Here is a 72,089-nt window from a genome sequence, read left to right as displayed (position 1 = left end):
TCTTTCCTTTAAATTCACATGCTGAAATAAAAGACATGCAGGTGAATGTATATTTTTTTCAAAACACTGACAAAAAAGATCTTTTTTTTCCTTCTTCTCTCCATCCATTTTGGAGTTAAATGAACCAGATACACAGCTGCAGTCAAAAGAAGCAGTCCAACCATTTATTTTTCTTATTTTCTGATCTCCTCCCCACCCTTTTTAGTACGCTGATCCAAATAAAAAGTCCAATTTTGTACTTTGTTCAGATATGTTTTCAGTGAAAAGGCAGCTCCCACTCACCACTCAACTTCACTGTCACTAGATCCAACACAGGCTAATCAGTAAGAGTGCACATCAAAAGGGTAAAGAAAGGCAGGACCAGTTGGCAACAGCACTGCTTCAGCTTAATTTGAACCAGTCCTGAAGCATCTTCTGAGAAAGAAAGATATGAATAGGGTATTTTCCACTAGTTCTTTTAAGTTCAGTTTAACTTTTGACTGCCGACCAAAGTGACAGCCTGTAGACTTGTCAGATTTATTGAGTTTACCGGTGGTCTGTGGACATACTGAGTGTAGAAGTTGTGTGATTTCACTGATCATAAACTTTCATTGCTGTGCAAGCACTTTGCAGGCCTTTAGGCCCTTCCTGAGAAAATGGAGTATGAGTTGAAACAAACTTCTCCAGTCCTTCTCACTGCATATTTACTGAATAATTTACTGAAACTGTAACCGTTCTTTATCATGTTATCATCAAACACCTGCTGAATACAAAAATGAAATCAAGTAGTAGCATTGAGACCTTGTTTTTCAAATAAACAAAACTTCTCAGATCTCTCCTTATTATAGATAGGCTGTTTCTTACGTGAGTCTCGATGATTGATTCAAACAATTAACTCTCCATAATTCAACAACAGTCAAGACTCTCCAATTATCTCTACAGCTATTTTACTTTTAAAAAAGAAGCACAAAAAATAACTGACACAATTGTTTCTCATTAATACAATTATAACAATAGTTCTCTATTCTAGGGGGAAGCAGATTCCTGCAACATATGAATTTGTTGGCCACATTACTCAGCTTGTAGATTGAAAATTATTAATTATGAAAAGACACATTGCTATAAAACTTGCAGTAGTTTGAAAATGGGGTCGAAGTTGAGTATGTCAGCCATGGAAACAGTGCATCTTTTTACTACTGGAGTTAAAATCCAATAAACATTTCTGCATCAATCTGATATGGGAAACAATGAGATGATGAGGATGTGTTTGCAGGGAGTACTCTTATACAACACAAGTAATGACGCTGTCTCATGCCAACACCTACTTTTACAAAAATTTTTGCCAGATGAAGCTTTGATCTGCTACTAATGGAAAGGATTGGATACTATTGTTAACTCCTAAAGTATCCTATTTACTACATAGTATAGATATGTATGTAAATGAAGGTAAGTTTAGGAGATAGACGTGTACTTGAAGATTTTTTTTTTTTAAAGCAGTTACCAAAAATATGATCTCTCATCTATAATTTAGAATCATAGAATCATTCAAGTTGGGAAAGATCTTTAAGATCACTGAGTTCAACCATCAATGTGACTAACAAGTCCACCACAAAAGCATATCCTCAACTGCCACACCTATCTGTTTTTTAAATACCTCCAGATATGGTGACTCAACCATTTTCCTGGGCACCTATACTAGTGCTTGATAAATGTTTCAATGAAGAAATCTTTCCTAATATCCAATCTAAACATCCCGTAACACCCAGTCATTTACAAACTCCTTTAAGAGAGCAGAAAGACCACCCTTGAGCCTTCTTCCTCCCAGCTCCCTCTGCTGCCCTCTCAGGATTTGTGCCCCAGACCCTTCAACAGCTCCATTGCCCTTCTCTGAACACACTCCAGCACCTCAGTGTTTTTCCTGGACTGAGGGGCCCAGAACTGAACACACAATTCAAGGTGTGGCCTCACCAGTGCCAAGATCAGGGAGACAATTCCTGCCCTAGTCCCGCTGGCCAAAGGCCAGGATGCCATTGGCCTTCTTGGCCACCTGGGCACAGCTGGCTCATGTTCAGCCACTGTTGACCAGCACCTCCAGGTCCTTTTCCACTGAGCTGCTTTCCAGCCACCCTGATCCCAGCCAGTAGCACTGTCTGGAGTTGTTGTGACCAAGGGCAGGACCCATCACTCCACCTCTGCTATAACTGTAACTTCTAGAATGCATGAACTACTTACTAAGTCACCTGAGCTTATTATACAGGTATTAGTATATTAGTTATGTACATGTCAATTACATAGCTATGACACAAATATTATATACTAATAAATATATCAGTTCATGCTAGATAATATATCTATTTCCATTGTGCTGAGAAGGTGAGCAATGCTTTATACTGTATAGTCATAGTTTGTCTTTTCTAGGCTAACTGAAAGTAAGAGGATCAGAAGACACTGGAAGAGTATCTGAGAAATAAGCTAAGATTTTATGAAAGCAGGAGTCAGAAGATAGCTTAAAAGCAAAAATGGAAAAAAAAAGTTTGCCTCACACAGATGATTAATTCACTACTAATAATGCCCATATACATATCAAAGGTTAGGTACATGTATGTAAATAATATGCAGATAAAAGGTATTGGGATGATGTTTTCTCTGTCACTAAACTCTGTTCTTCAGCAGTATTCATCTGCAAGTGCCTGAACTTTTCTCTAAAATTTATTATTGCAATTTAAGTACTCCCAGTGAAAACAGTGAAATTACTTCCCCAATAGGCTGACTCACTGTCACAGAATTATAGAATAATTCAGACTGAAAGAGATTCCAAGGCAAATTCCCAACCTTAACAGCACAATATTCAGTACGGAATTTACATATTTATTTCACATTGTATGCTAGTTAGAGACTATCTATTGCTGTTATATGTAACTTTCAGATGTTTTCCTGGCTGTCAATGCACTTTATTAACATACTCAGAAGTCTCACCCCCCCCAAAAAAAAAGTTTCTGGCAAAATCTTGTTTATGTAGATTAGGTTTCTTAAAATGCTATAGGTCTAATCCTATGTCCAAGAATCTGTAAGAAATTCTTAATTTTTTAAAGTTATCTTAAGATATCATAAAGGGAGAAATGTTAATTTTTAATTCTATTTCTGATGCATAGGATATTCATAATGTGACTCTCTAACTGGGAAATGAACAATCAACATATCTCAGAGTGTCTCACAATTAGATTAATAGCAGTGAACCCACCTTTGCCAACATATAATATGAATTTTAATTGAACAGGGACAAGATTTTTGAATTTTTTCACCTGAAATCATTTGAAGAATGATTTAAACCAGCCCATTTCCCACACTTTCTTAAAACAAATCTTAAATTAATATTTGCCAAAAAACGTCAGCTTCTTACAGAATGGACAAATCCACTTACTGCAAGTCACAATGTATTTCCCTTTTATTTTCCTAAGAGTAATCTGGTAATAGCAGGAAAAGAAAACAACACACAAATAAACAAAGCTACAACACCTCCCCCTTCCCCCCCCAAACCTGGAAGTTAAATCAAAAATAAGGATCCAATAGAGTGCATCCATTTACAAATTGCCTGACTCACTCGGTTAAAGAAGAGTCAAAGGAAAATTATTTTTGCCCCAGATTTTCAAAATGGGCAGCATCAGCACTACAGAAACATTCAGAAAAATATAGAAAATTTCAGCACCTTACAAAAATTTAAACCTTTCTGCACTGATGGCAACAGCTACATAAGGAAAATCTGAAATTATTTGGGCCTGCACGATAACTGTATGACTTTGTGTATTTACTAAAACCTGTTCATCACAGGATTATGATGATTTTAAAGTCAAGGATTTGGGTGAAATGTAATTACTCATATTCTATAAGTGTTAATAATAGGTTATGGAAGAAATTCAAAAATTACAAACTCTAACTTAGATATTGTATCTTCAATAAGCTTGTGCAGAAACCTGAAAACATATGTTACCAGTAACAATATAATTACTTAACACATGCAAATTAACTGCATCAGCTTTGTGTCTTTAAAAATGTCTTTATAATTAATTGCATTACTTCTTAATTTTTCTCCATATTTCATGCTCCTTGATCAGATGAGGAGAACCCAAGCCCTTGGTTTCATGCAGCTCAGAGCAGAAGGATGAAACTGGTTCCCACACTTACAATTTTTAAAGAGTTGGCACAAAAGGGAGGACATCTTTTCTCTTCAGCTAATGTGATTGCCTATAATTTAATGCCTCCTGCTTGCTTCTAGAGTCTGCTGGTGTGAATACTTTCCTAGAAGCATGCAGCAGAAAGGAACAGCTGTCTACAGAGAAAAAGTTACACCTAATTTGAATTTATGGGAGACACCAGTTTAATGATCTGAAATATTTCTGAACAATATTTGTTTTCCTGTCTTTTTACACTGTTTTATTTTTTTTTAATATTGGAACTGTTTTGACTTGATTAGAAAATTGTAGGGTGGCACTTCCCTGATATTTCTTATTTATTGGAAAACGTTGCATCTGTGTCAAGCACTTATATAAGCAGTTTTCAGAAGTTGTTTAAGAAAGCTCCAAATTGCCTCCACAGAGAAGGATTCTCAGCCCTGAAGCAGAACGGAGACTTCAAATAACTAGAATTTTCTTAACAGGATTGTACAAAAATTCTTAACATGTTCATAGAGAAAATTACGTGGGAGGGGACCTCTGAAGTACTCAAAGCAGAGCTAACTTCAGCCTTAGACAGAGCTGCTCAGTGACTTGTCGAGTTTTGAAAATCTCTGAAGACGGAAATTCCACACTTTCTGGGCAGCTCACTTCAGGGTCTGATCCCTTTATCAGAAACAAGCTGTTGTTTATAATGAATCAGAATTTTCACTGCTCTAATTTATGACTGCTGTCTGTTGTCCTTTCGCTCTGAGAAACATTCAGATAGTTAAAACTTGTTCTTCACCTTGAAGAAACTGCTTACAAGCACAAGTTCAGGACACGTAATTAAAACAAAGCACATGCATGTACATATGGCAAAAAAAGGCTGCACTTGTGAAGGAAACAACAGGTTTCCTGTATATCAGGCTGAATTTACCTCACCTGCCAAAAGTGACTCTTCAATATATAAATGTTCCTCCATTTTTCTATTTCCACTATGAACAGCCAAAGCAAGTTTCAATAAGGTGGTTACACTGCAATAGGCACACACTGGCACAAATAATCTGACAACTCAAAGGCCTTATCTAATGCCTTGGGTTAGATGTAACCAAAAGTATGTACTCTATCTGTTAAAACTAGGTGGGGCAGTGCTCTTTTTCTTTTCCACAACCCATCCTTTCCCTAGGGAGATACCTTGTGTTAATGGGCCATTCAGTCCCATTGCATGACTGATAAAATTACATCATCCCATTGGGAGATCCTCCACCCAGGAGCACTCCATCTAGGGAGGAGCCAAGCACTTCCTACCTAGATAAAATCTCAGATTTCGAACATCAGGACAGGCTTTTTAACTGGATTCCAAAAGAAAATCAGACACTTCTACATCATCACTGGACCTTCAGAGGAAAACTGCACACTTCTACAGGAGCACTGCTTCAACTGAACCACACCTGCCACTGCTGGAGGACTGTAGCCACAATTTAATGGGACTGCTACCAACACCCTGACTGACAGGGTGTCAGGTTGTATTCTGATTCGGTCAGTGTTTTGGTGTGGTTTTTTTGTTTGGTTGGGTTTTTTTTTGGTTTATATTTTTTTGCTTTGTAATACTGTATTTGTATTCTAATTTTCCTTGTAAAGAACTGTTATTCCTATTCCCATATCTTTGCCTGAGAGCCCCTTAATTTCAAAATTATAATAATTTGGAGGGAGGGGGTTTACATTTTCCGTTTCAAGGATGGCTCCTGCCTTCCTTAGCAGACACCTCTCTTTCAAACCAAGACATCTAAGTAAATAGGCATCTTGAAGATAAATTATGGGATCTGTCTCTGATGAAATGAGAGGCTTTAACCTCAACATCCCTTTTGTGCTCATTCAGTGCCCCCATTTTACACAACTCTTGGCTAGACAAGTTTAATTAATTATTGTGCTAGAACATGCGTTTGTGTTTCAACTACACTTCCACTGCAATTCAGACTTAATGGAGTATCCTTGAGGAAGCTGTGTTCCTGTCAAGTGAAGTAACAGACATTCTCATAAGAGGCCTCTGTTTCTTTCTTTGCAGTCTCATTTCCCCTTATATTCTTTCCACAAAAAAAAAAAGAAACTGTTCTGCAATTATATAATGATCACTAAATACTATCAGTTGGAGATTTTGGCGACCATTAATTATCTGTTTTCTGGAATTTACATCTGTATTCTGGAATTTAGATATTACATCTTGATGGTTTCCTTTTGAGTTAAGAAGGAAGGAAAATATTTTAAATGAAATTAAGTTGCTGGGTATCTCTGTATGTTAATGAGCTCCCTTAAATATTCACAAGATTTAAAAAGTGATCTTTATTCTCCGTATTAACTGTGTACTAGAAATACATGTTGGCTCCAAAAAATGGAAGAGTGCTCAGATTAACTGCTCCAACAATATTATTAAATATAAACAGATTGAAAACAATTATTTTTAGACTTTAGACTACAGAATTTCATTATATGAAAAGTCAGTATACGCCATAGTTTGGCTAAGTCTGGCACAAAAAGCACAGGAAAGCCTTAAGAATCTTTATCTGGGCACTTGTGCCCACATGAATGTTCATTCATAGTACCACTAACAGGTGCTTATACACAAATTTCTTTTACTGCCTCTACCAGTGCAAGAGGAAGCTGTGGGAGAAATCAAACCAGATTAAGATCTTTTGAGCAACCAAACAAAAATTGCACGTATCATGCTAAGAACATTTACACTACATTTAACTGAACTGTACACATCAACATAAAAAAACTAGAGAAAAAACACTGCTTTGCACCAAGAGTTTAGGAAACAATAGCAAGTGATAGAGCTAGTAGGGAGTATTTGAAGTAAAATTTTAGATTACGTATATAGAGAGAAACATATTAGGAACAATTTCTTCACTGAAAGGGACTAAAGGCTCTGTGTGTTAGGCTCTGGAACAGGCTGCCTGGGAAGTGGTATAGTCACTATCACCAGATGTATTTAGAAGACATGCAGGTGTGACACCAACAGACACAGTTAATGGTGGACTTGGCTGCGCTAGGTTAGTGGCTAGACTTGATCTTCAAGGTCTTTTCCAACCAAAATAATTCTACAATACTATGTCAAAATCCAATATTTTTATTAAATTCAGTTAGGAATTTTTAGTCCCCCTTATATGAATGTTTGCTCCCAAGTGTGGTTCAGAAGGCATTTTCTTCAATCTCCCCAGAAGAAAAATATTAAGGCACAAAGGACAGTTCCTCTGTGAACATATTGCTACTCCTAAATGGATGTCTCCATCCAACAGGTTCAAAGATGATGAGCAGAGTTTGTTCATCTCAACACCACATGGTTTCCATGAAGACACATGACAGATGCAACGGAGTTGATCACATTCTACCCAGTACATATATAGAATTACTATATTTTGGTATTTCTATGCTGGGAGGTACCTATTGAAATAGCTGTGAAGTTCTGCAGGTAAGTCTTCTATACATTCTTCTGGTGCAATCTGGTTCCATTCACTGGCATGGTCTCCTGGAAGCCTGACCACAATGATCTCGCCTGGCTGTGAGGAAATGAAGTCCCTGTTTTAAATTTATTTAATGAATTCTTACTGAATTTCCAAAGCAGAGTGGTATAAAATAACTGTATGAGTTATCACTTCATATTGTACTAATTCTATATAGGTATTCCTTAAATTTTTCTCATCATGCTGAGCCTGACAAGCTACTTTTTCCTTGTATAACTCTTACTTTGCTAATCTCTTTTCAGATTCTGTTGCAAGTTCAGCTGAATATAAAGTAATTGATGCTTTTATCCAAGCATACGTTTTAGATGGTTGCAGGTTTTATGAAGGTGGATGTGTTATGTCTGAGTTTAAGTGCACCTAGTGGTCCACAAGTTGCTATTTCTTCTCATGTTCATCATCCTATTCAAAACTTACTGGTTAAGTATCACTACAAAAACAGACTAATTTGTATCCCTAGAACATCACAGCTGAGACCACTAAAATGTTCATCCTACCAAGTTTTACACAGATTCCATCTTCAGTATCAATATAGAACAGAGTAAAGCCTACTTTCCTTTTCATACAACCCATGCACAAGAATTAGCAAATACACCTGAACTGGAAGTGACATGACTGAAATTAAAGCGAAAAAAAATAAAGTAATGAAGATAGAACACATAAAAAGTGATTGAACAAATGAAAATAATAAATACAAAGTACAAGTTACATAAACACAATAAAAAATTGAAATAAAATGAGGCATTATGCTCATAATGCAACTGGAAACTACCTTTTAAGTCCTAATTCATCCAAAGCTACTGAGAGGAAAAATCACACGAGATTATCTACATCGTATTTTCTATCTTGCATAGAAATACATTTGCCTTTCTTAAAAATAGATCAGTATTTCAACATTTTTCTTCCTCTTTCAGTACTAAACTTTTGAAAGAACAGTCTTCCTATCTTCTTGGAAAGCTATTAGTAAGTCGGGATTCCTGGAAAGTTTTAAAGAACATTACACAGAGACCACATGTATCTCAAGTGCTTGTGTACTGCTTTTAAAACAAAAATTATCAGAATGGAAATGACTGTCATATATTTCCAAAGTGAGTTGTTCATCCAATTTCTCATGTTTCAAAGCCTATATAATGGAAATAATGAAGAAAAGGTGTACTTTGTAGGAAATATCTTCCTTTTCTGACATAGGGATTTATTTCTTCTACCTATATGCAAATTATAAAGAGGAAAAAACGCTATACTTTGTCCTGCAAAAAGCTGACAACTACTTATTTTGTATATATGGGTGTAAAAGTGAGGAAGGAAGATAAAGAGTGGAAGAGAAGGGTTTAAATTTCTACAATAACAGTATGATCCATTTAGCATTCTCTTGCTGTGACCAAAGTAAGTCTGTGAAGCAGGGTCTCATGTGACAGAAATATTTAATTGCTTTAAAAGGATGTTGGGTTAATATCTGTGATTCTTCTCTCCAAGCACATTTATTAGACTCTTTCCTCTTCAGTAGTTTATCATTCCTTGATATTTAGTAACAGATCATTCAGTTATAAAAGCGTCATAACTACACCAGTAAAAATGAAGACTTTTGTTAATAGTAATGTGAGAAACTACACAGAGTCACAGTCTGGTTGAAGTAGGAGGTCAGATCCAAAGCTGAAGTGGTTACACAGTTCAATTTGCCCTGCCCTGCCTTCAGGTCAAGCAGGAGCTCTTAGCAATTCAGATGGAAGAACAAACGGCCTTAATGGGCAGCTTCAAGAGCTTCTCAATCAAGTGATCTCCCATGCCTCAGGGATCATTACACCTCAGACGGTGGAGCAAGGAACGGGTTGATAGCACTAAGGATCCTTTTCTGTGAGGCTTCACCAAAAGTAATGGCTCTCCCATTGTTCTCAAGAGAAGAAAACAACAACCCTGACACAGCTCAGGATTAACAGTAGTTACGGTTTTCCTTTTAAATTGCTCCTCCCCCCTTCAACAGCATAACAAAACAGTAGTTTGTGCAGGACTGAAAGCAGCTCTTGCTCCTGGGACCACAGAAATTGCTGATTTCACATGTGATCTGATGACTTCAGGAACAAGACCTGGCTGTACTCAAACACTATTTCATTCAAAATGCATCAACATCCCATTTATGTTCTGTGGCCCATAAACTGAGACACAAGCCCTGCGGTACAATATGCAGGTTTCTGGGTGGGCATGGTAACTGGAGATAATTGGCAATGTACATTTCGGTCTGGCTTTCTGGTACTTAGAAACATCTGAACTGACATAGGAAGACTGGAATTGGTTCTTATATATTGTGGTCTGAATGGAAGCTTCAGACGAAGTATAGAGAGACCTTCCCATTGTGACAGAGGGTTCAGAAAACACCCCCTTGCTTTCTGAACTCCTTCTTAGAGAGAAGTCTAGGTGCAACTGGATCCAATCCTAGTTACACACTTAATCAACAATTATGTCTAAAGGACTGCATAGGTGTGACTGAACCTTTATATGACTTTGCGCTGCAAGATTGAGGATGGCAACTCAAATACACTTATATGAAGAAAAAAAAATCAGTTATTCTAATTAATTATAGTGATTAGACTAAAAGACTTCAGTCGGAATTGTAACTACTAGTAGAGTGCACTATTTGTTAAATCAGTAATTTGGAAGATAGCTTAATAATTATTAAATGGAGATTGATGTTACTTATCCGTACCAACGACCATGGGCAAAGTAACCCTGAAAAGCACCACCACTCAAGGAAGGAATCTCCACATGCACGCTTAGGAGTGTGTTGCAAGTCCCTGCTGTAAGAAGAGGGACTGGGCTTTCATAGCATAAAGTCATTGACTGTCAAATGCGTATTTCTAGGCCAGCTGTGTCAGCCCAGCAGCCTTTAGCTCAGCACCCTTAAATCAATTACAGTATAATCATTTGCTGGTTTCTTTATCAGGATCTTTGTATGCAGCCTCCTCAGTAATGTCAGTCGCTGTCAGAACAGTTTTTCACATCCTCCAAATATTTAGTTTCGGGATGAAAGACTCAGGCTGCTTGCAGTGCTCTTCAAAACCAAAAGCAACATGAACCCTGCCTCTAACACTGATAACTTCTACAAATAGGGAAAGTTTTGAGCTGCTTTACCCCGACTTAGGCAGAGCATCCTGCTACAGTCAAAGACAGCTCAAAAGAAGAAATGTATCCTAGTATTATTAAATCCTTTCAGGAAAATAACACTGCAGCCCCTACTGCAAAGCTGTTACTTAATGTCCTTCCATGATGGAGTATGCTCCACACCACACATTCACATCTCGAATCATGCATTATTTGATGGGTGGGCTGCTCAGTAGATGAGGAATTGATAGGATGCTCACATCCAGAGAACAGTGTCCAGATGGAGATTGTTGATGAGTGGTGTTCCTCAAGGATCTGTAGGGGAATGAGTACTGTTTAATATCCTCATCAGTGTCACAGACAGTGGGATCAGCATATCTGCAGATGACACCAAGCTGACACAACTAAGAGATAAGATACCATCCTTAAGGACCTGGACAAGCTCAACAAGCAGGCCCATGAGAATCTCATGAGGTTTAACAAGCCCAAGTTCCTGCACTGGGCAATCCCCAGTATTAACCCAGGCTGTGGGATGATGAGAGCAGCCCTGTGAGAAAGACCTGGAGGTGCTGTGGGTGAGAGGCTGGACATGACCCAGCCATGGGCACTCCCAGCACAGAAACCAAACGTGTCCTGGGCTGCATCCAGAGCAGCGTGGGCAGCAGGGGAGGGAGGGGATTCTGCCCCTCTGCTCTGCTCTGTGAGACCCCAGCTGGAACCCTGCATACAGCTTGGGGGTCCCAGAACAGGGAGCACATGGAACTGCTGGAAGGAGTCCAGAGGAGAGACAGAAATTATCAATAAGATGAAGCACCTCTGCTATGAAGGAAGGCTGAAAGATTTGGGATGGTTCAGCGGGATGAAGAAAAGGCACTAGGGAGGCCATACTGTGGCCTTTCAGTACTTAAGCAAAGGTTGTAAAAAAGGCAGGGACAGACCTTTTAGCAGTACCTGTAACAGCTGAACAAGGGGCAGTGATTATTCACCAAATGAGTGGAGATGGTAGGAAGCAATTTTTTACAATGAAGGTAGTGAAACACTGGCACAGATTGCCCAGAGAGGTGATAGATCCCTGATTCCTGGAAACACTCAAAGTCAGACTGGATGGGGCTCTGAGCAACCTGATCTAGTTGAAGATGTCCCTGCTCATTGCAGAGGCATTGGACTACATGACTTGTGAGGATCTCTTCCAAGCCACACAGCTCTATGACCCTGTGTCTACTTTAATTTCAGGAAAATTTAACCAATGATTGCTTATCTCAACAATTGTCTTGTAACATCTCAGTAATATCTCTTGTAATATCATATCTCAACAAAGCTGGTTATGGATTTTACAATTCCACTTGGATGGTCCAGCATTTTTAACCTGTACCCTCATCTTTACCAGTCTTTGTTCCCTACTTAATTCTTTCTCACTCTTTCTCTCTCTTAGAAATTTCTTTCTTTAAATTGCAAATAATTAATCTATCAGAATCTCAGGACCCTTTTATCATAGGAATTACTGGGGATACAATTCCTTTGAAGAAATTTAGAGACATGAAAACAACAAATGAGAAACTAAAAATATTATGCTTCTCTTGTTCTGCCTAAGTTTTGTATATCTGTACTTTCACATACCTGTATTTTATTTTCTGTCACAGGCATGGAATTAATGAATGACATGATCTGTGTGACTTAGGAATTTGGATATTACCCTGTGCATTTGCTACTGTTGAACTAAGAAATCGCAAATGTCCATTCTTTGAACCAAATCTTTCCTTCCCCAAACTAACTTAATTTCTTGCCAAGCCTCGCTTCAGAAAAAGGTACCAGTTTGATTTGTTATGGCAGATCAGCTATTCACCTGCTTTCATTATGAAACAAATTTGTCAGAAGGTAACAATCTTACTGATGTTTCCCATTTTGCTGTCAGCATGACAGTACGAATTGCTCTTAGAGGTCTATGCTTTAATAATTTACCGAAGTGATGGAGTAGGATTTGATGACACTATATCATATTTTCATCAATACATTTCCAGGTGATTTTACTCTTTTTCCCCCTCTAATTAATGCCTTAGACACAGTTTAATCTGGAAATTTCTGGCATAGCTTATCAAATTTCTTCCTTGTGTCCCATTCCATCTAGATCATGCACGCCTCATGAATTAGAAAATACTCCCCATTAGGATTAAGAAACATACTACTTTTCTCCTAGACATCCCGGCATCTAATCCTAACAGTCGAAAAGGTGGCACCTATGGTCTGTCAATTGCTGAACAAGTCGTGATTACTTGCAGGTTTTCAATTACTGCTCCCTCAAACACTGTCTCAGCCTGCCAGGGGCACGCAGGACAGCCCGTCAAGAAAGGCCCAGAATCGTAGCTACTGCTTTTGTTCCACAGGGATTTTTGAAGGCTTCCCCACCTTTTCATGTCCTTATTGCATAGATCAGCATGTTTTCAGGGAATCCTTTAAGTTTTGAAGGAAATACTCCTTTCTTCCAGTAATGTTGCCCCTCTTGAAAAGAGAAGGCAATTTCATACAAAATGCAGTTGTTTGTTGGTATTATTTACAAACACTTTCCCTGCTGGTGAAGTGCTAGTCAGCCTTCTGGCACCTGCACTACACTCTTGACTTTCTTCAGCACCAAACCTGACAGAGCTCAAGAAGCGTTTAGACTACGTTCTTAGGCGTGACAGGGGATGTCCCGTGCAGGGCCGGGAGTTGGACTCGACGGTCCTTGCGGGTCCCTCCCAGCTCAGGACACTGGCGGCGGGCTCGGCGGCTCTCCGCAGGCGCACGGCCGGAGGCGCACCCGGGTCACGGCCGGGGCACAGGCGGCCCGGCGCCCCCCAGGCCCATGGCGGCCGGGTGGGGCTGCCCGCCGCAGTCGGGGCGGCGCAGTGCGCCTGCGCGCCGGCAGGGGGGGCAGCGCGGGGGAGGAGGGCGGGCCCCGGCCCTGTGTTTTGAACGGCGCGATGCGGCCGGCTCACTATTTGGCAGGAAGGTGAGGAGGCCTCTATCCTGGCGGCGGAGCTCGTGTAGGGAGAGGGGGATCCAAATGTGGCAGAGGCGAGCTGGAGGCAGCGGCGGCGGAGGGGGACAAGCGAGACGAGGGGAGCGGCCGTGCCCGCCGCCGCTGCTGCCGCCGCCGCAGAGGAGCTGAGCGGCCCGGCCGGGAGGGGCTGAGCGGCAGCCCTGGCACCCCCGGGCGCCCGCCCCGCCGGCAGGTGAGCGACCGGGGCGAGGGAGGGGACGGGGGGAGCGCAGCCCGTCGCGCCGCCCTTGGCCTGGCCCGGCCCAGTACCGGGCAGAGCCGGAGGGAGTCGCTGTGGGGGGACCGGCGCTCCCAGCCCGGCCGCGCCTCGCCTCCCTCGGGGCACTCACATCGCGGATCCCCCGCCCTCCCCTCCCGGAAGCCGCGGGCGGCATCGGGGCCTCGAGGGCTCCGGTCTGGAGGTGTCGTCTCTGCTCTCCCTTCCCCCGCAAGCTCCCCGGCTGCTTGGCAACCCCCCCGCCCTTCCGGGCTCCGGGGCTCTGCCGCCCTCCCCCGGCACGGCCTGCGCCGCATCTTCCCGTAGGGGAGCGGTGCCCTCCCCCTTTCCCCGCTGCGGAGCTATTGTGTGCGGGCTGGGGCCCGCCGAGGGGCTGCCGGCGGATAGGCCTTTCCCGGGGGAGGTGGAGGCGGGAAAGCGGGACGAGGGGGGCGTGAGGGCGGCGGGGGAGCCGGGGCTGCGGGAAACGGCGCCGGCGCGGTGTGTGCGCGCCCCGCTCGCTCTGCGCTGCTGCGATCCTTTGTCTGCCGTGCCGCTTTCCCCTCCTCCCTCGCTCCTGTCCTCCCTCCTCCCTTCCCTCTCCCTCCCTGCGTTCCCCTCTCTCTCCCAGGCTCCAAGCGCTGCTGCAGCTGCAGGTTTGTAAATACTGGACCAACGCACACACACGCACACACACAACATGGCTGACGCTCGCCCTGCTCCTCCACCAGGGTCTCCGCCTTCTCCCTCAGTCTCCGCTGCTTAGCCGCTCCTCCGTGTAGGCTTTTGTTTCTTCCCCCCTCCCCCTTCATCGCCCATCCAAAAAAAAAAAAAACAAAAAAAAAAAAAAAAAAAGAAAAAAAAGAAAAACAATTCACCCTCCTTATTTGCGCGCATGGCGGGATTTCAAGGGTAAGGATCCTCGCTTTGGAAGCTTTCTCCTTTCGTTTTGCTGTTTACAACAAAATGAAACCTAAAATCAGAGGTGATTTGGGAACCTGGCAGGGCCTGGGGCGAGGGAGGAAGGGAGGGAAGGAGGGGGTAATTGGGTGAGCCCCGCTGAGAGAGGCTCGATTGGAATGTGCGTATCTTTTTCTCGTGTTGTGTGGGGGGAGGCTGATGCACCAATGTGCTGGCAGAGATGAAATACTGTGTTACACTCGGCAGAATGAGCTAGGGCCTTTTCTTTCATTTGAGGACATAATTCGGTGCAAGGGGTCAACTCTTGACAATCACATTAAAAAGATCTGAACTAGTTAAGACAGAATAGGCGTTGTGTAGGCAAAACCCAGGCGTTTCGGTTTTTTTGAGTTTCCTGTTTCTCCTTGTTAGTATCTTATACAGCTTGCAAAACATGGAATACAAAATCGGAATTGTTTGGTCTTCGTATTGCTAGATTTCTGTCATAGATTTATTTGCCCTTGTGATGACAATAGTACAAGCTGAAGCTTTTCCTTTTTCCTAGAAAAAGTTCTTTCAGTTTTTTTATTTTGCGATTTTTTTTGTTGTTTTTGTCATTGCTTGTTTAGTTGTTTGGTTTTTTGTAAAAAAGATTGTAACGTGAAGGGAGCTCCCAAATGAAAACAAGACAGCATGCTTTTGACCTCTTTACTAGTGCAAGGCAAATGCTTAGTTCAGTACCCTCCACCTCACTTATTCAGAGCACCCCCTTCTGGCTTTGATAAAGACGTCTTATTTTTTTGCTGCTTGTGACGTAAAACCAAAACACTTGAAGGTAGTTCAAGCTTATCTGAAGTGATCTGCCATGAAACAGTTTTATTTCTAGCTTGTAAATTGAGGGTGAATGTTGAAGGTGTGAAGACACAATACTTGATGTTTGCTTTCTAGACATGTGACTATAATTCAGAATAAGTGTTTAATTTTTCAAGGATCATACTTAAACACATGGTCTTTATTTATACACATGGATAGCCATAGTTTCTGAGCACTACTCTTAAGTAACAAATGTCCTAGCTATGTCGTCTTTTGTCTGCTTTGCTTTAGAAGCTTCTAGTGGAGAAGCATTGGAATGGCATAGTCTTGCAGCTTTTACTGATAGAAATATGTGAATTAGATATTGTATATGAATTCTTCTTTCTGCTGCTTTTTCCATCCCTATTAATAAGCACTGATTAGCAAACATTGATTATGGTGAAAGTAATATATAGCAAGAGTTTTCAATGACATAAAACTTAAAAGAAGTCATCCAAGTTACAGTATCATTTTGGAATGTGTGTCTACGTCATGGCTTCTGAGGCAACTGTGTTAGTTCTAAATGGGAAAGTCAGAGCAAACGTCTATAGCCTGATGTATCAGTAGGCTCCTGCAACATGCAGTTACTTTTTTTTTAAACGTTTTTCAGTCTGATGCCTAAACTAGAATAGCTTTTCCACGTGTAGTTAATTTGTTGTTTATTGTAATAATAAAATATTGTGATACTGCATTTTGAAATTATGATCGCCTACTAAAAATGCGAAATTCATTGAAGTATATAGCTCCTCACTCAGAATAGGCCTTCAGGTACTTAAGCCCATTCTTAGGCTGAAGAACAAAATAAGCAAAACAAAAATAAGCAATCCCCAACATGTCTGTTTAAATAATGGATCACTTAAAAGTAGTCACATTTAAGTCTGTTACATTGCAGTTTTGTCGCAAGAGCTAAATTTTATTCCATAAAATTTGTCTCTATTTCATCAACTTTGTGAATTTTCTTGTCTGTAGCATCTTTACTTTAGTTTGTCATTATATTCCTTTCTGTGGCACTCAGAAGATCTTTCTTTCTGTCTTGGTTGTGTTGATTTTGTCAAAAATCAGTATTGTGGGCCTTTATATCTTAATAGGAGCAGATGTAGTTGAAGAACTTGCCAAATCTCCACATCTTCACTTAGTGAAGACACTCCAGTGTTTTTGCCATTGTGAGTTATGCTCAGCTGTATTCAACTAAATTAAAACCCTGAGACTGGTAAAACCTTGTTTTCAAAAACTATTTGGCAAATGAGACTGAGGAAAAAGAAGACTGCAAGAAATGCAGTCTCAGTGATCTGGAGAAGTTAGAAAAAGAAGCTGGAGAAGCTCAAAGAACTTGCTGGAAGAAGTTAGAAGTTAATTTTTTTTTTTAAACCAGGCATGCTTTTCAATAGATCTTTAATCAAGTAAGTCACAACTCAGTATAGTTCTAAGTATTTATGGAATTACCAAGTAACATACAGTCCTAAAAATAATAAACATTTAGTACATTCTTATTGAGTACTTTGTATTTTCTCATTCTAGGTAATCTTTCATCCTCTTCTTACCCAGTATCTTTCCTTGCTACCTGTTGCCAGGCTGCACTCTTTGACATTCGGATCTGTAAACCTCTAGCTGATGCAGTGCTGTGTGTTAATGTAATGCATGATTTGCTTAATGTTTAACAAATGAAATATTTTTAGGAGGATTCTATTTACTGAAGCAAAACACCATTCTTTATCCTTTTTGTTTTTTCACTTTGTGAAGAATGAAGCATTTTGCTGCTAACTTCACATCATTTCATTGTTTTTCTTGCCTGCTTTCCTTTTTTTCACTGGGTAATCAAAGGATCAAACTTGATTTCTTGACGGTATGGCATAGGTGACTAAAACCAGTTCAGCAAACTAGTTTAGAAAACAGTCTTCGAAAGCTGTTTATTGAAGCTGAACCAAAAGGGAGAGCTATCTTGCAGAAAGTTGTTTCCTGTTGTGTGGTTAGATAGCTTGCTTCTCGTGACATGTGTGAGAGAATTCTTTGGTTTGTTGTTTTTCTTGTGTCCCTTCTCTTACTGCTTTTCAGAGGTCAGTGATTTTATGATGGAAGGGTGAATGCTGATCTTTCTTGTCACTGGTTCTCCTTATGAGTACCTCCTGTGTATCAAGATGTGTCCCACATGCTGTCCAGATGCTGTCTAGATGTCATCATGCCTTAAAAAAATGGGGAATCTGGCTTTGATTTATGGATGCGTAGACTTGCTTCCATCTACACCTCTGATGTGAATATATATTGAGATCTTTTAAACAGTGCTCTTAACTGGTTTGTAGTTAGCTATGAACAGTTGATTATAGAGACAAGGGGCCTCGTTGCTGATCCATTTAAAACAATGGTGAAGTAATTCAATTTGAACTGCTTTCACCATGTGGTGGCTGAAGTTAACTTTCTGTTGTAGAATAAAATGTGAATTTGCTAAAGACATACGGAATTCAGAAGGTGAATGGATTTGGCTTTCAGGTTGTGGAGGATGGTTCTACAAATCCAGGTTATATTTTTTTTTTTAATTTATTCCCTGTAATGTATGTTGTGAAACTACTGTAAATTTATATGACACCTTGAATGACTGACTTGGAAACTTCACTGTTGTAATGGTCCCACAAAATGAAATGTATAGAAATGTTAGTGATTATCTGTGGTGTCTACTACCTGTAACTGTTACCTAATCATATTTTAATTTTTGCAGTTATTGCACCTTGGTTGAGATGGTCTTGATATATTTTAATGAATATACTCTTTTTGAGAAGACTTAAAAATCCCTAAAACTTGATTGATTGTGTTTGGTTTGGGCTTTTTTTTTTTTTTTTTTTTTTTTTTTTTTTTTTTTTTTTTTGGGTTGGTTGGGGGTTTATTTGGTGGGATTTTTTTAACATTATTGTGGAATATTCCAATACACTATTCAAGTTCTGCACCTTCAACTGCTGAGAGTAGGTACTTATTTCAAGAGCAGTTCTGTGGATTTCAGTGATTTAGTAAATACTTGACTTTGACAGAAGGGGTGCTGAACTTAAGACCTTCTATTCCATATGGTATTTTGAACAAAATGGAACTGTATAAATTAGTTACTACTTTGTGGTATAGTAAGCTGTTCTTGATGGTCTGTGCCATCATGCTGTGGTATGTAAAGTGTCACCAACACAGACTTCAAAAAAACCGTAAATAACAACAAAACAAGCAAAACTCAACTGTCCAGCTTTTCCCATGAACTTCTAGGCTAATTCAGATGTAAAAGAGAACTTTGCTAGATGATGAATTCTTGGATAAGGACAGAAAGAGTCATTAGATGCCAGATTTTTGGTGTATTTGATTTATTAAAATCAAGTCATTATTTGTTTCAGAACTGTTTCAGTTTTTCCTAATTTATTGTTTATGTTTCCTGCATGGAAGTCATTGTTAGTTATGTGGAATTGAGGCAGCTCAAGTCCAGTATATTGTCTTGTGATTTCCGTTGAAATTTTTAAATAGGGGAATTTTCGCCTTTCTAGATTCAGTGTTTTGTGAGCTGAGTAACACAAGAAAAACCATGTTCTAGATTAGTTCTCCAGTGAAAATTCTGTGAAGTTTTGTTGATAAACTTTTGTAGATAGATAAACACACTGTTTGCTGAAGTCCAGAGTTGTGCTTGGGGTTCCTTTAGAAAGCAAAGGTTAAGTACCTGCCATGGACTGGGAAGTATTATGTGTATTCTGCTACATATCTCTAACTTACTTCTGGTTTTACTTAAGCACTTAAAAGTATCTGCAGATTAGGCCATCTTCAGTTTTCTAAGAGTGATAAAAATCAGTAAAAATAATGTTTCAAATATGGAGTTTGTGTAACTCATAAAATTATACCTGGAAAAGAGTTGACTGATTCTGGACAATTGCATACCTGCCATGTTAAATAACCACATATGTTTTACACCATGAGCTAAATATCACAGTGAAGCTAGAATGGGGGCAAACAGGTTAGAGATCAATTTACTCCTTTCTCAAAACCTTTCAGTTGCAGAGAGCTTTGTTGAATGGATGTTTTTACTTTTTTCTTCAGAAATCCCCTTCAGAAGTTCTCTGTCTTGTTGGTGAAAGATGGCCTACAAACCCATTAATTGTTTGTTTAGGTGTCAGTGGAACTATAAATGAGATTTTGTGAGATATGATGGACCAAAATCTGTACTCTGACAAGTATACCTTCAGAAGCAGCTTAACAGAAGACTCTGACTTTCATGTGACTTCACAGAAATCTGTTTGTGAATGCTTTCAGGGTTAAGAGATATGCAGGTGTTCAATATACTTGGAAAACACAGATTGTTTTAAGTTGATAGGCAGAGCAGCTGGCCTCTGGGTCATCATCTCTCCCTACTGCTAAAGGAAGGAGTGAATAAGCACAGAAATCTTCAGTTCCTAGACTGCAGAAGTACATCTCAGGTGAATTACATCTCTGTCTTCTGCACCTCCATTTTGTCAGTGAAGGATACGTACTGTTAGGTGCCAGTCAAAAGACAAGAGCAAGCAGACTTTCCTGTTTGAGTTCAGGGGGGTTTTCCTCCTGCCTTCAGTTATACCGATGTGTCCTGGTTTGAAAGACAGATGTCTGCTAATAAAGGCAGGAGCCTCACTTGAATGCAAAATATTATACCCTTCCCTCTGAATTGTTAAAATGTTGAAATTAAGGCGATTTCAGGCAAAGTTTGAGAAATGAAATAAGTTACTAGTGTGTATAACAAGGCAAACAAACAATGCCAGTGACAGCCCCAACAATCCAGAGCACATTCCAATTCAGTCTCTTCCTGCTCTCCTATCCCCAGCAATCCAGAGCAAATTTCCATTCAGTCTCTTCCTGCTCTCCTATCCCCAACAATCCAGAGCACATTCCCAGTGCAGTCTCTTCCCTCTATCCAGAGCACATTCCCATTCAGTCTCTTCCCGCTCTCCAGCCCCAACAATCCAGAGCACATTCCCATTCAGTCTCTTCCCGCTCTCCAGGCCCCAAAAACAAGAGCACATTTCCATTAGTCTCTTCCCACTCTCCTATGCCCAACAATCCAGAGCACATTCCCCGTGCAGTCTCTTCCCTCTATCCAGAGCACATTCCCATTCCGTCTCTTCCCGCTCTCCTGCCCCTCCCCTGGTGCGGTCCCGCCCGCAGCCGGCAGGGGGCGCTGTGGCGCGGGGCTGCCCGCGCTCCCTCACGCGGTGATGGCGGACGGGCTGTGCGGGAGGGACGGAGAAGGGACTTTGTTTGCAAACCCCCCGGGGCAGCCAGTCTTAGTGCCCCCTGTGGACAGCAAAAGGAGCTGTAGCAAGGACCTCGGAGCAGCCATCTGGGAAGGCAGGGAGATGAGTAAAGTCCTGAAGTGGTGGATGAAATGTTTCAGAATCTTTCCAGGTGTAGCTGGTACCGGGAGGAGTTCTGGCCGGCAGGAGGTGCAGAGCTACCATGTAGCAAAAACTGGGAGCAGTGGCAAAAAAAGAAGCCCAAAACGGCGGTTGCGGGCGAGTTGTAGCCCAGTTCTGAGCAGGGCAGGGAACTGGGAAAAGGCTTCTGAGGAGGGGAAAGCGCTGGGGATCCCAGGATTTTCTCCTGAGGCACCCCAGCAAATGGTGAAAAGTTCCTCTTTTAGTGAGGTGGGTGTTAATAAGGTCCCAGTTCAGTGGCTGCTCTCACGAGCACAAGTTCACCCCATAACAGAGGCAGCAGCCCTGGGCTGGGCTCTGGTGGCAGGGAATTCCCTCTCCCAAGCAGTAGCTCTGGTCACCCTCCTCCAAAGCCAAGTGCAGGAGAGCTAGGAGCTGCCCCAGCCCCTTCCTTTTTCCTCCCAATTCTCACAGTAGCTCTGCCCTTTCGCAGAGAAACCTGAGAGACAGTAGCCAGCTGGACCCCTCCCTTGAGCTGCAGCCACTTCTCCTCTCTTGTAAGTACCCGGACGTTACTGTCTCCTAGCAACACATATGGGAGAAGATTCCATGAGAGAAAGAAACAAAAGGAAGAATTCTAAACCCCAGCACTATGTTTACAGTGCTTACACCTGTGGCTTGTATGGAAAGAGATCAGACCAGGTTAATGTTACATCATGTCTCAAGGGATATGTGGCTGTATTAACAGTGGATGAAAAGTACATTTTCAAATGCTGTAACCTTCGTGGCTAACCAGCAGTGAAATAAGCACTACATTATAGATAGTTTTAGACTAGAGGCTTGAAGAACCAAATTTACATGGATTTGTTTGAGGCACGGTTTTTTTTCTTTTTTTTTTTGCTCTTAGGTATAATTGAATTGAAGAAGGAATAGTGATTTTATGAATAAACATCCTAGGTTTTGGTTGTACTTGAGCTTTTAATTACATTTCTAGAAGAGTTTCTGTTTGGATGTGGGTGGCAAAATATGGCACTGGCATGAGCAAAAAAGGCACAGGTGTGGTTGCTGTAGTGTGTGGTTTGATTATCTCCAGGACAGACTTTTAGAAAGACTCACCTGATTTTATGGGGAAGGATATACTGCTTGCTGAGATCTTGTTTGCTGGATACCTCGCTTTTTCTCTTCTTCAGTTTCCCTTTTTTCCCTTTCTCTGCTGCCCAGCTCAACTTTGTTGAGTAGACTCAACTTTCTTTCAAGGACCTCAAGGCAATTTAGTTCTTCCTGCAAATAAGCATATCCATTTTCAAAAGGATGTGTGCTTTTTGTGAGGATTGTTGTTATTATCAATACCTAGGTTGATGCAGAATCTCAGGAAATACACTTAAATGTTTGTTGGTGCATCTAATTCGTATCAGATGTAAAACTTTACAGAGAGAAAAGGAGATTATAAAGCAAAAAAAAAGAAACAACTACATTTACCTATTGCTGCTGCTGGAAGTTCTACCTCCAAGTTCTATCATAATTTGTTTTCTCATTTCATTTCCACTTGTGCTACATGCACAGTGGAGTAGTTTCAGAGCAGCGTTTTGAATACAATTTACCACCAAAGTTGAAGAAAGGAAAGCAGATTTACTCTGGGTCGGACACAGTATGGTAGAGAACAAGTAATTCCAAGGTGATGTCATTCTGGAAGCCTTCTTTCCATTACTTGCCATCATTTTGTTACCTTACTCAGCAGAGAATGAGAACAACATAGTATTTTAAGTCAGGTGTATTTAAACGCATGCAGCTCTTGTCTTCAAGTTCATTTTTACACAGTCCAGTTAATAACTTTCCGGAGTAACTTGAAATAGTTTGTCATCTGCTTAAATACTTCAGATTTACTAATTAGTTTCATGAGTATGCAGATACCATACAAAAATCATAACTAATATTTTGTACATTTTTCTAGTGTGCTTCTTAAGAAACACTAGTAGTATGAGGGTTGGTGTGTTCTGATGTCTCCACAGCTTTTAGGGAGAGTCACTGGTTTCACAGTTGAACTCTTCTCTCTAGTGTCTTGCTCCTTATCAACACTCGCACGCGCTCTTACACAGCATGTGTTGTGTTTTTTCACCAAAAATGTGAAAGAACTGTACTCAAGCAAGGAACCCCGTTATGTCACAATGCTGGTGCTTCTTGTCTTAGAGAAGAATGACCGATGGTTTAATAAGGTACCATTGTCTTTGATGAATCCAGTGCTGACTGCAGTATTTAAATTAGTATTGCAAGTATGTGATATAAATTTTCTACAGCTAATTTATCTTCTTTTAAAGTAACAGTTTTTGTTCTTTCACTGACCTTCCAGACTTACAGAAACCAGTGTAGTTAGTTGCAGTTAGAGCTCAAATAATACAATGCTTAACTTTGTTTTCAGTGACTTGCTCTTAGGCAGATTGCAACTTTTACATCTATTGCAACAATTTGCCATTTAAATGTGATAATCTCTTTAGGCCAAGATTTTTAGACAGTGAGTGAATATTCTGCAGTTGATCTGGAAGAACTAACATGTCATTTTTTGTTAGTAGCCATGGGAAGAGACTGCCATTCTTAACAGCGTTTTCCTTTAAGTGGCTTATGATTCCACTGTAGGCAATTATGTGAATGCATTTGAGAACTGATTTAATATAAGCTAAAATGGTTGAATGTGAAAAGAATAGATAAGACAAATTCAGTTTAGGACTGGCTGCTCTGCTTTTTCAAACTGTAAATTAAAGCCAAGAGATTATTTTCTCTGAATCCTTTTTTCAGTTTTGGGCTTTTTCCTGTGGTCATTGCAAAGATCAGATGAAGAATGCTATTGAATTGTCTAACTGTGTCTATAAGCTTTTTTTAAAACCAGGTGTGTAGTGAAAAATTTTCTTATGCTTGGAATACGAGTTTAGTATCTATCAATATGGTCATGCTTCAGTTTGCGAAAATGGTATTGTGTGCTCCTTTGTGCATTTTCTTCTGACTGGAAGAGGCTAAAGTTTGTCAGTATTTTTACTCTAATTCCTCTTCCTGCTGTCAGCTGATTTAAGAGAGAGACCTACATTTTTGCTAGAATAGGGGCAATCAGTGTTTGTGTCCAGTGGAAACCCAAGTTAATATCTGATTTATTAAAAACTGTCTGTTATGGTTGTAGCTACTGTGATGTTGGTTATGGGAGAAGTTTGGATACTTGTGTCTCAAATCTATGAATAAATGACCTTGTGGCAGATCTTGTCATAGTTTTAATTGTATAGAAAGCTAATGTAGGTAACTGTTTTCTGACCTTAACCTCAGTATTTTGTGGTCCTGCTTTTTTTCCCCTTTTATGAGTGCTGAATTACTACTTAAATGTCAAAATGCTCACTAGTTACTTAGGTTGGGGTTCACAGCAATTAAATTTGGACTTTCTAATCGATACTGGGAATCACAGCTTGTCCTTATAAGAATTTTGAATGTTTACATGCTTTGTTTGCATTAAAAGTTGGTAGGTCGTTGCTGTGTTGCAGCAGGTATTTTATTTGCACGAGTATTTGTGTCACAAATTCTTACATTAGCTTTAGAATTGTTTTATTTTTTTATTTTTTTTTTTTAATTACACCTAGGTTAAATTTAGTTTTTGCAGTGACGTCTTCTCAGGATAGTCAAAAACACATCAAAGAATAATTTGGTACTTCTGATGCACAGATTATGAAGCTTGCAAGTGGTCCATCTAATGTACCCCTGCAATAATAATCCCCCTGCCCCTAAAAGCTGTATGCTGCAAAAGTTCCCTCCATGTTTGAAAGTGTGTGTGTAGCTAGCCTGGATTGTTCAGAAGCTGTTATGCACTTAAAATGACACTTAGATCAACCAGCCTTCTTCAGAGTTACAAATGCAAGAGTTTGATTTGCCGTGATTACTCAGCCTAAAAGACTTACAAGTGTAGTAACTTAACCCTCCATTACTTTCTAACAGCATGGTAGGTATGTTTGCCCCAGGCTTGCTCTTCCAGAGTGCTGGATCCTTTTGTCTTTGGAGCAATCCTTTTCTGACTAGCACAATAGAAATTAAACCTAGTCTTCTGACAAAGGCTGACTGAAGTATACTTGTTGGGGAGACATGAACAGAGAACAGAAAAGTGCCTTAACTTTTTTAAATAGACATTTTCCTTTGTGGTTTCCAGAGACCTGTTGTAAATGTTTCCAAACCAAATTGAGTAAACTTGCTCAGAGTTGTAATAAATTACTTGGGTCACTTCTGTCTGTAAGAGCATGACTAAGAACAAAATAATTGCACTTTAAAACTTAAAGTTCACTTGCATTTACCATAGAGTGATAGCAAGTACTGTGATTGTGCAGTGCTGTTGATATATCCTGGGCAGCTGTTATTTTTGTGCATGGGGGTTTTTTTGTTGGTTTTTTGTTGTTGTTGTTTTTGTTGTTGTTGGGGTTTTGTTTGTTTGTTTGTTTGTTTTATTTGAGGAAGGGGAAGACAATTACCTACCAGGAGGGGAAGTTCTAGAAGCACAGAGTGATTTGGTTTGGCATGGACCTTAAAGATCACTTAGTTCTGACTCCCATGCCATAGGCAGAGACACCTTATGCTAGACCAGGATGCTTAAAGGCTCATTCAGCCAGACTTTGAACACTTCCAGAGAGAAGGCATCTACAGGTTCTCTGGGCAGCCTGCTCCAGTGCCACACCATCTGCAGAGTTATGAATTTCTTCCTACTATCTAAACTAAAACTGTTCTCTCTTACTTTGAAGCCACTCCCTCATGTCCTGTTGCTATTTGCCTTAGTAAAAATCTTTCTTCAGCCTTCTTGTAGGTCCTTTTCAGGTACTGAAAGTCTGCTGTAAAGTTGCCCCAAAGCCTTCTCTCTTCCGGGCGGAACAACCCAAATTCTCTCCACCTGACCTTGCAGAGATGTGTTCCAGCCCTGTGATCATCAACTGAGAAGTTAACCTGGCAAAAGTGTGCAGCTTTGGGTGACGCAAGCCTGTGACAACTTCTTATTGTGATGTCTGTGCAGGTTCTTGCCCTGTGGTTAAATGCAAAGTTATTTACAGTAGACCGAGCAATTAGAGTGGGTTAAAATTTACCTTTGGATAAAGTGATGCAAGGGAGGTTATCACGACTTTTTATAAGTACTAGTTAGATCTCTACTTTACATTTTGTAAAAAAGCCTTTTTTTGTAAGATTACTTCAGACATGGAGGACCATGTAAGTATCTAATGATTAGGCTGTAGGTTAGAACATGTACGAAGTTAAATCAGCAGTTGTTTTTGCGTTGCTTGTAAGAGGGTGCTTAAAAACGAAATTATTCTACTTCAGAGTCTTGGTATATTGTGCAAAGTCATAGGAAGAATTGTAGCAATATAGTGAAAAGAAATAATTTCTTCATGTTACTTAGTGTATTGTAAATATTGTCACTGTTTTTAAAGCTGTTTGGCTAAACTTTGGTAGCTGATCATGATTCCATAGTAGAACAATTCCATAGTAGAACGACAGAATAATACTGAAATTGAACCCTGTCTTCTGTTAGCATAGGCAAATCATTTAGTAATAAAAGAGGTTGTGCTTGTCCATGCTGCCTGAGAGAAGAGTAGACAGGAGCTGTAAGAAAAGTCTTTTAAATGCTCTGTGTGTGTTTTTATTGTTCTTGTACTAAGGTGTGCATAAGGTTGCAGTAGTGGGACAATCTTTTTGTTTTCAAAATAAGTTTTGCTCTGCCACCTGTATGTATAGGAAAAGAGATACATTTGTTCTTAGCCAGAACGAAAATAGGCTAGAAACTTCTTTGTTTAGGAACCACTACATGATGTAGTGTGGAACCTGAAAGTTTATGTTGACAGGCATATTTTGTTTGTTGAGTTTTTTGTTTAGTTTTTTTAAAGAAGGGTCTTGTGAACTTATTTGGCATGAGTCCGTTCTTTTACCTCTTCATTAGCTTCATTCCTATTCACTAGAACAGCAAAAATGTATATTTTTAATACCACATTTAAGAAATTATTTTTTGCATTTTTCTGTTCAATTTTTGTAATTTTCTTTTTTGAACCACAAGAGAAGAAAGGAATTCTTCAAAGGGCAAACATATGTCAAAATGTCAGTGAGTCCTTAGCCAAATATTTAATCTGGTTGTAATATTGCCTATGTGGGAAACAGATCAAATAAGGAACTATTACATTTTAATCAGTTTAATTTTAGTAAAATTCTCTATTTTTGCACAGCTTCACTGTTGATAACTTGTAAAACGCCAGACTAAGTCTGCAAGGTTTTCTGAAATTAATTTCTGGAGAACTTCTTTCCTTTGTTTTCTGGGTTGTTTGTTTATGAATGCTTAAAGTGGCAGTCCTGCAGTTTTCCTTTACCCTGAAAGTTCTTTGAATTTCAGAAACATAATTGTGTTTACTGTGAGAGTAAACTTAAAAACTGGAGTTAACTGAGCTTTTTTTATTTTGTTTCCATATTCTGGATATGGCATGTATATGAAATTTTCTACTTTCTTTTACTTCATAAATCTCATTTTTCTTTAGTTTATCACTGTTTTTGTCAGTGGGTTGTTTTTTTTTTTTTCACCTGTCCATATTGATAACTAGCAGTTGCTTTTCAGGCAAAATCCTCTGCCTGGTTTTAATGTCAACAACTGATATGTGGCTTAGTGACTGTATAGTGTTATCACTGCTTCTTTCTTCTAATCAACCCATATGACTTAGTGCTTTTTTGGACATAAACTTCATAACCACTGTTGTATGATGTCTTTAGTAATGGCATTGTATAGACGTCCTCTGTCCCTTTTTCTTTCTCTGAAGAATTTCAGTACCATATAGAGCAACACTTAAATAAAATTAAGAAAATTTTGATCAGAGGTTCCGAATCTCTTTCCAATTGATTCAAAGGTCCAGACAATGGAAGAAGCTTTGATCTGTGAACTGTTGAGCTGGGCCAGCCAAAATAGTAATGTGTTGGAGGTGCAAATGTCTGTTCTTTAGGGAAAGATTGAGAACTTTTAAAACCCAGAGTTGGGCTAATTCCCACACAACAATATTGGGCTGGATGTTCCATTAGTTTCCCTATTGCCTTTCTTATGGAAAAAATAGAATGAAAAATAGATAAAACATTAAAGTACCTTTCTTCTGTTGAAAGGGAAGGCATTTCCTTTGTTAGTCCTTCTTTGGACATTTTTTAAATTCCACAATTAGAAAGACCAGCTGGTCTTTGGTTCTTTTATTTGTTAGGAGAGTGGGAACGACAACATGGTTATGTACATCTGCACTTCCAGTGTTGTTGCAAAAATCACTTGGTTTCTAGTATGCATACAGATGTTAGAGGTGCTAGGCAAGTTCCTGGATTCAGAGAACTGTTACAAATTTGCTGTACAAAAAGCATAAAAGGCCCTGTACTTCTTCTTTTGTTCTGAAAGTTGTGACTAGTTAAATAAGATCAAGTGTGTAATCTGTTGAGTTTTATTTTTAATTTTTTTGTTTTACTTTCTATTATAATGGAAAATACCATTTTCTTATAAAGTACAGAAGTGGCAGAACAGCTTAAGTAATACTTCAAATAATATTTTTAAAATATTTTCTCTCTTAGACTTTAGGAAATTGCAGTGTACAGGTCTGTGTGTGCAACAGTGGGTTGCTGTTGACTGGCTAAAACTTTTGAATACATAACTGAAAATGGTGTATATCATGGCTTGTCAGATACCAATTTTCTGACAAACATGTTTGATTTGGTACTTCACTATGATGAGTGTTTGTGACCTAGGAGCTACAAATATTTTTGAAAGTATAGTCACAGGCTACCCAGGGGAGTGTGAAAGAAATGACTGGAGGTAGCACTTAGTGCTGTGGTCTAGTTGACAAACAAGATGGTGTTCTGTCAAAAGACAGTTAACTTTGGTGGTCATTTCTGACCTTAATGATTATGTCGAACTTTTTTTGTTACTAGCTGATGAACTGAATATTTGCTATAGCCCTTTTATTAATTTGAATGGCCTAATTAATCATAATTCAGACAACCTTGGGTGGAAGGCAGAAAGGAATCAGTGGTTCTAAGACTCTGTAATGAAACATCAGTCTACTAACAAAAGGGTGAAAAGAACAGTGTGTAGCTGGTCAGAACACGGTGTAAATTGTGGAATTAAAATGGCTTTCTTTTATTTTTTTGAGCTAGTAAGGGGAGTGCCTCTAAGAGGGCATTTAAGAATTTCGTGGTACTGCTTATTTGCAGTTCCTTTTGATAGTTTGTGGTTGTCATTAGTTCTTACTCTGGATGTATGCTTCAAAATCTTTGAAGAAAATTTATAATGAAACTTCAATCAAAATTTCTTAAATTTCTTCACTATGATATAGTTAGGAAAAACAGTGATTTATTTTTTCTTTAGAAAGAAATTGTATTGTTCTTGATTAAGTATGTCAAACCTTTTATCAAAGGTGTGAAATTGATGAGAATAAAGAGTATATCTTTGTTAAGGACATAGGGCTTTTTAAAGTGGAAAACAATTACTGAACTACTACTGGATTACTTCAACTCCAACGAAATAAGCATTGAACAATTCTTGTTTATGCAAAGACCCACTGCAACAGAGCTTCCTAATTCCCCATGGTTTCTATCTAGCATAGTGTGGGCTGGATAGGATTGCAACTGTAATTTGTAGTGTTACTTGTTGCACTGTTGAAGACACGTAATGAGACTGTTTTGGTTTGTTTTCTACTATCTGCTCTATGTGTTTTTTAATGGTTCTGGTGTTGACTGAAATATAGAATTTTTCAGAGGTGATGGCTATAAGTTTTATTTGTGACAAGTAGCCCTCAGTGAGAAACCAGAAACCACAGAAAAGTGTGCACTGTTAGTTTTGGTTGGTTGGTTGGTTTTGCAGCCAAAGACAGAAAAAATTGCTGCAGTGATCCCAAGATTGTTGTTATGAGGAGCATAAAAAGTTGAGCAACTGATTGAAGTGGTCACGATCAAATGACTGAAGGACTTTTTCTGTGAAGCAATAGTGCAATGACTTAAATGCAAGAAAGACCAAAGATTGAAGTCAGGGAGAGGGATGGAGCAGAAGGTGTAAGGCAGTGCTTCAGAAGTAAGGTATTTTAAAAGAAGTGAGAGACTTCTTGGCTTACTTTAGTTCAGTATTTCAGTGGCAGGTCGCTTTAGAAACTAGAGAGTGACAAGTGGTTTTGAGAGGTAAAGAGACCCTGCCAGTCTGGATGTGTAACCAGTGTATGGTAAATGTGGGCAACCAAGCAAGCCTAGGTGCTGCTGGTGGCACAAACTTGTTAATCTGATATGCTTGATAGAAGTATTAGAGTGTGCATATGTGGTATCACTAGCCATTGCTGTTGTGTGCCTGTTAAGACTCACCTCATCTCTTAAATGGTCATTGTGCATGTACTTAAAATGTTATTAAATATGAGAAGAGCAGAGCTCTAATGAACATGGAAATAATGAGTTGTGCTTTTATAAAGAAAAGCAATGCAATTAGAATGAAGCAAGTGTAAGGGTTGCTCAACTTTGCCTTTATTACTTGTTGAACTCTTATTAAATAGAAGTGCGTAATTGCAAGTTTAAAGTATCCTACTAGGAAACATGCTAATACTGATTTACATGGTTTGGAGAAACAGAAAAATTTCATTGAATTCTATAGAACAAGTCTTTAAAAATGTAAAAGTAATTTAGAAGCCTTCTTTAACTTATCAAGCAGGATCTATGGGCAAAAGCTTGAGCTTTGCTGTTCATAGGAATCTAGGATCTCTGAACTGTATTTTCCTTCAATGCAATGTTTAGATCAGGTTCAGGTATTCTAAATTGTTTTCAAGATGCACTGTATTGTATGCTGCTGCTTTGTTTTGTGTTTAGGTTTTGTATTCTTTGAGCAATTTTTAAAAATTGCTCTGAAATAAGAAATCCAAAATCAAAACATTGCTATCTTGGAGTTTCAACAGCTTGGGCAACAGCAGTTCCTGTTTCAGATTGGATGTTCGTGGGCTGTGTTTTATTTACAGTCTTCTTAGCACAGAGTGTGCTGAAATAAGATCAGGGAAAAACTGTCTCATAGTTTTAACATACGTGTTGTGAAGCAAGGTTTTTTATGTGTTACTGATCAAAACGCACTATTGTGTTTCTACTTCCATTTGATAGCCTTTACTTTCTTAGAAGACTCGTAAGTCACAATTTAAGGTAATTTTTAATGTACAAAGTGATTCTGATACAACCCAAATGTAAGGACTTAAAGAGCACAGTTGCCTGTGCAGGCCTCAGAAGGAACTTGCCATAAGATAAGCTGGCACAGCAGCCACTTCAGATAGCAGAAAAGGGAGGACGTTGCTACCGGAAGGTGCTAATTCTAGGCCTGGAGGAGGCAAAATCTGGTTAGTACATCCTAGTTAATGCATCCAGACAAAGATTCTTGCTGTAGCAAAGTTTTGTGAGAGGAACCAACTGCTCATACAGTTACATTGGTCAAACACAGATCTCTTCAAGTTAAGGGGATATGCTGCCATGCATACATGTAACTTGGGCTGTATTGGTGGTACCCCGGGAAGAATGACTTGGGGATACCCACTACCAAGAAGCCCAGGATGAAGAAGGACCCATGGGACACCCACTGGATCCCTCTCCAGAGCTGCATTCTGTCGCCTGGAGAAATAGGGTATAGGCCAAATGGACTGATATGTTTGCATGAGAACCTTTTGTATGAGAGCTTTTTTATATTTTGCATGGGAACTTTTTATGTTGAAGGAACATACCTGTAGTAACTGGATCAGGTATGTGTTTAGAGACCTTAACTTGCAAGTTCAAAAAAGTGTCAAAAAGGGCCTTAAATATGTTGTTATTAAAGGAATAGGGAGAATGTGGAATGTTGTATCTTAATAAAACTGAAAACTGAAACATTGTTTCACTGTTCACAATGCAGCGCCATTGAGTGAAGAAGCCCAAGGCAGAATTAAAGAAATTGCTGCCAGTCACTCCAAGCCCAAGACAGTCTTCTAGGAGTTAGTCTCAATTCCTGGATGATGTTAGTACTTTGATGCCTGGGACTCAGAAGGTAGGGGAAGTGGCTAATGAGACTTGGGTTGATGATTGCCATTTGATTTCCATTTTTAATGATTGGGATAGCTGTTGTACACTGTATGATTGCTCATGTTATTGCTTCTGTCTTTTCTCCTATTATTGCTTCATATACATCACCCTGGTGGCCAACCTATGAGCTAGGAACAAAGTCCCTGGAGGACAGTATTTGAGCCACAGGGTGGTGTAAAGGCTTAAAGAGCACAGTTTCCTGTCTCAAACTGTCAAGGCCACAGAAGGTGCTTGGCTGGAAGATAAGGCATCACAGTGGAAACTTGAGGTCAGGGACAGAAGGGAAGAATTTGCTACAGGAAGGTGCTAATTCTAGACCCGGCAGAGGCAAAATCTGGTTAATACATCCTGGTTAATGCATCAGGACAAAAATTCCCATGGTAGCAAAGTGGGCACATGCAAACTTCTGATCTTTAATTCTTCATCCTTATTCTATGATCTTAGTTTCACACTTATCCTAATTTTGACTAGGACAGGGTTAATTTCATCACAGTGGCCAGGAGAGAGATGGAGCCTGGAGCTGTGTGGGCAGGGCCAGGTTATTTTGTACCACCCACATCATCGCTAGAGGACGTGGCTTTAAATTGGGAAAAGTGATGCAGAACAGTCATTATTTTGTTCCATTTTTCCTGGAGGGCAAAGCAGCCAAGAGAGTAGAGTGTGGGCAGTCCAACTGGAGGATTTGTACATTGTTGTTTTTGTCTCAGGCCTGGGGAAGGAGCATAGGTGCAGACTGAGCCACAGAAGGAACTGGGTTGGAAAAGATCTTTTGAGATCAAGTCCATCCTATGACTTAACCCTTCCTTATCAATTAAACCATGGCACTGAGTGCCACATTCAGTCTGTTTTTTATGTCCAGGGATGGTGACTCCACCACCTCTCTGGGCAGATAATTTCAGTGCCCAATCACTCTTTCAGTAAAGAATTTTTTTCTAATGTGTAACATAAACTTCCCTTCAGCAGCTTGAGAGTCTGTCCTCTTATCAGTTATTGCCTGGGAGAAGAGACCAACCCCCAGCTCACTATGACTACCTTTCAGAAAGTTATAGAGAGTCACAAGGTCACTGCTGAGTCTTTTTCTCCAGGCTAAACCCAGCTTCCTCAGCTGTTCTTCATAGGACTTGTGTTCCAAGCCCTTTATCAGCCTTGTTGCCCTCCTCTGGATTCCAGTGTCTTAGCGTCCTTCCTAAACTGCGGGGCCCAAGGCCATTTGTCTGCCGTTGTTTTTCGTTGTCTCAGGGAAGATGATGGTGGCTGTGATAATGTCTGCAATATTCTCCTTTGTCCCAGGAAGCTGTGTGTCAGTGGATACAGTAATACTGGGTCAGTAGACTCTTATAAGCATTTTTTTACATGTGATCACCCTCTTTTATACACTGTTGTTATTAGTACTGTTCCAACTACTGTTTGTGTTCCTTTGCTCATTGATGCTTTTCTAGTGAATTGTTGTCTCAATCCATAATCTCCACCTTTTTGTCCCTTTGTCACTGGAGCACTTGAGGGGAAGAAAGGAGTAGTTTGGAACTTAATTTCTGGCTGGGTTTGAGGTACAAGAGCCTTGAAAAAGAAATCTTTTTATGAGAAGAGTTTCTGTGCACTGAGCTCACAGTTCTGTGAACATCTAGAGCACAGTTTCCTTACAATAACTGCTAAAGTTTCCTACACAGTGATTTCTTCAAGTATGTGGACAGATAATAGCAAGTTGATAATGGAGTTTTTTGCAGGTTATGTTGAGATTCTTACCTGTGTGGAAGAAACTCATAATTCCAAGTCTCTAATGGATTAGGCTTCAACCTCTGGTTTTGTTTGCTAGTATTCTTTGGGCAATTTGTAGTAAGGGTTTGGTTTCTTTTCCTGTTTTAAAACAAACAGAAAAAAGACCCCAAAAACAACACGCTTTAGGCTAGTACAGCCTGGGCCTTTTCCCTGAAACTAAAAAGTAGTTTTTTTGTGATCATACAGACTGTTTGAGTTTTGTTCAAGGATGTTGAAAGTGTCACCTTCCAACACTAAAGGATTCACAAAGAAGACAAGCCGGATGTTCTTTTTAAGATATACCTAAAAAGCAGTAGTATTCTTGAGGCCAGAATTCCACATTCATGTTGGATTGAGAATATCTGCTATATCCTGTGGGGTGGCATAAAATATCAAGCCATCAGATGAGAATCAAGATGACATAATCTTAATTTGTAGTTGCCCAGAAAGTCTGAAATAATCCTTTGTATGCAGTAGGATTTAGACACACTTTAGAAAGTGACTCATTGGTATATTTTAGAAGAGTAAGCATTGGATTCTAGATACCTAAACTTTCAGGAGAGTAATTCTTGCTGTCTGGAAAGACCTTGACTCCTAAAGCTGAACTTCAATAATCAGTTTCAGTGATATAGCATTAGTTAGGTCTATTGACTCTTATCTTGAGCTGGAAAACATTTGGGAAGTCTCACATTTCAAAGACACTTTTTCACCTATGTATTTTATTCATTTTAAACTACAATACATATATATGTATTGTAGTTTAAATTACTTCAAGGATTTCTTTAAGATAAACACCCTATCCTTCTTTACATAATGCTTAGAATTCTGAGATTGATTTTTCTCCCAGGTATCCAGGGCTTTTCAAGGAACATCCACTCCTGCCATCAAATGTGATTTAATGTATTCTTCCTGTAATTTCAAGCAGTTGTCCTGCATGATAGGGTCTAATATGACTACTCTGTGTGGTTTGAATGTTTGTTTGGTGTTTCTCAGTAGACAGTGGAAGGTCCTATTTTCTTGGATTTTTTATGCTATTGACGGATGGGTGTGCTAATGCAGACAAGAAGACACTTATTTTTAGTACCTTGAATCTCCCACAATTATGAGGGATATTGCAAATACATATGCATACCAACATACATAAGCGTAAGGGTAATGTAGATGCTAAAAATAATTTATAAGCTTGGAGAAAGCAACATCTTTTTGTCATTTAGCCTATAACACTTTTTTTCTTAAATCAGAACTAGCTGAACTAGCTGGAGACTGAGAATTCTGTGCCCTCTTGACCTCTTCACGGGTGCTTTTATTGCAGTTTAGAAGTGTAGTGAGGGAAAGTCAGTCTTGCAAGGTGATACTCTGATCCTATAAAGGTATTAAGTCTCTGAAATTAGAAAGGATAAGTATTTGTTTAAAGTACTGTTTTATAGTACCAGCTCTAATGAAGTTTTTACTGCTGCCTTTACAAAGCATCTCAAATATACACTGTCAGAGTTTATTTCAAATTATACCCATTGTAAATCTTAAATGCTGAATTGGATTAAGTGAGACAGGCTGCTTTAATGATACAACATGAAGGAAATGTAATGGAAGTATAGCACAAACTACTTGGGTTCTCTAACAGCTACATTTTGTTGATTCAGAAAGTAAAAAACAGGCCTGGATAGGAGACAATGGAAATTACACTTGCAGGATTTCTCTCTATCTGATCTTTCCATTAATCTTTATTTTTCATGTGTATAGGAACTTTTGAATGCAGTATTCACAGGTTGCCATCTACATGTGATCTTGTAAGACTATACTAATATTTCAAGTTAGTGAAATTAAACTGAAATCAATCTGATCACGGTTTCTAACTTTAAGAGAGCTGTGGTAAGGACATATGCTAAAAGATGATAGGTTTAATGAAACTTACTCAAACTGTTTCCTGAGATACCAGCCTTCTGAAAGAATAGTGTCCCTTTTAAAGCAACCATCTAATTCTGAACCTTTGGGATAATTCTTCAGCATAATTACTGTCAATAGTTATTGCTCTACTATAGTGTTACAAATATTTTTTGGAATTCCTCAGTTACATCACCTTTCCTGGTTTCACTCTTGTCTTCATAACTGTGGTAGTTTGACACCAGCTAGAAATCATGTCCCAAATAAACCACGTCTGTTCTCCCTGCCCTTCTAGTAAGAGAGGAGGGACAAAGGCAGGTGCTATGGGTTGAGATAACAAATACTGAAAGCAAACAGGGATAGCATAAGAAACACAGAGAATTAATCCTTTACACACAAAAACAGGTGTTTGCCACCATGACTTAGCTTTGCCTGGCCACCTGGGTAAAGACAAGATGGTGGTTGTTCCCACACTCATACCATGTGGTTTCCCCTGACAAAGACAAGGTGGTAGGTGCTCCTCGAAGTTGGTTCTCTCTGTCCCCAAGCCCAAGACAACAGGAAACAATGACGGACAAACCCCTGAAAGCAAGACCATCCATGTCACACTGCAGCACTGCGTCATTCCTGATGGCTACTTCTTGAACCAGTGACACTACATTTGACATCTCTACTCAGCTCCTCTAGACTCTGCTGTACTTGGCACCCAGAGCCACAGTCTCCCGAGAGAATGTTTTTGCCATTCGTTTCCAGTTGTGCTCACTTCAGCTTTCACTAGAGTAAGCTGTTAGGATTCCCCATCACTCCAGAAATAGAAATGGATTCTATCCTACGTATCTTGATGTCGTCAGGATACACGGTATGTTGGTGCCAACTAAAGTCTTATATTCTTATGGGTCTAATGTGCCAGGCCATCAGATCCACATTCCAGTAGACCTGATTATTCCTTTCCCCCTCCTGACGCAGGGCATCCCTCGGTATGGTCATGGTATTTGTTACTTCTTATGAATATGACCTGGGGGTCCTTTCAGGAGGATCAAAAATATAAAATCAGCTTTTTTTAATCTCTCTGAGGAGACTTGCCCAAGGAAAACTGGACAAGATTTTTTGATTTATTATCAAAAAGTTTCATGTGGTGGTTATCCTTCCACTCAGCACCAGTGCTGCTAGAGCAGAGGTGGATTTTCTGTCCTACTTCTTCACATATTCTTGGTGGCCATGCAAGTAGAACAACAGATTACCTTGTGATGTGTACCCTTGCTTTCGAGCTCGGGAGCTCCTGCTGCCTAATAGCAGAAACTCTGATCTGTGCTGGCAGGGCATGGGACATTTCCTCCTCAAACTTCTGGTAGTCTTTTTTAAATTGTCATTGGTAATTTTTAATTTTCCTGTTAAATTGTTGCAAGTCCTTGGACAGTAATTGCGCTGATGAGATGCAGTCCTATATTGGGATGTAGTTTCTTCTTCTTCTTCGCTTCTTTGGAGTTGGGTAGCCAAACTGTCACTTTTTTTCCTCCTTCCTTCTATGACTTCTCTGACAGTAAGTTGGCACTGGGATGTTCTATAGAAACTTCACCACGTGTTTTGTGTACATTTGATGTAATTTGTACTTATGGGGGACTGCTCATTATTTGAATCCTTACAGATTATCTCCAGCACAGCTAATTTTCTCAGATACTGGATGTCTTGCCTCTATGGTGTTCCACTTGTGTTGGTCATTTGTGCAAAGATACCTCTCCATCAGACTTGACAGGAGACTTGCAGACTTCCAGAGACTGAGAGTTTCTGGTCTTTTCAAAATCCCTTGGTCAATGCCTGCATTCCTAGACAGGGATCCTGATTGCCTGGTTTCATTGTCATCTAGTGTTGCATCATTTGCTGTGATATCCCAGCATCAAGCTTTCAGGGCAATAGGGCTCACCAGGCTGGTAGCTGTCATCTGTCTGTATCTCAGAGCTCATCCATGGATAGGGATCAGGTGATTATGTCTGGCCCTGTCACTTCCTCCGGTTTTGTGGGTTTCTTCTTCATCCCTTACCATGTGAATTGATTTGTTCTTGAATTTTTTCTTCTGAACAGGGATAGCTGCTAGTGGCATTGGTTGTTCCTCTGGTTCAGCTGCAGTTTGAGTAGCCTTGTTGCCTGTTGCTCTGCTTTCCTCTCCTCTCCCTGAGAGTGCTGTATAGTAACAAGCATGTCTGCTGAGTGGTAGCCATGGCCCAGCATGTTGCATAACTTGGAGCCTCTCTGGAGCTGTCCAAAAACACAGCATTTTTATTTCAAATATTTTGTCGCTTTATCCAGGTCCTATATTTTTCAGGGGTGAACTTCCAAACCACTGGAGCAGCATACTCCTTTAAAAGCTGGCTCATTTTCTCTGCCATCTCATGCTACTCATGTCCAGCTACATGGCAGTTTTCTGAACAACTTCCCTAGGTGTCTCTATCCTGACTTGAAACATTGTGTAGACTTCACTTATTCTAAATTTCTCTTATTCTGGACTGTACAAATTTGTCAGGCATTACAATTAGAATATGTTTTCTTTAACACCCTAATGGAATTCAAAATTCTCAAAAACTGTTGTAGCAGGCCCAAAAGAAAAAAGGGTGAAGGCCTGAGAAAAATCATCATCCTTTATCCCACCATCCCTATAGGCTGGCACAATTATTAATGAATCCTCAGAGGCAGCAGTCAAGGCTAGGACAGGTGAACATACATCCCAAGTGACCTACATTGCTGTTGGTGTTATCACATCGTAAACTTATACCACACAGTACAGCAACAAAGCAATCCTGATCCTTCTCCCTACTCTGAAGAAATAGCATCATAGGGAGCATGTATGGGAATACATACAGGGTTAAATACCACACCTCCATAAATTGATATGGCAGCTGTAACTAGTGAGTTCTGTACCTAATACACAGATTCTTCAATCAGAGTTATCTCTACCCTTTTTTGGCTCTACAGTGAGCACCAATGAATGTAATGGTTTCACAAATTAAACTCCAAATAAGCCTCTCCCTTTCTTCCTGACAAAGGCAGAGACTATGAGTTGAGGTGACAATTTAGTGAAAGCGAACAGCAGTGAAATAAGAAATGCAAAGTAACAGCAGCAATATTAATAGCAAAGTATACAAAAAGAGAAGGTGCCTTATGCACAAAAACAGGTGTTCACCATCTCCATCTAGCTCTCTGTGGCACCTGGGACAAACACAAGACGGCAGGCACTCCCCACAGTTGGCTCTCCCTGTTCTTCAGGCCTGAGACAGTGGAAAGCAATGACAGACCCCTGAAAGCAAGATCATTCACTTTGTGCCATGCCACTGCTTTGTTCCACATGGCTGTTTCCCACCCCACCACCGCTGCTTTTGCCCTTTTCACTCTGCTGGGCTTGATTCCCAGCAGCACCATGGCTTTTAACTGCTCTGCCAGGCTCAGCTGTATTCACCAGCCAGAGCCACACTCTCCTGAGAGACAGGAATGGATGAGAGCAGCAAGAGGGCAGGGTCCACTCAGCTGATTCCAGCAACCTCTCTGAGGAAGAGGTAAACAGAGTGGTGTCATTTCTGTGAGATACTTGGCCTTTTCTTTCCCCCAGGGCTGTGCCCTGCAGTGCTAATGTAGGTGTTATAGAATAGCAATATAAGCCATGCCCATGCAGTTCTGAGATCCAGCCCCTCCCTACAACAGCAAGAACTTACAGCAAACGTTTTCATATTGTTTTTCATTATGGTAAATAACTTGCCTGTTTGTTTATGCTAAAATGTTTTAGTAATTGCTATCTCTTGAATTTTAAAGGCACCTTGTCAACAAAAGACAGTGTGCATGAATTTCAGATTCCTCTAGTCTTCTGCTGAATAATCTGAAGTTTCATCACTATGGCATTGCAATGTGGAGTTAACTTTGAATTTTGTGAGTTTATATCTGTCATGACAGTGTTGGAAGGGGCCTTTAAAGAACATCTAGTCTAACTGCCCCACTGCTGGCAGGGACTTCTTTCCCTAGACCAGGTCAAAGCCTCATACAGCCAGTACCTGTGCAGTGGTACGTGTGTGTTTGTATATATGCACACACAGTTGCACACCTTGCTTGTTTCTGTACAATTGAAGACGGCACCTCTCTGGCTAGAGATAAAACTGAAAAAGCCATCATAGTGGAGAGGTAGTTGTACTTGATTTGGAGTCTTTCAGTTCATAAACATGTTTCTGGAAAGCATTATTTCTGTTGTTGTCAGCTGCAAATCACTTTTATCTTCAGGCTTCATGTACTATAACTGTACTTTCTACTCAGACGTCTGATCTTATTACCTACACAAAATCCTAGTGTAGAATAAAATAATACTTCATCTGTAACATGTACCAGTAGCTCTGAGCTGATTTATGGAAATCACAACTACTTACCAAGGAATTTAGTTGATGCATTTCAGTTTAGAATGACTTCATAACTCCTTCCTCATAACATTTTCGTGTAGTGCTGATCCTCCCCTGAGCAGCTAGCAGTGGAAATTTTCAGCAAGTTGTATACAGTAGTGCTTTAGATAGTGAAGTAAAAATGTTGAAATCCACCAGGTGGTGCCAGAAGGCCTGATGACTGGTGGCTCTGACAGCTAGAACAGACCTAGGTACGAGCCTGCCACTTTTGTAAGAAATTGTATCATCTGAATACAAGTATGTATACTATTACCCTTCTCCTTCAAAACTTCTCTACCCCTAAAGCATTTCTGCAGCAAAGAGTTCCTTCTGTATTCATGATGGTAAAATTTTAATATGCTAGTTAGGACTGAGGCAGTTAAAATTGTGGGCTCGGTGTCAGCATTAGTTATTGCTGGTTTTGTGCTGCTAACATCCCTCTTCACTGGATAGTAGAGCCATGAAGCTTTCACAAAAATGCTGTAAACAGCTTTATGCCATGTGTTGCAGTGAAATGCATGCAACTGTATGGAAATACAGAATGAATGTTAGCTAAAATTTAAGCTAGATAATTATTTTAGGTGGTTACATCTAAACACAGTAAGTCTTAATTATTTGATTAATACAGCAAACCCTGTAAATTTTTAAGACTAGGTACTAACACTACACTAACCAAGCGAGTTCTACCAAAGTGAAGGTAGTCTTGACCTCCCAGGGTATTACAGGGTATTACAGAAGGGAAGATAATCTGTCAGACCCACCTGAAGGAACCTCTACTATGTATGCCCAGGAAGGAAATAATAACCAAGGCTAGACAGTCCCTGCCTCTAGCCAGGGAGAGGCATGGGATGACAGAGTATTGGACGGTGTGGATCCAATGGCCTGGCACATGAGAGCCACAGAAACATAGAGTGCTAGTTGATACTGGTTCACAATGCACCCTGATACCATCAGAACATGTGGGGGAAGAAACTGTCTCCATTGTTGGGGTGACGGGGGGATGACAGGAATTCACTTTGCTGGAAGCTGAGATTAGCCAGACAAGGAAGGGGTGGCAGAAACATCCTATTGTAACTGGCCCAGGAGCACTGTGCATTCTAGGCATAGACTTCCTCAGGAATGGCTACTGCAAAGACCCAAAGGGGTTCAGGTGGGCTTTTGGAATAGCTGCTGTAGCAACAGAGAGCATTAAGCAGCTGAACACTTTGCCTGGACTATCGGAGAACCCATCTGCAGTGGGGCTCCTGAAAGTGACAGAGCAACAGGTGCCAATTGCCACCATGACAGTGCACCGCCAGCAGTACCGGACAAATCGAGATGCTGTGATCCCCATCCACAAGATGATCCGTGAGCTGGAGAGCCAAGGGGTGGTCAGCAAAGCCCACTCACCCTTCAACAGCCCCATCTGGCCTGTGCACAAGTCTGATGGAGAATGGAGACTGACTGTGGACTATCGTGCCTTGAATGAAGTGACTCCACCGCTGAGCGCTGCCGTGCCGGACATGCTGGAGCTGCAGTACGAGCTGGAGTCCAAGGCAGCAAGGTGGTATGCCACCATTGACATTGCCAATGCATTTTCCTCCATTCCTTTGGCAGCAGAGTGCAGGCCTCAGTTTGCTTTCACCTGGAGGGGCGTGCAGTACACCTGGAACCAACTGCTCCAGGGGTGGAAACACAGCCCCACCATCTGCCACGGACTGATCCAGGCTGCACTGGAAAAGGGTGAGGCTCCAGAACATTTGCAGTACATCGATGACATCATTGTGTGGGGGAACACGGCAGTGGAGGTATTTGAGAAGGGAGAGAAGATCATCCAGATTTTGCTGGGAGCCGGTTTTGCCATTAAAAGGAGCAAAGTCAAAGGACCTGCCCGAGAGATCCAGTTCCTGGGAGTGAAGTGGCAAGATGGACGGCGCCAGGTCCCCACTGAGGTCAGCAATAAGATCACTGCAATGTCTCCACCAACAAGCAAGAAGGAAACACAAGCTTTCCTAGGTGCCATAGGCTTTTGGAGAATGTACATCCCTGAGTACAGCCAGATTGTGAGCCCTCTCTACCTGGTCACCCGCAGGAGGAACAATTTCCACTGGGGCCCTGAGCAGCAGCAAGCCTTCGCCCAGATCAAGCAGGAGATCGCTCATGCAGTGGCCCTTGGCCCAGTCAGGACGGGGCCAGAGGTAAAGAATGTGCTCTACTCTGCAGCTGGGAACCATGGTCTGTCCTGGAGCCTGTGGCAGAAGGTGCCTGGTGAGACCCGAGGCCGACCCCTGGGATTCTGGAGCAGAAGTTACAAAGGATCTGAAGCCAATTACACTCCCACAGAGAAGGAAATCCTGGCTGCCTATGAAGGAGTTCAAGCTGCCCCAGAGGTGATTGGCACGGAAGCACAGCTTCTCCTGGCACCCGACTGCCAGTGCTGGGGTAAATGGGAAAGGTTCCCTCTACCCACCACGCCACCGACGCCACATGGAGCAAGTGGATTGCCCTCATCACGCAGCGCGCCCGTATTGGCAACCCGAATCGCCCTGGGATTTTGGAGATAATTACAAACTGGCCAGAAGGTGAAGATTTTAGTCTCACTGATGAAGAAGAGCAGGAACAAGTGACCTGGGCTGAAGAAGCCCCACCATACAACCAACTGCCAGCAGATGAAAAATGCTACGCCCTTTTCACCGACGGTTCCTGTCATACTGTGGGGATGAACCGGAAGTGGAAAGCAGCCGTATGGAGCCCCACACGACAGGTTGCACAAGCTACTGAAGGAGAAGGTGGATCAAGTCAACTTGCTGAGCTCAAAGCTGTTCAGCTGGCCTTGGACATTGCTGAGAGAGAGAAATGGCCAAAGCTCTACCTTTACACTGATTCCTGGACAGTAGCCAATGCTCTGTGGGGGTGGCTGGAGAGGTGGAAAAAGGCTGACTGGCAACGTAGAAGAAAACCAATCTGGGCTGCTGATGAGTGGAAAGACATTGCCACTCGGGTAGAGAAGCTACCCCGAAAGTCTGTCATGTGGATGCCCATGTTCCCAAGAGTTGGGCTAATGAAGAACACCGGCATAACGAGCAGGTAGATCAGGCTGCACAGATAGAGGTCTCAAAGATAGACTTAGATTGAGAACACAAAGGAGAGTTGTTCCTAGCTCGATGGTCCAAGTACAAATACGGAGAGGCCTGGCAGATGGACTACATCACACTGCCTCAGACCCGCCAAGGCAAGCGCTACGTGCTGACCATGGTGGAAGCCACCACCGGGTGGGGGAACCTTTAAGAACTGGGAAACAAACTTGACAAAGGCCGCCTGGATGATCAACACCTGAGGATCCATCAATTGAGCTGGTACTGCCCAATCTGAACCCTTGCACACAGTGGATGGAGATAAAGTCCCTGTAGTACACATGAAAGGCATTTTAGGCAAGACTGTTTGGATTAGTCCCACCTCGGGCAAGGACAAATCCATCTGTGGAATTGTCTTTGCTCAAGGACCTGCTTACACTTGGTGGGTAATGCAGAAAGATGGGAAAACCCATTGTGTACCGCAGGGATTAACCTAAATTTAAGTGAGAACTGTGTGTATGGTTTTCATTATGCAAATGGTAATAGAATAAGGGGTGGATAATGTGTTGGGTTGATGGCCAGAAATGTGTATTCTATCACCATCTGTTAAAACCGGGTGGTGTAGTGATTCCTTATCTCGATGGCACATACCATCTGCTAATGGTCCAACTTTAAGACAAGATGGGGCAATCATGTTTATCTTTTCCACAACCCATCCTTCTTCCAGGAAATATCATCTGCTGCTGGGCCATTAAGTCCCACTGTATGACTGATAAAATTATATCATCCCATTGGGAGGTGCTCCAGCCAGGGAGACCAAGCCTTTCCTACCTAGATAAAAACAGAGCTTTTGAACAGCAAGTTATCTGTCTTTCCACTGGATTCCAGAGGAATACCAGACCTTTCCACATCATCTCTGGACCTTCAAAGGAAGACTGCACCCTTCTACAGAACCACTGCTTCAGCTGAACCACACCTGCCACTGCAGGAGGACTGTAGCCACCATTTATATGTATTGGTACCAGCACCTGGACTGAGAGGGTGTCAAGTTGTATTCTGACTCTGTCAGGGTTGGGATTCTTCTTTATAATACTGTATTTCTATTTTAATTTTCCTTGTAAAAAATTATTATTCCTAATTCCCATATCTTTGCCTGAGAGCCCCTTAATTTCAAAATTATAGTAATAATTTGGAGGGGGGGTTTACATTCTCAATTTCAAAGAGAAGCTTCTGCCTTTATTGGCAGGCACCTGTCCTTCAAACCAGGACAAAGTGTATCAATTTTCAGGAAATCTGAAATATGCTTCCTTGTTAGTATCTTCAGAACTGTCACTATGCAACTGAAATGTAAATTGAATTCGAAATGCTTGTGTTAGGAAAGCACAAGTTTCATCTTCAGTAAACCTTTGAACTGGTAACACATTTCTAGAAAATCAATTTGAATAGCTGGATCTGATTTTAACTTCAGTAGCCTTGTGTCCATCTAAAGAGTATAGTGGAGAGCCTTATTAAGTGCTAGCAAATGAAATGTGACTTTAAAGGATTAGGAATAAGTTTTCTGTCTCTGAAGCATGATTTCAAATTTGGGATATAGTAATTACTGGGGATATTCTGTTTTCAAAAATGGTAGAAAACCATATTTTTTGTGGTGTTTTAGTTATTTTGCTACACATAACTGTATAAGCAGTGCAATCAAAATATCTAGTACTTTATATTTTTATGAATTGGAAGTCCTGTGAGGAGGAAGTGTATAAAACAGGTATTACAAAATAACTGCCTTGAATGACAGTTCAACAGCTTATTGTGAAAGGGTGTCTTACTTTCTAAATCTAAATAATTTTCACATTTTGTGAATTTTTTGAGGTGATGATGGTGACTTGGTTTATGTTTCGGAGGGATTTTTTTTTTAATTTTGTGGGGTTTTTTTAGATCAGAAGATATAATACAAGATTACAGTTATTTCTCAGCTAATAGCTTTTCTGGTGGAAAATAGTTGATCTCTTGTATGTTTATGAGACTGATATGGTAGCATGTCACAGCAGTGCTACGAATTTAGAGTTGGTTTTTCATAATCTGTGAAGCTTCTATATTAATGTATTTTAATACATCTGAGTTCAGTAGAAAAAATAATCCTTATGCTGCGTTTCCAGTAAAGTAGTTAAGCAAGCTAATTGCTTCCTGTTAGAATTTTGTTAAATATTCTTGCCATGGTATCATTTAGCATTGTTTGGTAAACACTGGTAGATTTCAGGATGAGATGAAATACGAAAAAACTAATAAGTTTATGTAAATAATTTTTTAATTTCACAAGTTCTTATGCATTCCTGACTGTGAATGTCTTAAGTTACTTCTTTCTAAAAAAAACCTGCAGATTACTCCCTACTGATTTTTCCTAGGTCTTTTGCTCTTTGTTGTTGTATTGTTCCAAGAAGGTAATGGGTACAACCCATGAAAGAATTGTCAAGGGTTAGATGTAAATGCATTTTTCTGTGTAACAGTTTTACCATACCCCAAGGTGTGTCACCCTTATGTTCCCTGATTTAGTAAGGCACAAGCTTAAGCTACACTTTTTCCCTCATCTGGATCACTAATTAGGGGCATTCTTGTTTTAACTCCTATGTGAAAACTGACAATAGTTTCCAAAACTGAGGTGAAAGAGGGAGGATAGTACTGGCTCGCAGATTAGAGAGGCCCTGTCTCTCACAGATTAGCAGTGACTTTTCTTAAGGAATTTATCTGATCTCACTTACCTTGTTTGTGGGCAGCACTGAAGTAGTGAATTCTACGCATAAATGCTTCTGGCCCAAAATGTTGCTCTGAAATAAGTTAACCTGTAATGCCTTGGGTTTTTTCATATGATCAAAAATTTCTGTAATTAAATCCTGAAAAGGGTATTAAAAAGCTGTCCTCACTTACCTCCCTTATCTAGAGGAATGTGATGACTAAATACTTTAGGAATTTGATGATCTTAGGTGGAAAGAATTGCTGGAAACTTAAACAGATCTATGAATCATCAGATCTATGAACTCTCAACCTACTCAACAAATTGCTGGTATGAGCAGTTGCTGCAGTGAAATCAGTGTTTTTAAAACCTTTTGTGTTGCATTTTTTTAAATAGACTTTTTTTAACTTCTGTGATGTAATGTTATTCTGCTATGTGAGTAGAAGCATGTTATGTCTAACCAATGGAAAAAGTTGATTGATGCTTTAACCTGGCAAGGGTAGTACAGTTTAATCTAAATTAGTAGTCATACTTCCCTGTGTTAAGCTCAGTGGTTTTTAAAGAAACTTTTCTTTCTCTTTGTAGTTGATGTAGTGACATGGTACTTTATTGTGACTAGGAGATAAAGTAGCAGCCCTTGTATTTGTTTGGCTGTATATATCTTGTGTTGCTGAATGTTTTCAGAATGACAGAATGTGAAGGAATACCCTATTGCATATGAAAACAAGCGTTAAGATGAGACTTGGTTAAGACAGAATACTTTTGTTTAAAAATCAAGTTACTTACACATCACGTGTTTTGGTTTTCAGAGTACTGTAGTTGAAAGTGCATCTTCTACATTTGAGAAAAGACAAGTTCTTCATTGAATGGTGGATTAATAAGTCTATCCTAAGACTGAAAAGAAGATATCTTGGAAGTTGGAAAGAACTGGATTTTCACCCTAGTCCAGCAGCTTTGCTGCTCACTTAAACACAGATGAATGAAGACCCCATTTGGAAAATCACCCGGTCAGCGGTCCAGAGCTGATGCAGGTGAGGTGTTCTTTCTGGATGGTTTGCTTTGCTTTTAATGGATAAAAACTGTTTTACTTTATTGACTCTTAGAATATGTTAATGATTTTCTGTAGATGCTAATGACTTTAGATATCATCATTTGTGTTTTAAAGAAAATTTACCTTTATTCTAGAATATCATGGCTTGAAAAGAGAAACGTAAATTTAGCAGTACAGATCTGACCTTCCTATTTTGTGTTGTGTCAAAAGGTATTAATCAGTGACCTGTGTGGGGAAAGCAACATACTTTTTATCACCGACCATTGTGAATTGTAGCTTCTGTGAAATTCTCAAGAAACCAACTGAACAAGTGTAATTGGGAAAGCTCAGTTAGCTTTTGAATAAGCGATAGATTTGGGTGCTTCCAAATACACATTTGATTCATTAAAATCTGAAAATGATACCGGAGGATTTCTCAGTAACCCTTTGGAAACTTTCAAATTTGTATTTTACCTGAGACTATGTCAAAATTCGCTGTCACTTACTTGGAACATGTACTGATTCCAATAATAATAGAGTTGCCTTTCAAGTAATAGCTACATGTTTCAAAAGAGAGATCCAGTGCAAAGTCGTAAATGCTTGGTTCAGTACCAAATGGAGGCAGTGATGAGCAGAACTCCTCAGGTGTCAGTATTGGGAGCAGCATTGTTTAACATCTTATTCAATGGTAGGGATGGTAGGATTGGGTGCACTCTCAGCAGGTTTGCTGATGACACCAAGCTGCGTGTTGCAGTCAGCATGCTGGAGGGAAGGGATGCTATCCAGAAGAACCTGAACAGGCTTGAGAGGTGGACCTTTGCATGCCTTGTGACATTCAACAAAGCCAAAGGCTTTTCAAAGGTGCTGCATCTGCATTGGGGCAATTCCAAGAACACATGCATGCTTGACAGAGAATGGACTGAGGGCAGCCTGAACAAGGACTTGGGGATGTTGGCAAATGAGAAGCTCAACATGACCCATCAGGGTTATACTCACAGCCCAAGTGGCCTCTCACATCTTGGGCTGCATGAAAAGGAGCATGAACAGCAGGTTGAGGGAGGTGTTATTGCCTCTGTAGTCCACTCCAGTGAGACACCATCTGGAGCACTGCATCCAGCCCTGGGGCCCCTAACATAAGAATGATGTGGACCAGTTGCAGTGAGTCCAGCGAGGGCCATGAAGATAATCTGAAACCTGGAGCACCACTCCCACGAGGACAGATTTCAGGAGCTGTGGTTGGAGCTCTCAGCTTGGAGAGAGAAGTCTTCAGGGTGACTTAATTAGTATTGCCTTTATGAAGAAATTAAGAAAAATTAAGAATTAAGAAAAAAGATCGTGGATGTGAATTGCTTAGAATTGCAGTGAAATCTTTTCTGCAGAATTAGAATTTGGTTTATTGTCTGTACTTCTGACCTACTTCAGTTAAAAGACCTCCTTCCTCTTTTAAGTTGAAGTTGAGCAATACTATCTCAACTAGGTGTGAATCAGCACCCTGAAGTGTATCTTAGGTCCCTGAAAGTAATTCTGAAATAGTCTCCAGATACAGAGTGGAATTACTGCTATTCCCACAGGTAATTCTGGAACACAACTTAAAAACATCTATGTTTTGCTGCTTGTTGTAGGTGATATTCAGAGAAGTAAAATATGGTTGCTGTTTTCTGAAGAGCCTGTCTGATTTTCATGGATTGCATGGAGGGTACGAATCCATGTCACAAGCAAAACATTGCCAATAGTTTTCTCCCCTCCGTCTTCATATTCTCCTACAGCCCCAGCTGAAATGACGTATATGTTGCCCTTGAAGCCAGCATCTTGAATGATTCTTTTTTTTTTAAGTCTTGCAGTCTTGTCATACCCTTTATCTTTGTCTGGAGTAAAGCAGAAATATTCAGAAACATAATTTCTATTTGCTGTTGAATTTTAAGGGTTTACGGTAAGGAGCAGAATTAACGATTCTCAGAAAACACAAGAAAAAACACCATATGACTATTAAATACCTAATTCTGTTGCTTTTGTCTAGAAGCTGGAGGTTGTGGTTACTTTTCATTAAAAAAATTGGCTTCTGTGCTCTTAGTCATAAAAAATAAAATAATTTGATGTGAAAGGGACCTTTTAAAGGTCATCTTGTCCAACTCCTGCAATTAGCAGGGCTATCTTCAGCTAGATCAGGTTGCTTCGTTCCCCATACAGCCTGGACTTGTACACTTCCAGGGATGGGGCAACCACCACCTCTGGGACACCTGTGCTAGTATTTCACCACACTCAGTATAGAAAAACTTCTTTCTTATATCTAATCTTCTCCATTTTAAAATCATTATCCTGTGTCCTATCACAACAGATCTTGCTAAAATGTCTGTCGCCATCTTTCTTATAGGCCCTCTTCACATACTGGAAGGCTGCAAGAAGGTCTCCTCAGAGCCTTCCTCTTCTCCAGGCCAAACAATCCCAACTCTTGCCTTTCCTCATGCAGGAGTTGCTCCAGCCCTCCAGTCACCTCCATGGCCTTCCTGTGACCTCATTCCAGCAGGTCTGTTCAGTGCTGGTACCCCAGGGCTGGATGCAGGGTTCCAGCTGGGGTCTCACCAGAGCAGAGCAGAGGGGCAGAATCCTCTCCCTCCCCTGCTGCCCACACTGCTTTGGATGCAGCCCAGGACATGTTTCACTTTCCAGGCTGTGAATGCACTTGGCTGGGTTGTGTCCAGCTGCTCAATTCTTATGGACCAAGGAAAATTCAGGAGGCAGATATTTCTGATTTGGACCTTCTTACCAGAATATGACAAATAAACATAAGGATTCCGTGATGTTCTGTCCCCATGTCCAGAACTGCTGTAGAGGACAGAAACTTGTTGCAGAGTTACAGCTGTGTAACCTGATGCATCCTTAAAAGGAGTTTACATCTCCTTGAGACCTATCTGAATTCAGACGGTGCAAAATAGGAGGGCAGATTGTAGAAAATCAGCATCTGGTTGGTACAAGGGTATGTTTAACGTAAGATCTTCAAATTCTTGCTATTGATATTTTTATTAAGCATCCAAATGTCGTTACTCCATGTATTAAGCTTGGAGCGCTCTTAAAATACTAGCTGACTTAAGATGATGAGTAGCACTCAGTTGTCTGTGTTGTCTTTGGTATAGAGCTCATTACATCAGTGCACAAGTTGAATCTTATCAAAAACTTAAAGATCCCAAAGTGCGAAGTTAGCAAACAGCAAAATCCCATTCCCAGAGGTCAGCATAACTTCTTTACTTATTGCAAATGCTGTAGTAAATCTTACTTCTGTGTCAGTGTAGTGTTTTTGTTCTTGACTTTGGAAGATAAATGCTTCATACCTCCCTTCTTACTCACAGGTTCCAGAGTCCTTGAGCAGTGGACAGAAAACAAATTCTTGTGCTGCACCATTCTGTTGTTTTGTTGTATTTTTCCTTGAGATGCTTTAGCCAAAATCTTACTTTTCTCTCATTAGCTACAAATGTAAAATGTAAAGTACCTATGTTCATCTTCTGGTAATGGAAGTTTCTCGTTTTCATAAGAGCAGTTCTTAGATTTTAAGAAATTTTTTTATTTTTTTTTTAAATAAGCATTCAAGCTTTCTAGGCATGTTTGTACATAAACACAAGGCATTAGAGGTACACGTGGTTCAATCCTGCACTGTGACCAGATTGTTTTAGATACGGCAAACAAGAAGCAAAAAATCCAAAACAGCCCAAAACAAGCTACTGTGAAGAAATTCTAACTCCATACCATTCAAAAGCAGTAAAGTGAGGGAGAAAGGGAGAATCAGGATCAAGTCAGATACCTTCTGGCCCTGTAGTCACCATCAGCCATTACTTTAATAGGGGCTATTTCAGTCAGCTCTAGTAAATTATCCCCATGCAGGTGGCCATTGGCAGTGATCTGAGGCTACAGTATAATTTTAATAACTAATTTAGATTTTTCTACCTGTGGACATCACCTTTTATATACCATGTTCTTTTGAAAGGGTTTTTCTGTGATTTTGTTCTTGCATATTCCCTCTGCTGAATTCTTAATGCCTGCTCATAAGCAGCTTTCTAACAACCAGCAGAAGCCTGATTTCCCTTTTTCCTCATTTCATCTTATTAAAAGCTTTCCATTTTTCATATTCATCCCAAATTATCACTGGGTTGAGTGCAGTATTCTTCTCTCTGTAAAAATGTTTATTTTTAGTTTTTTATGTGCTTTATTAGGCACAGGTAATGCTGGGCTGGCTAACTCAGGTTGATGTGTATTGATATCTCCTTTTAGTAAGTCAAGGATAAAAGTTTAGAACAGCCTGTTGATTCCCTACTGCTGCTGATTGACCATTGCAGCTATTATCCCTGTTGTGTTTAGTTCAACTTTCATTTTAATAGTTGCTGTCAGTCACTCCTTATGTTCATCTCTGAGCTTCTGTGTTGGGTTTGCATGGCAAAGTACCAGGAAGGTGCAAGAGTGACTTCCGTGAGAAGCAGGTAGAAACTTCTCTTTCTGCTGTCCAAGAGAACTAGTGCCAGCTGGCTCCAAGATGGACTTGCCACTGGCCAAAGCTGAGCCCATCAGTGCTAGTGGTAGAGGCCACTCTGGGTTATTGTATTTAAGAATGGGGGAAGATTCTGCACTGCAGCAGTTGCAGGAGAGGAGTGAAACTATGTGAACATAACAGCCCTGCAGACATCAAAGTCAGTGCAGGAGGGGGAGGAGGTGCTCTAGGCACGGGAGCTGAGAGTCACATGCAGCCCATGGTGAAGGTCATGGTGAAGCAGCTGTGCCCCTGCAGCACACAGAGGACCTTACACTGGGACAGGTGGATGTGACTGAAGGAGTCTGTGACCCTGCAGGAAGTCTGCACTGCAGCAGGTTTCCTGGCAGGACCTGGGGCCCCATGAAAGAGGAGCACACGCTGGAGCAGGTCTGCTGGCAGGACTTGTGACCCGGTTGGGGGGCCCACTGCAGAGCAGTCTGTTCCAGAAGGATGGCACAGTGTGTGAGAGATACAGGCTGGAGCTGTTTGTGAAGAACTGTAGCCCCTGAGACAGATTCATGTTGGAGAAGTTTGGAGGGCTGTGTCTTGTGGGAGGGACCCCACACTGCAGTGGGGAGTGAGAGGAGTTCTTCCCCTGTGGAGGGAGAACTAACCCTAACCCTGAGGAGAAAGAAAGAATGAGCAGAGACAATGTGTGATGAACTGACTGCACATTCATTCATTCCCTGTCCCCTTGTGCTACCTGAGAGAGAGAAGGTAGAAAAAAATTGGGAGTGAAGTTAGGCCCAGGAAGAAGGGAGAGCTGGGAGGAAGGTGTTTTTAAGATTTGGTTCTCATTATTTTACTCTGACTTGCTTGGTAATAAATTAATATTCCCTGAGTCAAGCCTGGTTTGCCTGTGATGGTAATTGGTGAGAGATGCGTCTCTGTCCCTCTCTTCACCTGGGAACCTTTGGTTGTATTTTCTCTCCCTTGTCCAGCTGAGAGAAGAGATAGAGCAGCTTTAGTGGGTGCCTGGCACTAAGCCAAGGTCAGCCCACCCAACTTTGTGTGCACATAGCCAGTGTCTCCCTCTCTAGAGCCTTCTCCCATTTCAGCAGGTCACTGATCAATCATAGCATGAAGTGTTTGGATTGTTTATATTTTGATATTCAATATGAAGGCTTTTATATAAGTTTTTAAATAATTTTTCAGTAATTTCAACATCTTTTATATTGTAGGTCATGCAGGAGTATCTGCCAGCATGATGAAGAAAAGAACATCCCACAAGTAAGTTGTTAATATATTTACAAGAGAATAGCTCTCAGTAACTGGAAGTACCGTTCTAGAAATATATCTATTGTTCCACTCTGTTCTTGAAAATTGTGGAATAATACTCAATGTGTATATGTGTGTAGAGTCAGACTTCTAATTCTTTCAGGAGGGTAGTATGAAAGAAAGCCCCAGAGATAAAGTTTCAAACATTGTTTTGACTGTTAATATTATATTTTTCTTGAATACAATTTTGAATTTCTTTCTGAAATCATCTGTAGGGAAGGATATTCAAGCCTGAACTTAGCCATGGGTCTTGTAGGATGTCTGTTCTCTGGCACAGAGTTCATGCAGTCACCAGGTCAAAAAAACCTGCAAATCATGCTTACTAAGAACTCAGCTGGGAAGGAATCTGAGATATATCTAATCATGTATGCACTATAACTGTAGTGTTGGAAAATAATTTTCATTTTTTAAAAATAAAGATGTACACAAATACTTCTGTAAGGAAGCTGCTATTAGTATGTGAAGGAAGGATACCTGATTTTGCTATGCTTTCATGGCATGTATTTTTCCATTTTCAACATTTTAAATAGTAGCAGTTGAACACTGGTGAGTAGCTGTATGAAAGTAGAGGTAACTTTCTGGAAACAGTTGGTCTTAGTGTCTTGCAGAAAGATACTATATCGGGTGAGAGAAATCTTAAATTGTTACTAGCTGTTTGTAAGTGTAAAGTTATGTAGTGTGTATCAATCACAAGCAATTTGTTTGGCAGGTGTATGTTCCACAATTAATCTAGTTAATCACTGTTAATAGTGTTAACTGTTTCCCAGAGACAGCACTTGATGTTAAACTACTCTGATACCTTCCACCAGCTCATCATTATCCATTCTTGTCTATCTTCATAGAAGGCAAAGAGAAACATTTATATGTCTAGGGACAGGTAGAGTTGGTTAAAATTTAATTTCTCTTGTTCTCTTTCAACCGCTCAGAGAAAGGAGTGTATGATGGGAAGACTATCAGAGGTGGGTTGCCTTTTGTACTTGAGGGTGGCTAGATTTGTCTTTATTGTTGTGTTAATATACACTTTTTTAAATAACTAAATAGGTTGTAAATTTGTTAGCATAAAGGCTTTGTGGGACATAAGAAGTTTTGATCCTTAAGTGACATAATTCTGAGGTATTTAACTTAATCATCCAGCTTAGTTTTATATTAATTTAGCCTAGTTCAATTGTTTATTATTTAGTTAAGGTTTTTTTGTACCAAGCCAAGATGACTTCTTGTGTGCTGCTTACTGACTTGTCTGAGAAGGAGGTAGAGTAGTAGAATGTTGTTTGTATTTATAGTTTACCATAAATGAGTAGATATGAATATGATGTAATACTGTATGCCAATACTACTCTGAGCCAATATGATAGACCATGAGTCAGTAATGTATGGTTTTGTCACTGATTTAGCTATTTATTTAGTTAACTCCACATTTAAGGAAAAAGAAAAAGAAGTCTACTGGCCCTCAAAGGCCATTGAGATTTTAAAGGTTTGCTTCAGAAGGTTTGTGGCAGAGGAAGAAACAAGGCATAACTCAGTAATTGAGGTTGTGATAGAATGAGGAGTATGGACAAGCCTTCTGAACTCTTTAAATGATAGTTAACTGTTGAGCCTTTTGGAGATGGTTCCCATGGTTATTGAACAGCTCTTCCAAGTGCTCTGTCAGTGGCTAGTGGTGATCTCTGCCAATATGAAGCTGACCTCACTGGGATCAGATCAGTCAGTAAACTTACAGATGTCATTCTTTACACCTTAGTGTATAAGGATACCTCAAGATCTAGCACATGTATGAAACAATCCTTTCTTCATCGGCTCTCCAGATTTCTTGTAGTCAGCAATTCAGACTTCCAAGTGTAGGTTACAATTGCAATTTAACTACAAGTGAACGTAGACATTTTGAAATTTTGATGCCACTTTAAGGTAACATACTTTTGGCTTCTGCAGCATCTAGAGCTGAAATTCACAACTGAACGATTTTTTTTTTTTTTTAACCTTTGAAGTAGTCCAGAATGCACTTTAAAACTTCTATCTTAATTAATGTGCCTCATAGTCTGAATGTTGTGAAAAGTAGTTAATAACAATTTTCTGATCACTATTCTGTTATTAATCATAGACATTAATAAGATTACGGTTGTATTAAGTTTTGTATACTATTTTCAATAAATTTTCTGTTTTGTACACTATTTTCAATAACTTTTTTGTATCATGAAAGATTTGAAAGCATTCTGACTACTGCTGCTGTAGTGCTTCTATAATGTTTTATAGTTTTCATTCCAGTTTTCATAGTTGTGTTTTGCATATATGAGATACGTGGTTTTCTTTCATCCTTCTGGTTTTTTTTCCCCCTTGTGGTGTTTTTCTGAGATGACATGACGGATAAAAGCCAGTGACCAACCAAACCTAAATGGGTAACTTTATAGGATACTGGGCATTGCTATTCCTGTTTTTCTGTGTGCTAGTTTGCGTCTTAAGCACAAACCTCTGGTAATGGCTGATTTTTCTGCTATCAGTCCTCTGCAGTTCTGCAATACCTGCCAAACCTGTTGTTTCCCAGGTAGCAGTTGCCAAATTGAAGTTTGTGCAAGGACCATATAAACACAGGTTTAACTTCTGGGCAGATTTCCTTCTGGCTGCGTAGTCTTTAGAATGTTTCCAAAGTATCTGGTTCTGATAATGAAACTTTTTCACATAAGGTTTTACTTAACAGCTTACAGCCTTCAAGATAAAGAAGAGGATCAGAAACTTTTGGGAATTGAAGGGCTGTTTATAATGAGGATGTGTCTGATGTGTCAAGAACTATTTCCAGCAAGAACTTGCTACTTTCTGTTTTTCCTGGCTTCACGTCTTACATTTCTAATTGTTCTCAAATATTCAACAGCAAATGTCTGTGGAACTTTTAAAGATTATTTTAATGAAAAAGAAGGAAAAATTGGACTTTCTGCATAGAGCGTCACAGGAGGTTATTTGTATTACTTGATTCATTACAAAAATGCTACACTGTTGCAGAAAGCAGAGGTTACTTGATTGTCTTATATGGAAGTACATTCACAAACTGCTAATTAATAGTTAGAAACTTTTGCTTGCTTTCTTGCCATGTTCAGATTCAAGAAGTAGGTTTTCCTTGGTAATATATTAGTTTAAATATCTAATTTCTTACAGTATGAATCACTTCAAGTAAGAAGTGAGCAGCTGTTGAGTAATGCCTTCAGACAAAAATTTGAACTGCAAGTACACCTAGTGGGTACTTGATTTGTAATTAAATTCGTATTGCACTTTGCTCATGAGGCATTTTAAACGTAGTTATCTGTTTGAACTCAGTAATGTTGTCTTCTTCTATCTTTTTTTAGAATGAGTGTAAAGCTTTTTGCTTTTTGCCTTATTGCTCCAAATTAAATATTAAAGTGGATTATGCTTTGTAGGCAGAAAGTAAAGTTGACTGAGGTGGAATATCAATAGCATTATAATCTTTTTCAAAGATGAAATGATGAGCAACATAAACTGCTTAAATTAGACAAAGCAATGTCAGTTGAATTTTATTTCTAATTGTTTTTATTCTCTTCAGAATGAGACAGTGTTCCATTAGCACTAATTAAATGAATACAAAACAAACTCAATGTTATTGTGCTGAGAACCAGATCTCTGGCCTTATTTTGTAATAGTAAGCTATTACTGGCACTTACTACAATTAGAAACACATATAAATACTTGAGCAGAACTAGAATTTGAAAATACATTCTAGTTTTTGCATAAAATTAGAACCTGCTTTGTGGGAGAGTCTCTACTCACAGGAATTCCAACCTGTTCCAGTTATCTGTGCTATCAAAGTTAGGAATGCAAAACTGCAGTCTGATCTTTGAAAACCTCAGATGATACCAAAAGTGAAATTTGAAAACACCCTTGCCAAGATCTTCATGGTGAATTAAAGTCTGGAGGTGGGACAAATACTGAAGTTAATTATGTATATTGTTTTAAATAGTTACGATTACAGTTATGATACAGCATTAAATATTCCAATATCATGTTGTGCGTGTATTATTCTGAAATACTCTTCCAAGATTCCAGTGGTACAATTATTATCTGTATTTTTTTGGATCATATAGGAACTTCTGTGAAAGCATTCATCATACCTGGAGACTTTTTTCTTTGATCACTATCTCTAATCTAAGGAAGAATATTGCCTTCTGCAACTGATTCTCTGTTAGATGTTACTTTTAAGCTAGTTGCTTGCATACATTACTGCCATTGAAATGATGTATGCTACAAGTAGTAGCCAAAAATTATTTTACAACTAGTTGATATCCAAGAGAATTTTGTATATTTTCATAATGCCCCTTAGTTTCTTCTATTTGTGTTCAAAACTGTTAATTTGTGTTTTTAATAGTTAGATAAAACTTGTATAACACTTTTAGTCATTTGGAGTTGTCAAATACCTTACATTAACATTCATCAGAATAGCAACTGTTACTTACCAGAGGGAATTTCCATGCCAATTCCATGAAAATATAAGAAGGACAAAAAAGTTACCTGATCTGTTTTCCACATAAAGGAGTACCCCTTCTATGGCCATTTACATTACATGGAATATTCCATACTAAATATGGAAGTGTTGTTGCTGTCATCTGTCTTTAAAAATACTTGGAGTCAAAATTACTTGTAAATGAAGGAGCCTAAATTTTCTTTAGGTGTAAACAGGTCTGGTTTAGGAAAAACAAACATTTTGAAAGAATTTCAGTCAGCCGCATAATGTTTGCACTGACTTCTTCCTCCTGGGAAGGAGTTGTTTACTGTTCTGTAGAGAGCAACAAGGTAGTAAAGTTGTAATATTGCCAGCTAACCTTATGCTTTGAGATTCGATCAGGTGAGTTTCACTTTTGACATTCAGTGTAGCAAGGGATAGAATAGTTATTTTGGCTTAAGTAAACTAGATTTACTGCTAGAAAACTGGCCTTATACAGCACGTCAGAAATGTGTCACAACTTTGAAGTATGTTTTTCTTTTATTTCAGTAAAGCGTGGTAAGCTTACATCCTAATTTGAATGAGGTGTACTAAGCTATAAAATGTATTGTCATGTAAAAGCATACAGCTATTTTCTGAAGTAGAATTTTGAGCATGTATGTACTTGTTTAATATTAATGTTTGTATCTGTGTACAGAAAACATAGAAACAATGTGGGACCAAGCAAACCTATTTCTCAGCCACGAAGAAATATTGTAGGCTGCAGGATACAGCACGGATGGAAAGAAGGGAGTGGACCTGTAACACAATGGAAGGGCACAGTTCTTGATCAAGTTCCTGTAAATCCCTCGCTCTATCTCATAAAGTATGATGGATTTGATTGTGTGTATGGACTAGAACTTCACAAAGATGAAAGAGTTTCAGCACTTGAAGTTCTTCCAGACAGAGTTGGTAAGTTTGGGGTTTTTCTCCTAAATAAATTACATATTTGTGGACATTTATCACTAAATGTTTTCCACTAATCCCTCCAGACTTCCCCAAAGATAACCTGTGACCACTTTAATGTTACTGGTCAATTTCATTTTTGTCTCATGGCAGGTAGTCTAAATGCTTTAATTTTTTTTCTATTCTACAAGTTGTGGATGATGCTAGTGAGTGCAGTTGCTGTCTTCTGTCTTCAAGTAGTATGCAGTGCATTCTGTGGTTTTTTGATTAACATTAATATTTCTGTTAAAATTTCAACTCTAAGCCATCTAGACTATGTTGTCTATTTTATGTGTCTAACAGTGATAAGGTTACACTTTTTCTTGTACTACCGCCATGTACTTAAAATAATGGCAGGAAGGCATTTTCTAAGTGAATTAACCTGATTAGTAATAATGCTTTTTGTTTTTCAGAATTAGCACTAGATTGTTAAACTGCAGGTTTTTCAATCCACTAAGTTTGATATCTGCTGAAGTAAACACTAGTTTGTAAATAGAAAAAGCTTCTTCTAACTGCAAAGGAATTGGTAGCAGTCTGTAGGGGGGCATTAGGGGGAACCTAACCCCAAAGCTGAATTAATAGTGTCATAGAACTGCTCTGAGACAGGCCTTTTGTTTCTACTTCTCCCTGTCCAGTGTCTAGTTATAAGTTCAGAGTCTTTGTTGCGTGATTGATCTCTTGTTAGCTTGTATTATGATCGTTTAATCACAGAGAGTACGAGAATTCATTGTTGTTTTAACAACATTCTGAACTTCTTAGCTCTACAGCACTAAACTCTGTGGAATTAACACTGTTTGCTTTGTATGAATTTACTAACTGTCAATCAGATTTTCTACATTAATCAGCATAAAGATTATTTTTTACAAAGATACATATCCATGCTTTTGAATGAATTTCTGAAATGCTGTCATTTCAGCTTCGTCTCGAATTAGTGATGCCCACCTGGCAGACACAATGATTGGTAAAGCTGTGGAACATATGTTTGAGACAGAGGATGGCTCAAAAGATGAATGGAGGGGGATGGTTTTGGCTCGAGCTCCTATTATGAACACGTGGTTTTATATTACCTATGAGAAAGATCCCGTCTTGTACATGTACCAGCTCTTAGATGATTATAAAGAAGGTGACCTTCGCATTATGCCTGATTCAAGTAAGTAGGCCAGTTACTGTTTTCTTCTGGCGGCTTTTTGTATTAAAGTTTAGCTGTGGTTTATTTACGGACAGGAGAGCTGACAAACAAGCATCGTATTTGTTATTCCATTTAATCTTTTTTAAGTATCACAACTAACAAATGTGATAGTACAACAAAGAACATTTGTGTTAACTGCTGAAATATTTAACTTTTCTTAGCAGTGACATATGCATGGTAATATTTTCTCATAATTATTCTTAATTCCGCTGAAAATATGGGTGTACTACTTCACATAAAGTGAAGATTATATGTTTTGATTTTTTAGTGGAAACTAACAAACTGGAAGTCTTTCACTGCTGTTTTCTTATAGACGTATCATGTCTTGTGGAGTTGGCTTTTGAATTGTGTCTCTGAAGTGGGCGTTCTTGTGGGAGTGAATCTTTTGGGTCTAACTAATATAGTAAGAACAATTTCACTGAGCTGTGTGTCTTCAGTGTGAAAAACTTCTTGAGCTGTTGCTTGTGGGAAATAAGTACTTATTTTTTTAAAATTCAATTTCTCACATTTGTGGCATACTAGTAAGAAAAATACCTCCTCTTAGTATTGTTCCTCTCATTTTGAATGTGAATCATCTTCTTCTTCAAGATTTCTATTAATTTAGAAGGATTTTCACAGAATCAGTATTGTTTTAGGGATTTAGATAGTCAATGCAAAGAAAGCGATTATAAAGAATACTTCAGGTTTACTTCCCCTGTATAACAAAACTGTTTTTGACAGAAGCCATCTGGGATTTAAAGGAAATTAGTAACTAATACATATGCAAAGCACTATGTAGTTTGAGATCATCTTCTTTCAGATGCATCACTGGTAATTATCTACTGGCAGAATAAAAAAGTGGTACTTATTTCCATAACCTCTGTGTTAATGATCTGTATTTAGATTACCCTTGCCTCTGCCTCTAGCTAAAAGCAAAATCTGTGATGATTTTAAAGAATGAAATGTGGATATTAATGGGAAAAAAAGTGACCTTCCTCTTCTTAAGGAAAAAAAGCAAGTTCTTCCAGACTTGAATATTAAAATAACTTGTTCTTTGTATTAAGTACCAGCATGGACTAGGAATGTATTTTAAGTCTGCTTTGCTTTCTTCCACCTTGAGAGTAGGAAAAGCTTATATGCTTTCTTTCCATTTAAATCTTAATTGTTTTTAGTGCTCTTTACCCTCTGTGCTCACCAAAAGATTATTGCTTACTGACTTTCTAAACACTTTTAAGTATTTGGTTCCTTCCCTGAACGTGGATTCTTTCCTGATATTTTGAATCACGTCCTTGAGTCAACAATTGGATGTTAGTATTTTGGAGTAGTATTTTTCAGATCAGATTTTAGAATATCTGCAAATACTTCCGTAAACTTGATGGAACTTGCCATAATGTTATAAATAAATTTCTGGGATACTGTCCCTTTTCAAATATAGGTTCTGCATATGTGGGGAGACAAATAATAGATAAGTTGTTTTAACCTTTTTTCTTTTTGTAAGGGGAAAATGTATTGCTGGATCTGATATTAAAACTTTGCCCACACTTTTAAGTGAAAATTTAGGACTTGAACTTGTATGTTTGCCAAGAAAGAGTCTCTGTATAAAACTGATACTAAGAGGATAATAACTATGTGGGACAATGCATTTGTAGAGGAACTGAAACACAAAAAAGAAACTTCTGTTTGCAGAAGAATGTTTAAGTGTAAATTCTATTCATTCATTTATTCATTAAGTTTAATCTGTTCATTCCCTGTTGTTATTGGGTTTTTTTTCCCTCTTTTAAGAGTTCTTTCACAGCTCTCAAAATTGAAAATAAAATGGGATTCTTAATGCAAACTTATAACAAAGTTGTTAATTTAAAAGCTTATGATTTCCAGAATGAAAATAATACATTACATATTAAAATATTAGATATTACAACTGCTTTATAAAGTTTTTCAGTGGTATACAAACTACAAGTTTATCTGAACTAGGAATCAAAGATGAGAAGCTGAGAAAGAAGATGTGATTAGTTTCCTGTTCTCCATACAGTACTTTTTACCCTTTATCATGTTTATTCTGTGATTGGCATGGAGGCAATCACTTGGCATGTTACAAATCATGCCTTTCATTATCCAGATTATCACAGAGATTGTCTGGTTAGGTTTTGCCAGAGAGGAAAATAATACAATCAGAATTCACCAAAATTATTCAAATAGCCCCTTTTGATAAGGAGTTTACACCTACTACTATTTCAGTAATAGTACTACTACTACTACTACTTCAGTAGAACTACCCATTGAAGAGTGCTGCTGTTTTCGTTGCAGTCAAATACATGCATTGAACCTTGGAATAATGTGTATGGAAAGAGGGAAGTTAAGTTAGGCTATCTTTCTGCAAAGGAGGTCCAATGCCTTTTTCCTCTCATTGTTTAAATTCAGTTATCTACAGCCATTTTCGACAAGCTGTGCATGCACCTTCCTGTCAAAAATTTACTTCTCTTACCAAAGTGCTGTTTTTTTCTTAGTAAAACTGAAGATAGTATTGTTTGAAAATTTTCTCTGCAACTGTTTCCTACAAGCATGGCAATTGTTAGGTACTTGTCTGAATGAAATTGATTAATCTGTTTGCAACTTCTAATTGTTTTGTATGAGTTTGAAAAAAGACTCTGTAGTTGTCTTCCATAGTGCAAAATTTTATTTATGTGTACTAAAGCAAATTGGGTTTGTTACAGATGATTCACCTCCTGCAGAACGGGAACCAGGTGAAGTTGTGGACAGCCTGGTAGGCAAACAAGTGGAATATGCCAAAGAAGATGGCTCGAAAAGGACTGGCATGGTCATTCATCAAGTTGAAGCCAAACCATCTGTCTATTTCATCAAGTTTGATGATGATTTCCATATTTATGTCTACGATTTGGTGAAGACATCCTAGACATCATCATGAACTTTTGCCAAATTTGTGGAACTATTAAATGTAAAATTTGTAGACACAAAGACTTGACTGCTTTCCAGTTTAACGAAAGCTTAAATGTCCCTGCGAACCCACAATCTCTGCCAGCAAAACTGTTTTGTTCTGAGTAATACAAACATGACACATTTTGTGTAAGAGAACTCCTTTTCTTGAAGGAAGTCAGTATGTTTGGGCAGGAGGGAGTTAAAAGCAAAGAACAGCTGCAAATTCAAGCTGTGTAAAGTTGATCTAGTATTGTAATCATTAATCTAAATTTTTTCATAGATTTTGACTTTTTCTTCAATCTTGCACTCGTTCAACTGCCACATGCAAGTTGATATTTTGATACGCCTTCTTTTGTAACATTAAATTTAATTTCTTGGATACTGGCAGTCCTTGTTTTCAGGGTTGGGACAGAGGTGACTTTTCTGAAAGGTTTAAACAGTTTGTGCAGTATCAAGGAGTGCCTAACCTAAGTAACATCAATCTGCTGTGTTTCTACACTTTACTTCAAATTTAGCTTTTTAAGAACTTGCAGTGCGTGGAAATGCTTGTGCATTTTTTTACTAGTCACAGGGCAGTAGGATAACAAGTGTTTGGATTACGCACCTTGCAGTGAAAAGGCTTTAAACTATAAAATTACATTTAATCTGTATAACAACTTAATTAAAATATGCAGGTTAATGGCCCATATTTACAAGTTGTAGGAACCAGTAAAATACATGCAACAAGGCTGCCTTCAATCCTAAATGTTGTACTTCTTTGTTTGTTATACACACTTCTCAGCAAAACCCAAGTGCTTGGTGCCACAACTTTAACAGTATATATGCTACTTCAGAAGACTTTAGACTACACATTGGCATCAGTAGTCTCTCATTTAATATCAAATCTAGCAACCTGAATGTTTTTGTGTGAACTTAGAAGCCTAACAGTAGTTAATATTTTACATAGTAAATACAATCTCACGCCAGGGAAGTGGGAGGGGGTGTCCTTTTACAGTGAAAATGTAACTTTAGAGAAGGAGAAGCATTTGTTGCCTTCTGCTCAGTCTGTTGCATTCCTTTGTGTTGGTTTGCTTTTTATCATTTTGGTTCAAGAAGGCATCTTCCCAGTTTATTTTCTGGCTTTTCCACACAAGGAGTGTCTGGACAAATCTACAGTTTAAACCTGTTGTTGCCTTTTGTGGTGTACATTGTACTTGCTTTGAGGTATGCTGTTAACATTCATTTCATTCTATGAACACTAGAGTTCTGCATGCCAGTGGTGTACTATCTAATGGAAGCTATAGGCAGTCTCAGTGGTTCAGTCATCTGCATTAGATTGTGGATGTAAATAGCAGCCCACAACTGCAAAATCTTTTCATGGTTATAATCTTGCAAGATAGTTGTACATGAAAATTAGGGTTTCTTAAGTGTGGCAGCTTTTAAAAACAAGGGAATTGAAACAACAATGCAGTGCAGCAACAAGGTTGTCATGTTACAGTAAGGCAGAGCTCTGCAAGTTTCAAAGAACTGCTTCACAGAAGTACAGAATGTGAAGACAGTTAACACTGTTGATGGAAGGAACAAGTACCCTGATATCCAACCGTGTGCCATTAGTGGAAGAATGCAGGAGAGGTGCTGTTAATAGAGGACAGAGGTGCAGATGACCTCTGTTGTGGGTATTCTTGATATAGAGGACTCAGTGGTTTAAGCCCCTTTCTGTCCATTTTTTTGCCTGATTTCATATTTTAGCCTTAAGGCTTGTGCCTCATTATGCTGTTGAATGGTAATAAATACTCTCCGTATAAATATGATACCTTAATTCTTTGTCCATTGCTACTATATTGCATTATGTCTAGTATTTCATCATGGGCAACCAAAGGCAGGCTATTGTATTACAGTGAATAGCTTCTCGATGCAGTCCTTATGCAGTAAGTACCTGAGTCGTAAATGTTTCTTGTGTTTGAACAAAGTGAGCAGATTTGCAACACAAGTGTTTTCATCCTGCAGATCTGTTGTGTTTTCTATTGACTCTTAAGAGTCCTGCATGTAAATCTCAAAGCTGAGCCTGGCTCCATGAGCCCAAGTCGATATTTGTGGCACAGGAATGAGTGAGTGTATTAATTACACATGAGATACATGAATAACCTAGTACACTGAACTTGGGGCTTTATATCTGGGGAATAAGAGGTTCGTTTTGAAATATCTGAGGTTTAGGTCTACTGGAACACTTTCAGCATTAGGCTTGCATTTATGGGTTTTCTGCAAGCCAGTTGAATACACTATGTATTCTGACAATTAGAGTACAATCTACAAACTGTAAATTTCACGGTTGTTTTTTGATGTTCCCGTTGTCTGTTGCGTGGGTATTTTCTTTTATTTTTTTTATTACTTTTTTTTTTTTTTTTTTTTTTTTTTTTTGATAGCTTAAACCACAGTTTTGAGGCTTGAGACTAATTCCACTCCCTGCCCATCTGCTTTGGGCTTTGTTTTAGGCTCATGTTTCAGATCTGCATGCAGTGCTTGCGTTACCCTGGTAACTAAATGTTGGTTCCTTGTTATAGGGGTTCAACATTACTTTCCAAAATCACATAGGGCTTGTGATGGCACAAGCCATGGATCTTTGTATAAAAGTTACTCACCTTTCACATTTACCTGCTGTAGTATTGTTGTATATTGTGTGTGTGCGTGTGTGATGTCAGGCTGCCATGTAAAACTTAAAAGGGAAAAAAAAAAACCCAACTTAAATGCAGACCATCCTTTTTTGCATGCTTAGAGGGTTAGAACATTCAATGTAACAAACTAAAGTTGCATGTTAAAATGTTTAGGTTTTTGTTTTTGTTCTGTTTTTATTTTGTGTTCAGTTTTTTGTGAATTTGCTTATTGTGCTGTTTTAATGGTTGTTAGTAGGATTAAATGCACCGGTGAGACGAGCATAGTGCCAACGGAAGGTAATTTTCCAGTTGTATGTGTCATACAGCATTTGAAGGGACCATGTATTCTGTTAAAGAAAAAATAAAATTTCAGTTGAATAGCAGAACACTACATTCTTCTTCTTTCTTTTGAGTGCCAAACCCTAAACTATGTTGGAGTAGAGATGGGGAAAACTCTTTTTGTTGGAATAGGTAGAAGCGTTCTTTAAATGGATTGTTTAAATGTAGGGGCTTTATCTTCAGAGAGAATTTATTAGTTGCATCAGGGAAAAGGATTAGGGTAAAAACAGTTTCTGGTTCCTTGAAAATGCTGTGCTTTTTGTATTTTACATCATTAGTGCAATTTGGATGGTTCTTGGTATGTGTATAGTTCAGAGGTCTTCGTGTTCACATTTCTAAATTAGGTAATTAATTCATCTTTAGAGCTTGGTTTCTTTATTTTTATTTTATTTTGAACAATGTAGACAGTTCCCTGTTCTCTGCATTTAGAAGTATAAACACTTTAAATTGTTACTTAATTCTGTAAGTAATTTTTATAATTATGATGTAACTCTATCCTTAAAACATTTAAAATAAACCCTTTATGTGCAACTTATGCCTGTAAACTTTGTTCTCACAAGCTAAACATAGTGATGTGATTTCAGATTATGAAGAAGCAGTTTCTTCATTTTTCTGACTGAAAGGATTTATTATTTTAATGTTGAGCCATGTATGCTGTTATAATACTTGCCCTATGAAGTATGTTTGCTTGCAAAGCCAAATTTTTATTATTTTTTCCAAAAAACGTGTAAGTGCTGGTAAGATGCAACTTGCCTAAGGAAAAGCATACTGTTAAATTGTATTTAATGAAACACACCCACTGCCCCCCCCCTAGAGCTGTGCAGGTCTATGAAGCAGTCTCTATTTCCAGAGCACATAAAATATCTTGGCAGTGGGGAACTGCAGAAGCATTTGGCAGTGTTTTGGGGATACATTCACTTGCCTTGAAAAAAAAAAAAAAAAATTAAAATTTAATGAAGTGTATTTTATTGGTGATAAAAAATAAAGATGCTTGGAGGCAATGAGCAGAGGAGATAATATCAACATGTTGTGGATTTTTTAAAGTTCTGTAAGTTGTTGTGAAGAGTTAATGTGGTTAAGTTACCAAGGCAGGCTTTCCATGAATAGATTTTCTTTATTGCTACCTCCTTTCTGATAATAAAGGGTGCATGGCACTTAAAGGATGTGATATAGTGGTGGACTTTGTAGTGTTAGGTTAACAGTCGGACTCAATCATCTGAAGGATCTCTTCCAACCTAAATGACTGTGTGATTCTAAAGCGTGTTTTTGGTGCTGAGTTCATTTAGTCCTATACTGAAAAACATGGAGTATGCTAGCATGCATACCCGAGCCGCTTCCCTTAGTTCAGCATCCAGTTTATTGTATCCTCTTGCCACTGACACTGGTCCCCATGAAGATTTATGTTGTGTACATCTGTGATTAAGGAGAGTCTTAAGACTTTGCTGTAGCAAGAGTATTACCTGTAAAAAGCAGGTGTTTCTCTCTGTGAAATTGTAGTTAAAAACAGTGTAGTTAAGAACTAACATGTTGAGACTAATTCCTGAACCTGTTCTGCATTACCACCAATAAATCAACCTCAGTTTGGTGGCATTTTCTTCTATAAACAAGAGAAGCCTTATAAAAGCAAAGATATTTTTGTTGCCTATCACTGCACTGAGAGCTGGCTACTTGCAAGCTCACTTACAAGCTACTTAAATGGCAGTGCTTTGTAGACAGTAATGTCCCTCAGATTTAAAGGGTGGCAGAGCTATTGTTTTAATGCTACTGTACTGTATTTTCACATCTGTCAGGCTCCTCCTTGCCCATATGAACAAGTTATATTTTTAGAGGGGGAAAAAAAATGCTGCTCTTTGCTTAGTGAGTTACTTTTTGACATAATTTTTTTATATTCATGTTGTAAGCAGTGGAGCCATTGATGACTTCATTGTTTTCTGGAAAAGATAAAGTTCAGTAAGGATATTTTGGAGGAAGTTGGGCTGCTGGAATTTAAGATTGTAGAGTCTAAAAGGAGAAGTAAGAATAGGTCAAGAAAATTATAGTTATGTTCTTTCATACTCAAACACTGGATAATAAAAGATTTTCACTATTTTAAACACTTTAAAGCCTTTTTTTTTTTTTTTTTTTTTTTTAGTAAGTTCCTGCCTTATCATAAGGATCACTTAACCTCTTTGCCAGTATCTGTATCTTACCATTTTAATTAATTTCAGGATTTGCAGACTGAAGAATTTATCAAGCTGCTAAGCATTTTTTTCAAGAAGTGCTCTTAACACTGTCTTGTGAGTTTCCTGATTTCCAAACACGGCGCAGAGCTGCATATGTACAATGTACATCTGTGTGTATACAACAGAAACTAGCTGAGGTCTCAGCAGTGTGAGATGGTGTCAACACTTCCCTATTTTACAGATGTGCATTACAGATCTCTGCACATTCTTCTTCTTAAATCAGTTATGATTTGTTAAACTTCACTTCTATGCAACTTGTATGAATGGTTTTGCAACTTCACTGTTTCAAAACCTCTATATTTTGATACTGCTTCAACTCACCCCCATGCAGTTAATCCTTAGATTTGTTTATATTCAATGGAGTCTGACTTTTACAGGCCCTTTTTGAATATTCTGATACCATTGTTCCTCAGGCCTATAGACTGATCTGTTCAAAGCTGACTTTAGTGATGAACATGGACATCTTCCAATTTACTTTGATTTGCATAATCTTGTTACTTCCTAAGGATGTTCCACCCAGATCTGACAGATGAGCGGCATTTTTATTTTAATTTTAAAAAATCAACACAACTTTATACTATTTTAAACACTCATTCTTTTTATCAAAGTGAATCTCTGTAAACAGCCACTGGGGACACAATGGTTTTTTTTTTTCCCTCTTTCTTTTATTGCTCAGTGTCAGGGCAGCACTCATCTGAGTTTAGGGCTGATGCATTTTACTCCTGTGGCACTAACGAGTTGCACATGATACATTCAGCTTTGAAATGGACTGGGGGATGACTGATTAAATTATCTTCATAAAAAACCTTTACCAGTGCATAAAAGCATCATTAATTTATTTGGTTTTGCAACACTGTTCACTAACTCCTAGCTGTTTTTATTTTACAGAGGCAGATGTCTAACTTAAACCTTCATTAATTTAATTAATTACAAAATATTAACTTTTAAGCTGTAAGAAAAAAATAAAACGGCAGTAACAGCAGAAGCACTAGAGAAGATAAAGTGATTCAAAGGTTATGTTTAAAGCGTTGGAAGAATGGCAACAGCAATTTTTACAAGCAACTTTTTGATGTGATGCCACACATTTCATTATGAAAATTTGAAACTCTGTCTTGCTGGGAGTCCTCAATATTCTCCAGCATTTTTCATTTCATTCAGGTTTATGCTTTGAAAGGATGTCATTCTGCCTGACATTAAATTCTCTTTTATTATTAGTGCAGCTCAGTGTCTACTCAGTTGCTGGTAGACAAAAAATTAAAAAGGGAGTTACAGTGCAGTTTTCTGAAAAAGTGAGGCAGAAAAGCTAAATACTCTGATTCAGAACTTCTGATGGTAGGGAGGAAAAATCCAAGCAACATAAGAACACTTTATCTACCGATTGAGAACTGAGAATATGATTTCATTCCAAAAAAACTGAAAGGAAGATTAAATAGGAGGATGATCATAATACACAAGAAATGCAATGTATTAAGTTTTACTAAGGAGAAAAGTAAGTTAAGATTAATTACACTAGGTAGTGCTTTCTAATGCTGCAAATCCAAACATTTGGCCTTTAGTTTGATATTACAAGACTAGCAGTGTACATAGGTGAAGATTCTTAGCATTTAGGCTTCCAAAGATTTAGTTTACACATGATAATTTTCATATTTAAAATATAATTAAATTATGCAGGTAAATGGCCCAAAGTAACACCATATGTTCTCCAAATTCTGATTTTTTAGTTCAACGAGTACCACTCTAGCAGATTACAAAGCTACAACTACCAAAAATTACTACTAATTGTTACTATCTAATCATACTCCTCCAGATAATACAAAAACATGACATGGAGATCTGAAATGCTTCAAATTTTTAAAGAATACGCTTTTGTGTAGAAGGAAAAAAACATCTGAAGAGTACTAAAAACCTTAATGCAGAAACCCTGTGATGCACTGCAATCTTTATTTTGAGATGCTCCTCTGTGGAGCACAAACATTTTTTTGCATTCAGTGTAGGTTCGAGATTGCAAAGATAAGTGATGCTGATATTGTATCCTTTTGAGTCAATTAATAAAAAAATGAAGTATGCATTGTGCCACCAGAGGCAGAGATTTGAATTCTTTGGACATCTCCTTTTCTAGAAACTACCAGATTATATCACTAAATACATTTTGGAAACAACAAATGCATTTTCAATGTTTGTTTTGGGGTTTTTTTACTGGGACTAGTCAGTACTCTTGAATGGCAGAGTAAAGGTGCAAAGTAAGCACCAGAGAAAATTGTGCTATGGAGTGAAAAAGTGACCTGGCCAACTGACTGACATCCTGAATTGCCTTTGGGATGGCACTGAGGTGGGAGGCTCCTGGAAGGTATGGCAGCAACTGAACCTGCCTTTTACTGGCCTTTGGGCTAGAGCTGTAAGGTAGAAATAAATACTTAATTCTGAAGCAGTAATCCATTTTTGGCTGTACCAAATTAAGGTTGGTCCTGACCCATACTCTAGTGCTCTCTTTGCAATGGGATTATCAACATAAGGAAGGCTCTGTCTTCATGCTCTGGTATGGGAAGGGTCTGGTCTGACACCAAGTCTGTTACTTCTATTCAAAATCCAGGGCCATCTCACAGGAAGAATCTATCTCACATCACTTGGCGATGCACAATGAAATGTGATCTTACTGTGAACACGAAAGACTTACACTTTGAGCCTTTAATACTTAACTCTGTTTATGGAGACAACAAATTTAGCCTTCTAGTGTCAGGTGACAGGTACAGCATTGAGATCCTTGCATTCTGGACTTGACTTTCTGCACTTTCACCATGTCTTGTTCACAGTGGTCTGCTCCTGTGGTTTAGCCCCAGAAGTATCATGGCTGGAGCAGCCATTTTTTCAGAGTTAGCAGCCTTACAATTTGAGTATGAAGATGACTGTGTTCAAATAATCCTTCTTCTGAATTGTTTCAACAAGAGAAAAAGTTTTGGCATGAAGTTACTGGGATACAAGAATTTAAAATAGGGATACTGGGTGTACATGTCTAGTGTTGGCAGTAGAGAGGTTGTAGGGATGGCCTCTGTGAGAAAACAGTTGGTGCTGCCCTTGTGTAGGACACAGCCAGCATGAACAGTCCCACTACAGGACACAACTGATCACATTAGCCAAGCTACTAGTGTTGCCTCTGGAAAGCATGTTAGAGAAAGGGTACAAAATGCTGCAAGACCGCCGTGAAAGAAAAGTGAGATTATGTGAGAGCAACAGCCCTGCAGACGCCAAGGTCAGGGAAAAGAAGGGCAAGAAGGTGCTCCAGTCATTGGAGCAGAGGTTCTTCTGGAGCTGTGTTACAACCTGGTTTAAACTCAGAAGAGCAAAGAAATTTAAGTTTCTGGGTATAAAATTAAAAGAACTTTGAAGGTTGGAAATATACCCAAAGAACGTTATTAAAACCAAATGAGGTTAGATGTTGGTGAAAAAAAAAAAAGGGAAGGGAAGGGAAGGGAAGGGAAGGGAAGGGAAGGGAAGGGAAGGGAAGGGAAGGGAAGGGAAGGGAAGGGAAGGGAAGGGAAGGGAAGGGAAGGGAAGGGAAGGGAAGGGAAGGGAAGGGAAGGGAAGGGAAGGGAAGGGAAGGGAAGGGAAGGGAAGGGAAGGGAAGGGAAGGGAAGGGAAGGGAGAGTGACAGGGGTTAGGTGGAAGCATATTATCCTTCCAGATGAAAGATCTCTTGTTGCTCCCTTCTTGTGGTGAAAGGCCCCCTGCTGCTGCTGTGCCATGTGGACATTACAGAATACAGGGATGAATACAGGTTTTGGGCGGGGGGAATGCCCAGGTGCCTCCCTAGCAGGGCCCAGTTGGACACTGTCCCTTGCAGCGCTGCGGGTCTGTTCCATCACGCTGCAGTGCTCTGGTGCAGGTCTGGGGAGCACTGGGGTCTTTGGCAGGCCATGGCACCCCTGTGTCCTTGGTGTGGGTGCAGCTGCTCTGGGGCGACTGGGCCCAGAGCTGAGCTCCCTGCACAGCACAGGACAGGCAGCCATGGCCTCTCAGCAGGGCCTGTTCCCCTCACACAGCCAGGGCTGAGCTCCCTGCACAGCGCAGGACGGGTGTCCATGGCCTCTCAGCAGGGCCTGTTCCCCTCACACAGCCAGGGCTGAGCTCCATTCACAGCACAGGACGGGCGGCCATGGCCTCTCAGCAGGGCTTGTTCCCCACACACAGCCAGGGCTGAGCTCCCTGCACAGCACAGGACAGGCGGCCATGGCCTCTCAGCAGGGCCTGTTCCCCTCACACAGCCACGGCTGAGCTCCATTCACAGTGCAGGACGGGCGGCCATGGCCTCTCAGCAGGGCCTGTTCCCCTCACACAGCCACAGCTGAGCTCCATTCACAGTGCAGGACGGGCGGCCATGGCCTCTCAGCAGGGCCTGTTCCCCTCACACAGCCAGAGCTGAGCTCCATTCACAACACAGGACGGGCGGCCATGGTCTCTCAGCAGGGCCTGTTCCCCTCACACAGCCAGGGCTGAGCTCCCTGCACAGCGCAGGACGGGTGTCCATGGCCTCTCAGCAGGGCCTGTTCCCCTCACACAGCCAGGGCTGA

At 39.6% G+C, this 72,089-nt stretch overlaps 1 protein-coding gene across 6 annotated transcripts; it reads left to right on the top strand.

Moving 5' to 3' along the window:
* Nucleotides 1-13,663: 13,663 nt before the first annotated feature.
* SPIN1 (spindlin 1) lies at nucleotides 13,664-65,833 on the top strand. Of its 6 annotated transcripts, none has more exons than XM_056513128.1 (6): nucleotides 13,664-13,727; nucleotides 46,795-47,016; nucleotides 52,713-52,761; nucleotides 57,945-58,198; nucleotides 59,148-59,381; nucleotides 62,111-65,833. In XM_056513128.1, the coding sequence occupies exons 2-6, from the start codon at nucleotides 46,965-46,967 to the stop codon at nucleotides 62,308-62,310; spliced, it is 789 nt and encodes a 262-aa protein (XP_056369103.1). In that variant the 5' UTR covers nucleotides 13,664-13,727; nucleotides 46,795-46,964; the 3' UTR covers nucleotides 62,311-65,833. The 6 variants fall into 6 exon arrangements, with proteins under 6 accessions (XP_056369103.1, XP_056369101.1, XP_056369100.1 ...); XM_056513126.1 differs by lacking the exon at nucleotides 13,664-13,727 and adding an exon at nucleotides 13,850-13,950; XM_056513125.1 differs by lacking the exon at nucleotides 13,664-13,727 and adding an exon at nucleotides 14,018-14,179.
* The last annotated feature ends 6,256 nt before the right edge of the window (nucleotides 65,834-72,089 follow it).

Source organism: Oenanthe melanoleuca, chromosome Z, assembly GCF_029582105.1.
Source record: "Oenanthe melanoleuca isolate GR-GAL-2019-014 chromosome Z, OMel1.0, whole genome shotgun sequence".
In the NCBI taxonomy this organism is placed as follows: Eukaryota; Metazoa; Chordata; class Aves; order Passeriformes; family Muscicapidae; genus Oenanthe; species Oenanthe melanoleuca.
The sequence above is the reverse complement of the archived record's forward strand: the minus strand, read 5'-3'. Positions and strand labels throughout refer to the sequence as shown.

What these genes read in the sequence shown, in the direction of transcription:
- SPIN1 (XM_056513128.1), top strand. Translation starts at nt 46,965, where the DNA reads ATGAAGACCCCATTTGGAAAATCACCCGGTCAGCGGTCCAGAGCTGAT. An exon ending in AAGAAAAGAACATCCCACAA is followed by an intron (nt 52,762 to 57,944) that starts GTAAGTTGTTAA and finishes ATCTGTGTACAG; the next exon opens with AAAACATAGAAACAATGTGG. An exon ending in TCGCATTATGCCTGATTCAA is followed by an intron (nt 59,382 to 62,110) that starts GTAAGTAGGCCA and finishes GGTTTGTTACAG; the next exon opens with ATGATTCACCTCCTGCAGAA.